Source organism: Felis catus, chromosome F1, assembly GCF_018350175.1.
Source record: "Felis catus isolate Fca126 chromosome F1, F.catus_Fca126_mat1.0, whole genome shotgun sequence".
In the NCBI taxonomy this organism is placed as follows: Eukaryota; Metazoa; Chordata; class Mammalia; order Carnivora; family Felidae; genus Felis; species Felis catus.
This window is the reverse complement of record NC_058384.1, coordinates 57,856,972-57,929,060: the sequence shown is the minus strand read 5'-3', so window position 1 is coordinate 57,929,060 and position 72,089 is coordinate 57,856,972. Positions and strand designations below refer to the sequence as shown.

The 72,089-nt window shown below is 43.5% G+C and overlaps 1 long non-coding RNA gene across 1 annotated transcript; it reads right to left on the bottom strand.

The window, feature by feature from the left end:
• Positions 1–49,354: 49,354 nt before the first annotated feature.
• Positions 49,355–70,560, bottom strand: LOC111558343. The gene is made up of 6 exons (XR_006591829.1): positions 67,883–70,560; positions 64,290–64,358; positions 52,834–53,017; positions 51,216–51,409; positions 50,237–50,372; positions 49,355–49,414 (listed from the first exon to the last, which is right to left on the bottom strand). It is a non-coding gene; the product is annotated as an uncharacterized LOC111558343 (long non-coding RNA).
• Positions 70,561–72,089: the final 1,529 nt, after the last annotated feature.

The window sequence follows — 72,089 nt, the reverse complement described above, 5'->3', positions numbered from 1 at the left end:
TAAACAATAAAATGGGTCAAATCTAAACGTCACAGAAAAAGAAGATGGCATCGGGAGGTTTTGTGGCGGAGGAAGCTATCACTTCTTAAAGAGGCCACTTTTGGTTAAAGTGGCAGTGCCTCCACAAGCAAATTCAACTGAATGTTCCATGTTTCTAAAGCTTGAAATGATTCAGAAGGAAGGAAGAGATTTGTTTTCTCCTGACTTGGAAGGAGAAAGACAGAGATGTGCTTGCTGGCTCCTGGTGTATCTCTACCCCGCATCTTGTACTGATTTTCTTTTAGAATGGGGCATATTGAGGGATTGTATCCAGAAGATAAAGGGCCCTAAGCAGTCATATGACACTTGGAGCGCAGGTGGCAGAAATGGGTCCATGATCCAGGTGACAAATTTCAAACCAGACTTGATTAAAGAGAATCGCTCCACCCTCGCGCACCCCCACCCACAGACCACCGTATGGTTTTGGCTGAAAGAGCACAGACTTTTGCACAAACTCGTTCTCTAGCCAGAACCTTCGTTGCTGTCCCCTTCACCTAGTTAATTCCTGCCCAAACTCCTCACTCAACTCTATCGTCACATCCTAGACCTCCCTGAGTAGGCTAGATGCATGGCAATGTGCTGTGCCAAGAACTTTACCTTCACAGAATTGGCCTCACTGGCAATTTGTAGGTTTAGGGTGACTTGATTAGTGTCAGCTCCTCTGCAGATTAAAATTCCATTGGAGGGACGCCTGGGTGGCTCAGTCGGTTAAGCATCCAACTTTGGCTCGGGTCGTGATCTCGCAGTTCATGGGTTCAAACCCCGCATCCAGGCAGCTCAGAGCCTGGAGCCCGCTTCGGATTCTGTAACTCCCTCTCCCCCTGCTCCTTCCCCACTCACACTCTGTGCTTCTCTCTCAAAAATAAACGAACGTTAAAAAATTTTTTTAAAGCACTGTAACTTTTTTAAAAATTCCATTGGCTTCCTGGTGCCTAGTGCAGTGCCTAGAATACAGAAGCCCTGCAGCAACCGTAACAAAAGAATTTTCAGTGAATGAATGAAGGCAGGGGAGAACCAGTAAGTTTTCCCTGTAAAGCAGGAACACAGTTCCTTTGTGGAAGTCCCCAGGAACAGGGATGGTGGCAGGTCGCCATCCTCAGTAGCTGGCAGGTAGCACCTGACAAGGCACCCCAACAGAAAGAAGGGGATTGAACATCACAGGCACCCTAGACTCCATGGAAAAATTACCAAGTCACAAAAAGCGCAGACATACAGCAATTCACCCTTCTGCAGTAACAGAGGACACAACCTAAGATCTCTGCTGATAAAGCCTATTGTTCCTGTAATCAAATGAATCTAGCCCGTAGTAGGAGACAGAAATTCAGACTCACCGTTGAGTGAATTCTGCTGTCTTCTTACCGTTCTCATTCTTCTTCCCCTTTCCACCCAGTGTCCTCATACCTTTTCTGTTTTTTCACAAAACCCTCAGTTCTAGGGCATCTCACTCTGTCGAATTAAGGAAGGGGACTTCTCAGGATCCTTGCGCTATATAGCAGGAGGCTCCAAGGACAAAACCCCAAAGTCCCCTATGGGAGCCAGATCCAGGAATACCCGCCAATTAGCTCTGCACCTGCTTATCCTACTGTAGCCAAGCCCCTCACACATAGACGTTTGTGTGGGCTCCCATAGGGACTGTTTCTGAACTCATAACTTCTTGGTTTGGGCTCTTGAAAGAGAAGAAGAAACTAGCGAAATCGGTCAACTCATGTTTTGCCTTGGTTAACCACTAAGTTAGTCCCTCAGGGCAAGACATGAATGTGATGATAATGATGATGATGATGATGATGATGATGATGATAATGGTGATGATGATGGTGATGGTGATGATGATGATGATGATGATGATAATGGTGATGGTGATGGTGATGATGATGATAATGGTGATGATGGTGATGGTGATGAAGGTGATGGTGATGATAATGATGGTGATGAAGGTGATGGTGATGATAATGATGGTGATGATGGTGATGGTGATGATGGTGATGGTGATGAAGGTGATGGTGGTGATGGTGATGATAATGATGGTGATGATGGTGATGATGGTGATGGTGATGAAGATGATGGTGGTGATGATGATGTTGATGGTGGTGATGATGATGATGATAATGGTGATGATGATGGTGGTGATGTTGATGGTGATGATGATGATGGTGATGATGGTGATGGTGATGAAGGTGATGATGGTGATGATGATGATGATGATGATGGTGATGATGATGATGATGATAATGGTGATGATGATGATGGTGATGTTGGTGGTGATGATGATGATGGTGATGATGATGATAATGGTGATGATGGTGATGGTGATGAAGGTGATGGTGATGATAATGATGGTGATGATGATGGTGATGATGGTGATGGTGATGGTGATGAAGGTGATGATGGTGATGATGATGATGATGATAATGGTGATGATGATGGTGGTGATGATGATAATGGTGATGATGGTGATGATGATGATGGTGATGATGGTGATGATGGTGATGAGGGTGATGAGGGTGATGGTGATGGTGATGATGATGATAATGGTGATGATGGTGATGGTGGTGATGGTACAATGAGGAAGAGGAGGGTAAGTGGCAGGAGGTAGAAGATAACAGGGATCAACACCCAGGTAGCACCTCACCATTGTGCTCTCTCTGGTCTGCTTAACAGGTACTCTAGGCAAAGCCTTAGTCAAACACCAAGTGAGTGGAATCGCTATCATGACAAATCTCAAATTAAAGTCTTGAAACGGACCCGCTTGAAAAAAATGCCACAGAGACAGCTCCTCTGTCACTCCTGGGCCAGATCCATGTCGTTCTGACTTCAGGGACACTTGTGCTTTCCTGTGGCCCAGAACACAACCTCACTCTGAGGAGGGCCTGACTAAGGACAACTTCTAGATCACTCCTCTGTAACTGGCAGCCAAACTGTTGGAGAACCACCTATAAGATTCAGCCCATGTCGCCAGGCATCTGAGCTTCTACTACACAGAAACAGGTTAAAACTGAAGCCAGCGTTGTTGGTAAATGTGGTGTTTTTACTCTATTGTAAGTTAAGCCTAAATCTAGACCTGATAACCCTGCTCTTTGGAGATAAAAAATACCACCCGGTTGAGGCAGCCTGACTAGCTTAACTAATACTTTCTTCTTGCATCATCTCTGATGTCTAAAACCCTATGGACAATCGACAGGCATTGAAAGAAATATGGGAAAAGGCCACAGAGGCGATGGAATCCATGTCTTAAGTCAGTCCTGGGCTCCCAACTCACTCCCTTGGAAGGAAACAGCTTGGCAGAACACAGAAAATTGGCTATTTACCCTCCAAATTGATTTTGTTTTTATTGACTTGACTATTGAAGCCAAAATAAAAAGCCCACACCAAAAACTTTAACTCTGTGGGTCCACGTTGCACCAATTTCGGGTCCCCCGCCTGAATGTGCCAGCATCAATGGAGAGAAGCGGCCATAAAAGGAAAAACGAAAACATATTAAAACACACGCACAAAAAAATCTCTTTGCAAGAAATCTCTTTACTTAGTAGAAAGCCACAACTTTATGACTTTTTCAGCAGAGACAGAAGTGTATTTTTTAATTCTCTCCTTCCTTTGGGGCATTAAAGACACACTGTAAATCAGTGGACTGTCAATCAGTCATGAAAAGCTTAAGAAACGATGACATAAATGACAAGAATATGATCTATAGGCATGTTTTTAAACCATAGACTAATTTTTAATTCTCCAAACTTCGCATAACAAAAAGCACTTTCTGAACAACAAGGGAAGAGTTAACATCTTAGCGAGGAGAGGGAACACTTTGTGTTGGTTTCCAACCCCCATCTCGTCCAAGCTGAATATTGCATACAAATCTGTATTTGTGAGACACCCTCATCTACCAGTTAATCAAAGCCCTGGAAATTCAAGGAAACCTGTGTTTATGGAAATCTGGCATTTCTGTAAAGTTTTGAATGAGGGCTAAATAGAGCAGTTCATCTCATTTTGAAACTAATGATTCCTGCCAAGTGGTTTTCCAAAGCTGGGTCTTCTGGCTCAGTCAGCATTTAGGAATTCATTTATGAGTTGGGTTAGTCGGAGACTCTGGAATTCAAATTCATGTCTGCAACTCACTAGTGTGCTCCTGATACATCTCTGAAAAGAGATTGTAATCAATTCGCCAAACCCAGACTTCAGGAAATTTTCATATCCCAAAAAGAAGTTCTGGTTTGGAGTTTTGTCCCCTCTCTGAATTAGCCCCTCCCCTTCACTCCATGCTAAGAACTGAGTCCTGCTGGGAGCGGGCTTAATTGTCTATGGCTCATTCCCCATAGCTCATCCCTCCATTCAGGCAGCCTCACTGGGTGCTAGAATTCACCTCCTTTAATAGACTTGCCAGCGGTTTATAAAATGACAGAATATATATGTGGTTTGTCACCTCGGACAGTTTCTGTGCTACCCGTCTGTTTCTTGATGGAAAAAGCAAAAGCTCTGATGATTATTCAGTCGATTTCTTTTAAAGATTTATCTGTCCAGAAATGTTCCAGGAAATTAGAATATGGGAATGGGTTTGGAGTGTGTGTGTGTGTGTGTGTGTTTCTTTCAGTCTAATAAGCCCACACTAGACTCTCTCTCAAGGCAAGGACCAAGCTTGGAGCAGCCTTTCGATGTAACCATAAATTCACTACTTTAAAAAAATTTCCTTTGAAGGAGTCATCAAATAAATTAGCAAAGCTGGAAATGTGCCTCTAGTTTGTGTTGGCTTTGGGTTTTAGGGAGTTACTTAATAAACAAAAGTCAATGAATTCAAACAGTAACAAAGTAATTTCAATGATTAATCAAGTGTTAAAACTAGTTTAACCTCTCCTGTTTTACAAACTCTATATCACCCTGACTAAACTAATAGAGGAATAAGACACCCATCTGGAAATCTCATCTGAAATATTAGATTGGGAATCTAAAATTCAGCCAAATAGTGTGGCTTGTAGGGATATCCTGTCGGATAATAAATTGCATTAATCTTACTTAAATTTTCCATCTAAATCATGTCCTGAGGCCATATTACTCTGAGGAAACTATGCCTTACTTTAAATGCATTGTGCTACTGAAAACGATATTAAAAGAAGAGGGGAGGGGGGAAGAACTTACGGGCTTTTTTTTTTTTTCTCCTCACTGGTTTTTCCAACATTAAAACATTCCCGTGAAACTTTCTGGCTCTTCTGGAAGAACCAAGGCTGGCTCAAGCCGGCACCAGCATTTTATAGTCACCAGCAGGGAAGGGTGTTAGTCACAGGGCACGTTCAGGAACTCGTCTCTAATTTATCTGTTTTTTCCCATGTGTGAGCTCTGAGCCATGGTAGCTGATGGCAAACAGTTGGGGGGGAAGACATCCTTCTCTTAGCCTCTTTCTGACTTTCTCGTATGGAGAACTGCAACCCGTGTCTCTTGGAGATTCCGCTGTTTGGCTTCCTTATTCCTTTCATTTTTTTAAACAGAAAACATCTAAAGCTGCTTAAAATTTTCAACTATAAAAAAAGTTGCCGGGGTGGGGGGGGGGGTGGTGGGAATCTCATTGTGGCTTTCCTGGAGCTGCAAGGAGGGATCCTGCTGGCAAGGAAGTCGCTCCCGGCTCTGCCACCTACTATACACCGTAAATGTTAAGTGAACTAAAAGGTGTTGGAATAATGTTGACTTAAAGTTAAACCCATAAACAAACCCTCAGAAATGCTGAGTCGTTCAGCGGTTCAGAGGGTCTGCTCTGTTAGCATTCATCGTGAGAGCCCCACGATTCCCCCACACCCTGGAACACAGCGGCGCAGAGAAAGGCATGGGGAGCCATGGCAGGAACAATGCCACCCACTAGGAGCACAGCCCTCCAGCGTCCTTCACCTCTACCTCCAGAGTGGCCCTAACAGCTCTCCCCACCGCCCGGGGCCAGGCTCCGCCATCATCACCTGCAGATGAGGAAGGCAGAAACAGTGAGCCCCGCTCCCCTCCCAGGGATGGAAGGAGCCAGAACCAGAGCTGAGCTTCCAGACCTCGGACCATCGAATTGCTAGTGGGCAGAAGGAAATCAATTCACTTCCGGGCTCCTTTGAGAATAGATGCCACAGAGGCTCCTCCCCATCCAGCCTGTCACACCCCTGGGGACTCAGAGGCAACACGGTGAACTCAGCCATCCAAGCTGGAAATCTCACCGCTCCCCCCCCCCCCCGAAGCCCTTGACTCCTTCCTCTTTGTATTCCTCCCTGTCCCAACAATTCCAGCACCCTCAGAATTTTAAATGAAAAATGTTTCCAGTGTCCATCACTCCCCTCCATTCTCACTGCCAGGCCGGGCCAGGTCCGCAGAACCCCTCGCCTAATGCTAAGAGCATCAGCCTCCCCCACTCCCTTCCTCTGCTTCCAGAATGATCTTTCTAAAGTCCCCCCTGCTACTGCCTCCCGCAGGCCCCTCACAGGCTCTCATTACCCGCAGGATCGGCTCCCACGGTGGAAATGCGGCCTCTGCCCTGGTCCCAGCTGCATCTCCCACTACCCATCCATCCCCATTGGACTTGACGATCCAGCGGCTCAGACTTGGTAAGAAACACCACGTGGTGACGTATATCCTCATGGTGTCTCTTCACACTATCTCCTCCACCTGTAGGAACGTTTCCTGCTCCCTCACCACCCCTCACCACACACGGACTTCCTGATTAGAATGAATCTTATGCCTCTAACACTCACCTGTGCTCCCCCCATCGTCTCAAGGTCAAATTGGGTCCTACACCTCTGTGCTTCCATAGTGCCCTGGGCGCATATCTGGCCCAGCACTGAACGCAGCATATTGAAATAATCCACTCACAGCTCGTCTCGGACTAGATGGAGATCCTTCGGGGCAGGACCACTTCTTACTCCCCTCTGCCCTCCAACACCTAACCCTGTGTTCTGCCGATGGCAACTGCAAAATAAATGTTGGCTGAAGTGAGCTCAGACTCTGCTTCTGTTTTAGTGCCATACCTAAAAGTCTTTGGTGATTCACAGATCCTAATGACATTTTCCCCCCCCCCCGGAGGGAATCTTAGCTGGCCTGCTTATCTAATGGTTTCATTTCCCTTCCATTTCCCACAACTCATTGTTCCTTCCTCCTTCACTTCCCGTATGACCTTACCCAGGCAAACTGGAACATTCGCTCCACTCCTTTTTGTTGACTATAATTTCTAGTCCTTCTATTCACGAATTCAGGGCATATCTCCCTCCAAGTATTGTCTGCTAACCTTGCCTAACTCCACCCTGCCCCCGCACAGCCCCACTCGTCTGAGCATCCTAAAGCTTCGGCTCTGCCTGGTCGTATGCTTGCTTCTGGGCCCCTGCCATTTGCAGTCTCGAGTACCTTCAGCGGCTTGTTCTGTTATCTTAGGTTGAGTGCTCTGTGAGGGCAGAGCCTGAAGTTCAGCTGGGTGTCCTTGAAGCACACCCGGGAGGCACAGGCTCACCCCACAGGCGACTAAAGCTGACTCCAGAAAACACTGCGCCGTTCTGAGCCACTGAAAATTCCTGGGTCTAGTGTGGCAAAGCCGCGTTAGATGTGACCGGCTTAAAGTAGAAATATTATAGACCACCAACATGGAAGAAACCATCTCTGCTCAGCTATCACACAGTCCTGCCAGTAGAGGATTACTCAGAGCCTCCCGTCCATTACTCTGCTTCAACAAGCTACTCTCATAACATTCTTTGAGGTCAGACGCTCCCACTGAAATGAATAACGGCATAGTTTATGGTAAAGGGTGAACTGGGAAAGAGCGGTGTCGTTATTGCTGTCAGTACCCACAAAAGATGTTTATTATCATACACGGCCACGGCCACAGACACACAACTCATTGCTAATAAACTCATTTGTTTCCACATCAACTTGCACAATGTTGTGCAATCCAGCAGAGGGCTGAGAGATGTCAGCAATTCAGGCTGAGACTATTTGTCAACAAGACCGATCCATTTCACCAGCTTCAGCAGACCATTGCGGCAAGGATCGCCTTTTTTTTTCTTTTTTTCCATAGAAGAAAATGGTTACACACGGCCTTAAATAGGAAGGGCAGACGCTCATAACCACACAGACAAAGGAAACGTCGCAAGTTGAGGTGACATTCAAGGGAAACTCGGAGGTTGTGAGGTGGAGAAAGAAGGCACCATTTTGTTGCTTGCGATGTCCTCACCATCATTTTATCTTTCATACTAAAAAAAAAAAAAAAAAAGCACAACAAATCAAAGAAAAACTAAAGAGAAAAAAGTAGGGGAGGGTTCTCACTCATCACAAAACCGCTTTTTTTTTTTTTTTAAGAAACCTAAGTTTGTTTTTTTTTAAGGTCCTACACACATTTATTGTGGGATTACTATATGCCCGACACTGTGTTAGGGACTTGACACATAAAAATAAAGAAAGCTGAGCTTGAAGGCTAATGAGAGAAAGAAACACAGGCACGGATCATGATAATACAAGATGACTGGTTATGATAGAGATATGTCATTGCGAATTATAAGCTTAGAGGAGAGGCATTTCTAGTTTGCCTCCGGTAGACTTTTCACTCAAGCCACAGCCTGTCTGCCTAATTTGTTTTTCTTACCATAGTCCTTATAGGTCTTGAAAAAAATACCCGAAACTATTTGAGAGCAAAAAAAAAAAAAAAAAATACATATGAAAAGCAAATAATTGTTGCCATGACTCAAAGAGAAACAAGGTCATTCAGAGGAAAGAGACCATGAAATAAAGCCAGAGAAATTTGGGAAATGAGAACACCCCAGGGGCTGTCATTTCACTTGTAGTAATGAGAATTCAAGAATCAATAGAGAGAGAGCCGTGTCAAACTTGACTGGCATAAGGTTGTGACAAGAAATAAAAGCGGCCTCTCAGCTTGATTCTCTCCCTCCCTGCCCCACCCCCCATATTTTTCCTTTTCGATTCATTCATTCCCCTTTCCATCACCTACTGGGCTTGGGTTACACATGAGGAACATTTTGCATTCTCCATCCTTCCAGGGTTCAAACTTAGCTGGGGAGATAACACTAAAATGTATAAAAATCAACATGACATGGATGTGAGGGCCCCGGAAGTTGAGAACCAGGAAAGACCACAGCTAACTAAAGCTATCTGTGAGAAGGAGAAATTGGATACTCTTCCTTCTGAACAAAAAGACTCAGAGTCCAAAATTAGCAAAGTTGAAAAAACCTTAAAAAGTTGGAATCAAATCCACTCAAAGCAGAGTTCCAATTAGGGACAAGTGGAAACTGCTGTTGCTAAGTCAGAGGGGGGCAGATGAAGAAGAGTCCAGAAAGCCAGCCAAAGGGCTTTGGGGAGGTAGATCTCTGTCCCCACTTCTAGCAATAACCAGTCTGCAGAATCCACCAGACCAGCTGAGGATGGTGATCAAAACTGACCTTCACATGTTTGAAATCTGGGTTTTGATCACATCCAGTAATTCCCACAATAAGCCTGGGTAAAAAACATTTATTCCTATTAAGCAGCTTCCTACAAATGAGAAAGAAGATGCTCAAGACCCAAGAAGAGACTCTTCAAGGTACGAATTTGCTTTTCACAATGTTTCCATTTCTTTCAGACATTTAAAGGATGGCTACAACTTTCCTCTCCCCAGATCGTGCAGCACACTCTTGAACATTGGGCATCACATGGGTGCCATATTCAGAATGGTGTGGTATCAGAGCCCTGTGGAAAGAACCGAGAAAGCCAGTTTCTTTTCTGTTCCCAGCTCTGCCAATGGCTGACCACACGGCGTAGAGAAGTTCTCATCTCTCTGAAGCGGATTCTGTCTCTGCGAATTGAAAGGGTTAAGCTACTGATCACTCCATCTCTTCCAGAAGTAAGATTCCGTCATAAACGGTGCCATAGAAGATCGAACTAAATCTTCCTGGCCCGAAATTATATTGCGGAGGTTGCATTTCCATAAATCCTGCTATCAACATGTTTACTTGTCAAGTGCAGACGGTGCCCTCAACAAATGTGGTCGTTTGAGCTTCCCAGATGTTTAGGTTCCAAATAAACAGTAGTAGGTAGTTTGACAATGACAGTAGAAACTCATCACTCGAGGGGAAGGAGCTGAGCTTCCTAAACCATAGGCTGGGGAGAGGGAGCACTCTTCAAATGCCTTGGGCAATGCAGCTCCAGCCCAGACAGCACTGTTAAGAGAGTCTGTCTGAGCTCTGTGTGCACATCCGAGGGTGATCCGAGCTGGACGCCCCCTAAAGGAGCTAGATAAGCTCAAGATATACGATCTGTTTTCCTGCCAAGAGCAATTTGCTTGGCAAGCCTCCTGCTTATAAAATCCGAAGGCATTCTTTTCAGTATTAAAAAGTTTTCGTCTTTGTAAATGAGCTATCTCTGCAGCGGAAAAAAAAATGGAATAGTTTGATTTTTAAAAGGACAAGGTAGATAGTGAGCATATTTGATAGGTTTCCCAGTTGAAGGAAATGAAAATCAGTTGTAGTCTTCTGATTCTGGTCTGGGCGTGTCCACAGGAGAGGAATTTTTATCTTCATAGGGATCAAAACAGTCTAACTTTTAAAAATATACACGTTTTAATGTTCTAAGAGGCATTGAGAATTCTACTCTGTTGTTGATTCACACAACAACCCTATGATATAAGCAGGGAAAATATTACTCCCATGTTAAAGAAGAAGGAATAAGATGAGAAATCTTAAGATCTAAGATTTGCCCTGCTCAGGACTTCACAGCCAGTAAATGTGAGTGAGCCCTGACCCAAGTTCAACTTGCTGATGTCCTTCCACCCTACGCTGTGCTACACTTCAACTTTTGGTTCTCCTTTTGTATTGATTTACAAGGGAAATAATTTTACTGTCATTTATATTAAAGTGGTGTTACTAGGACAGTTCCTCCCAGGTTAATACATAAGCATAACATACCAACAGCCAAAATCCCAACAGAAACTTTTTTTCTAATGTAGTTTTTAAAAATCTATTTTAAACTAATTTGGAGGGGCATCTGGGTGGCTCAGTTGGTGAAGCGGCCAACTCTTGATTTGGGCTCAGGTCGTGATCTCATGGTTAATGGGATCAAGCCTCACGTCAGGCTCTGTGCTGGCAGCAAGGAGCCTGCTTGGGGTTCTCTCTCTCTCCCTCTCTCTCTGTCCCTCCTCCCCCCTCAAAATAAATAAATAAACTTAAAAAAAATAAAGTATTTTGGAAAAAAGTAAAGCAAGTTAAACCACCCAGCTTTAAAATGGGAATAATAATGAGGGAACTAACACTAGAAGTTGTTAAAATGTTATGTCTGTAATAATTAAGCAAGAATGGTACTGACACAAGCCTAGACAAAAAGCTAAAACAAAATCAATGTTTCAGAAGCAGATCTTACTCTCAATAAATACTAAATACATGAAAACTGGAACATCACAAATTAGTGGATTTTAACCACTAATGTTAGGATAATTCATTAGATATCAATCCTTAAATTATACTTACACACTGAAATCAACATTAAACAGTAAAAACTTAAATGTTAAGAAAATTAAATAAGTGCATAAATGAAGATGAGTATTTATCCAACCTGAGTGGAGAAGTTGCTAAGCTTAAATTCAATGGAAGAACTTACAAAAGGAAAGTATGAATAAAATATAAGCAAACGTTTTAACTTCCATATACCACAAGAACATGCTAACCAATATCAAACGAAAGTAAAATGGGGAAAATATTTGCACCAAATACAAGAGACAAAGGTACACACTCTCACCGGATACCGAACCCAATCAAACCAATGCATAGTTCAACAGATGAGCAAAGGACGTGAGCCGATAACTCATAGAAAAGGAAATGCAAATGAGAAATGAACAGACCAAAAATATTCCACCCCACTAGGACTCTCAAAACCAATGAAGACAACATACCACATTTACCTATCAAATGAGTAAAGTTTTAAAAATTATAATTATTGATTCTGTGCGGTAACAGCCTAAGACTCCACAGGTATGTCAGGACCATCTCACGGAACCGCAGTCGGACTCTATGCTTCCAAAGTCCTTCGACTGTTCATATCCTTGACCAGGAATCTCACCTAATGAAAAAACCAGACACATGACCAAAGATTTCTAAACAAGGACATCTCCTTTATAATAAAAGGAGAAATTAAAAAATAAAATAATAAAGATAATATAATATAATATGAAAAACTACCCAAATGTCCAAAATTGTAGAATATCTAGGAATATGGTGGTTCGCACAGAATCCAAACTATTATGTATCTATTGAGAAGGTAACAAAGAGTTTTACTACATGAGGAAATACTTTTAACATGGAGTTTGCTGAAAAAAATTAAAAAACAAAATCTATATGCAATATGAGTTCAACAACTTGTTTGAGTGTCCAAAAGTGCACAGAAAGGAACTACACACACACTTACACACACACACACACGCACACACACGTTATAGAAAAGCTGCTGACCTGTCATCCATAGGGCTCTCCCTTAATTTTTCTTCCAGGAGTGCACATGGATTATACTAATCCATCAATTCCCTGTGACTCATTTCCCTTATGACATTACAAGATGGCTGGCCTGCCGGTAAAGGCCAGCTTTAGCCATGCAACAGAGCACAGAGTACTGAACCCCAAACCTTTAACTTTAGTAGACTAACTCTGACCAGTTGCTGGGAAGAACGCACCTACGGTGATGAATGACACTCATTTCAATACCGTAACACTTCTAAATGAACTACCCCAAAAGGTACACACTGGTCAATGGTTTGTGTCTAATGGATAAAAATTCATAATTCTATGTCCATCTTATTTTCAAACATCCGATTACGTGGTTGAAAATTATGAACAAATTACGTCTCTACTGATCAACGGTAGTTGACTCATAGGGTAATCAGGGTTGATCATGGAAATGGAGACAGTGCACAAAACTAAATTAAAACATCCAGGTGGTTTTTTTTTTTATTCTAGTTGGTTAGAATTTCAGTTTATCAGCTGAATAAAGAAATAAGTCAAACAATCTTAGCTTTCTCTGGAAAGTTAGCTGAATTTTTCCATCCTCACCTGGTACGGATATATGTATCTCCAAGGTATGTGACACACTGGGTCAGATAGGGTCAGGGGTGGGCTTAAACTGGCTCAGACAGACTTGGGAGAGCCAATTCTGCTCCCCTGTCTCCAACTTTGTGTTCAGCGACATTACACTGGAAGCAGGAAATCAGCCACGGGGAAGGTACACACCCAGCAATCAGTAAATGCCAAAAATCAAGGCTTTTTGTTCCAAAGAGTCAGCTTACCAGGACACCACTGCATAGTGGGTACTTAAAAATATTTTGATTTGAACAAATGAGTTAATGAATTAGCTGAACATGGTTTTTTCTTGCCATTAATAATAGATCCCTTGGAGAAAGGGCAAACATCACAGAAAGGCTCTTCCACTTACTAGAATTTTCGAGACAAGCAGCTCTAAATAAAAACTCGAGTTCTCTGAGGCAAAATTCAGGAACTATTGGAATCTAACTTCTTAAATTTTTCATCTAAGTGAGTGGACAAAACCATGTCCCTTTTGAATTTAGCTCTCCAGGAAAGGAAGCCTAAAATGTTCGTGGGTCCAAACCAACGGCTTATGAAATGGAAAAAACACACCACCTCTCTCCATACATATCTGTGATTGTATAATGTTCTCTCCATGGAGACTAAGACAAGAACCACCAACATTTGTCACCTTTTCAAGGTTCTTAAGCATCCTAAACTTTGATGTCAGAGAATGTTTGAATAACATAAACTTTTTTTGGCAAAAGAAAATAAATCTCTGCCACACGATAGTTATTCAGTTTCCAGATGATTTGATGGCTAATCCCAGGGTCACTTCCACCGCTATGGTGTGATGACGTTTTGGCAGCCGTAATTGTAGGCTATAGTTTAATACAATTAATTATAAACTAAGCATTATCAGTCGTTATGCTTTTTAAAAATTTTTAAAGGTTATTTGTTTATTTTTGAGAGACAGGAAGAGAGAGAGCACGCATGCAAGTGGGGGAAGGACAGAGAGAGAGAAAGAAAAAATCCCAAGCAGGCTCCACACTGCCAGCACAGAGCCCAACTCGGGGCTCAAGTCCACAAATCGTGAGATCATGGCCTGAGCTGAAATCAAGAGTCAAACGCTTAACCAACTGAGTCACCCAGGCACTCCTGTTCCTAAAAAAAATTGTTAATGTTTATTTATTTATTTTGAGAGACAGAAAGGGAGAGAGCGAGAGCACAAGCAGGGAAGGGGCAGAGCGAGTGGGAGAGAGAATCCCAAGCACGCTCCACACTGCCAGCCCAGAGCCCAATGCGGGGCTCAAACTCACAAACTGAGATCGTGACCTGAGCCGAAACCAAGAGTCAGACACTGAACTGACTGAGCCACCTAGGAGCCCCTAAACTTTTTTTATGTTATTTCTGAAATAATAAGAAAATTCAAAGCGATCGTATCAAGTGATTCTGTAATGTTTCAGGGCAGCAAATAAAGTTAAGTAAGAAGGACAAGCACTTTTAAAGATTTACTATCACAATGAGATGGCATACAGAAAATAAGCCAACCATGCCACGGCCCAGGTAGCCAATGGAGTTGGCTGGGCCCAGCTCTTTCAGTCTTCAGCAGGTGCCTCCCAGAACACATGGCGCAGCTGTGTGACTGAAATAGAGCCGCAGTTTAAGTCACTTAGCCCTCGGGGCCTACGTTCTATAAACTCAGGGTCACTGACCTCTCTCCAATTTATAACAACAATAATTGTTCCCAATAAACTGAGCACCTGCAATGTGCCCAATAGGATGCTAAACATTCACCGAAAACTCATTTCTGTAGCGCCCATACGTGGCAAATACCATTGCCTTAATTTTTATATGAAAATAACTAAAGTTCAAGTACGTTAAATAACCGGTAACAGGTCACGTAACCGAAAATTGTTGAAGCTGCGATTCCTCTCTGGGACTGCTTGACTCTGAAGTCAAGACAAGACAGCCTATAATTTACAGGGACGCTTTAAGGAATGAATAAAACCGAAATGGGGAATGCACTTCTAAAATTATGAGTTGGCGCGTCACATTTTCCAACAATAAAGCAATCCCTTGTTAATTACACAGAAAAATATATTTGTTAGGCAGCTGAGATGGATGTCCAGTTGTTTCTCTATTCTGTTCAATCAGCTTGTCACTAATTTGTTACCTGAGAAAAAATAGGTCACAGAATCTTAGCTTTTTTTCTGATCTCAAACACAATAATATGATAAACTTTATTGACAATTCCAATGCCTGGTAGAGTCTGTTATGTGTTTAATAAGCATTTATTAAGTGTTCACTGAATCTCAGAGTGATTTCTGAATTATTCTAACTTGCCATTAGAGCCTTCAGCTCCAGTCAAATGGATTTTCAAGCAGAAGGATTGATAGTTTGAGTCCACATGGCTCATGTTCCCCAGTACACTAGTAAGTTTTAATTTTTTTTTAATTATGACATCTTAGTACTGAAACTGCTTCCTCTCCCAAAATCTTATATGGTAGAGGTTTCATTTTTAGAAATATTAAAAATAGAGGACAAAGCTACCATTAATTGAGCACCTTCTTGCAAAGAATACACAATGGGGAAAAGATATTCTCTTCAGTAACGGAATCTCTACATGCTGAAGAATGAAACTGCAACCTTTCTCCACACCATATGCAAAATCTAATCAAAATATATTAATGACTTAAATGTAAGATCTGAAGCTGTAAGACTACTAGAAGCAATCAGAAGAAAAAAGTTTCTTGATATTGATCTGGGTAAGGATTTTTTGGCTATGACCCCCAAAACACAGGCAACAAGAACAAAATAGACAATTTTGGGCTTGCATCTAACTGAAAAGTTCTTGCACAGCAAAGAAAACAATCAACAGAGGGAAGAGATAACCTACAAATTGGGAGAAAATCTTTTTAAACCATGTATCTGATAAGAGGTTACTATCCAAAATATATAAGGAGCTCAAACAGCTCAATAAGAAACAAATAACCCAATTGCAAAGTGGACAAGGGACCTGAAGAAATATTTCTCAAAAGAAGATACACCAGTGGCCAACAGGTACACAAAAAGGTGGTCAACATCAGTAGCTATCAAGGGAATGAAAATTGAAACCACTATGAAATATCACCTCACACCTATCAGAATGGCTATCACCAAAAAGACAGGAGATAAGTGTCAGTGAGGATGTGGAGAAAAGAGAAGCCTTGTACACAACTGATGGGAATACAAATCGTTGTAGTCACTATGGAAAACAATGCGGAGTTTCCTCAAAAAATTAAAAAAAAATAGGACTACTGTATGATCTAGCACTCTCACTTCTGGGTGTATATCCAAAGGAAATAAAATCAAAATCTCAAAAGAGATATCTGCACCTCCATATTCATTACAGCATTACTCACGAAAGTCAAGATATGGAAATAATCCAAGGGTCTATTGACTGAGGAACAAAGAAAATGTGATACACACACACTAGAATATTACTCAGCCTTTAAAAAGAAGGAAGTCTTGCCATTTATGACAACATGGGTGAACCTTATGCTAAGTGAAATGAACCAGACCCAGAAGAGCAAATGCTGCAGGATTTCATCCACACGCGGAATGTAAAAAAGTTGAACTCACAGAAGCAGAGAGTAGAATGATGGTTGGCAGGGGCTAGGAGGCAAGAGAAATGGAGAAATGTGGATCAATGGGTCCAAAGCCCTGGTTATGCAAGATGAATACATTCTGAAGGTCAAATATGTAGTGTAGTGACTATCGGTCATAATACTGGATGGTATCCTCAAAATGTGCTGAGAGTAAGTCTTAATTGTTCTCATACCAAAAAAAAAAAAAAAAAGGTATTACGTGAGGTGATAGCTACGTTAATTAGCTTCGTTATGGTAATCATGTCACAACACACAGGTATATCATAACATCACGTTGTACACCTTCAATATATACATTTTTACCTGTAAAGTATACCTCTATAAATCTAGAAAAAAAAATAATAACTGAGCACCTCCTATGTGCCATTCCCTGTGGTATGAATGTAACCAATATTCTGACCGATCCCATAATAACCCTGCGAGATCAAAATTAGTAAATGGTAATTATTGGGAGGTGTTGAAAATCGAAGCAACCTAGAATGTCAGAACAATGACAGAGTTGGGAACGACAGGTGTACTGAAACTATGGCCATCAGCTGAAATGAAAGCAAAAGCTGACAAAGTACCGTGAGCCACAGAACAAATTTCCTATCAAAACGGCTGTGTTTTGACTCTCCACTGACTGCAAAACACACAGATTTTCTCCATCCCCCACCCCTGCCTCCAATGTGCTGAATTTGGGTGCATTTTATCTGACCGCTTTTTGCATATACCAGAAACGAACGAACAGCAAGCCTTCCTTGAAGCTTACATTTATTTGAAGAATTGGGTGAATTGTGAATACATGTTATCTTTAAGGAGGTTATAACCCTTCCCACCCTTGAGATAACTGGAAAGAAACCCTATATACCAAAATCAAGGCTCTAGATCGCAAGGCTGAGGGTGCCTGGGTGGCTCAGTGGGTTACACATCTGACTCTTGATTTTGTGTCAAGTCATGATCTCACAGTTCCGGGGATCTAGCTCTCATGGGACTCTGAGCTCAAAGTCTGCTTGGGATTCTCTTTCCCTGCCCCTCTGCCCCTCCCCCACCTCAAAATAAACAAATAAACTTAAAAAAAAAAACCCAAAGCTGAAGACTGAAGTCCAAATATTTGCAAGAGGAAGCATATTCCTCAAACAGTTCCTAAAATTGTCTCTGTCGTTGGTTCTCCCTCTGCTCACTGGCTCCTGGGGTTGCTTAATTATTAGAGCAACCAAACACAAGTATATTTCCTCTGACCATCCTGTCTCTCTTTGCTTTGAAGAGATAGAGACAGAGAGAGGGGGCAGTTTTCCATCACTTGGGGCAACACCAAGATGGCCAGCCCTAACCGGACAGCAGAACCTTCATTGCGATGATGGCGTCAGAAACAGACAGAAAGACTGCGGCTGGTCTTGACGTCCCATTTGGAGTTTGATGTGCCTGCAGTGGGAAAAGTTGCGCTTTAACTTGCAAAATGAGAAAACGTGGTGTAGCAATGTTAGGGGAAATGATAAATGTGAGCTTCGCCTAAACAGCAAATTTGTATACAAAATTACAGCTCAATGAAACCAACAGAGGGTGACATCTATTCACTTTCGCTCCTTAAACCACCATAGTTTAATAGCTTCCATCACTTTTAATCAAGTTGCAGCCCTAATAAATGTCACAGCCCAGGGGCGCCTGGGTGGCTCAGTTGGTCAGGAGTCTGACTCTTGATTCCGGCTCAGGTCATGATCCCATGGTTTGTGAACTCGAGCCCCACGTGGGGCTGCACACTGACAGTGTGGGGCCTACTTGGGATTCTGTCTCTCCTCTCTCTCTGCCCTTTCTCCCCTGCCTGCTTTCTATCTCTCTCTCTCTCAAAATAAATAAATAACAATTAAAAACACATACATATTGAAAATGTCACAACCCAAAGTTTGGAAACCTAAAAGCTGTGCTGGGTCCCAGCAGTTAAAACAGCAATGAATGTCCACAACTCAATCCTCCAAAATTCAAGAGACCTTATAAACCAAACCAATACTGCTCTCTTGAGCCAATGATATCACTTGTTAGACTTGTCTAATACATCACTTGGTCAAATTTAATCTCCACGTGCGCAAGGTTATTTAGCACCTCATACATTCTGATCTCTGTGTTGAGGGCAATTCGTTAGTTAGACATTGTCATTTCTACAGAATCAGGGTTTTGCTTGCCATCTCCATTTATGGCGCAAGGAAACAAAAGAGCTAAGATGTCTCTGCAGTAACGCATTAGACCGACTGGCAGTTTGCATCCTGGGTGCTGTGCCCTGCGCTTGGCTCTGTTATTATGTTAAAGATCTCTGGTTCCCAGGCAGATTTCTGGGTGGTTGTTGTTATTGTTGTTTTAATGGTTTTCGAGCTGAAAAAGGAATCATAAAATCCAGTGGGACAGAGTTTCACAAAGGGAATGGTGAGCGGTGCAAGCACAGTAAAGAGATCGATGCTTGAAAACTGAAACGTTCTCATTAGATTTGGTGGGCTGGAAGGCATTGGTGGTTTGGATAAGAGTCAGTGAGGTAGACAGGACAAATGCCAGCAGCTAGAGCAGTGATTGAGGTGAAAGGGACGACAGTGAACACAGATTACTGTCTCTGGAAGCAAGGCTGTAAAAGAAAGAGAGGAAGGGTCTGGGTTCATTGGCACCTTCATTATTCTAGTCACCCACGCTCAAAAACTAGTCCTCTTTTGACACCCGGTCTCTCTCCCCACTACGTTGCAATCGCCAACTTGCTGAGATTTTTCCAAATTGGACCCCTGTGAAATTAACAAACTCCTTTCAATTTCCACTAGTACATCCTAATCCAGACGTGACTATGGGAAGAGCTTCCTAACTTTATGGGCCAGCATTCTACGCGCTCTGCGATCCGTGACCTTGCTACCTCATCAGATTTATCTTGAGGGTCCCATCTGAGCTTCTGTTCCAGCCAAGCTCTCCACCAAAATTGCCCTCTAATTTCCCCACATCCTTGCCTCTGTTTGTGTCCTAATCACCGCCTGTCAAACGCTTCACCATCCTTCAAGATCCATTTCAAGTATCATCTTCCCCATGAAGCTGCCCCACCCTCCGCAGCCAGAGATGAACTTCCCAGTCTCTGGCTCCTTAGACCAACATGTCACCCATTCATCTTATGTTACCTCTTCAAGGCTTCTTAAGTCCCTTCATAACAGGGGCCACATCTTGTACTCAGCTCTTATAAACACCTGAATTTGAACCGTACTCTTTGTATTATATAAAAAGTTACTGCCACAGGCTTTTACAATGATGTTTCTTATTTGCACCTATGTGACAGAGACAGCTTAAAATGTGGCTTCTGGTTTTTGACCCACAGCTATCCATCTTACACACCTGGCTCCAGATCGCAAAGGTATGATGTCTCAGAGAAGAAACAACAACCTTCCTAAGACTCCAGAGGGAACAGGCTCCTGTAAACAAATTGCATTCATCACTTGAATGCACAGTAATAACAAATTGAGTTTAAAAACCAGTCCGGTGGTGGGATGCCTGGGTGTCTCAGTGGGTTAAGCGTCCGACTTTGGCTCAGGTCACGATCTCATGGTTGGTGGGTTCGATCCTGCATCGGGCTCTGTGCTGACAGCTCGGAGCCTGGAGCCTGCTTCGGATTCTGTGTCTCCCTCTCTCTCTACTCCTCCCCTGCTCATGCTCTCTCTCAAAAAAGCAATAAACACCAAAAATAAAAAAAAAACACACAGGTTATCATTTGAAGCAATAATATTATCAGGTCTCAGTTAATGATTCTGTTAATAAAATATTATGCAGGAAACTGTGTGTTCTTAACAGAGACAACATATTAGCATCATTTAAAGTAATCCTCTCAAATGGACTCTATTCAATCAATTTGTATTGTTTGCATAATATGTGCCCAGCACCATATTTGATGCCATTTTCATCTACTTTTTCCAAGGAATGCTAATGCAACCTCAAAATGGGGCAGGGGAGGGGGGAAGGGTGCAAAACCTAGTTCCAGGAGGGTCGGCTTCAGGTTAGGGGGTCCCTGAACTGACACCTAACTGCGGAGAAAAGAGCCAAAATAATTCAACTGTTCAACATAAATCAAGTATCCACTACCCATAAGTATAGGTGTACAAATACTGTATTTGGAAGCAATCTGTAATAATCACAGCAAGCTTGTCTCAGGTCAATCAACAAAAATAAGAACACTTTGAAATGGTATATTGTAGGAGAGAGAAATGGAATGAACATAACGTAAATAAAAGAAGAATTGATCTTTGAAGCCTACTATTTAGTTGAGCAAAAACATACACACACACACACACACACACACACACACACACACACACACACATGAGATCCTGAAAGTAACTTTAGGGCCACAAGCTGTTCCTTGTTAACGCTCATGAAACAATGGCCAAAACCAAGCTACTAACCTAGGAAGCTTTAAGAAACATATAGATTCCTTTTAGAAGTCAAGCTAGAGGCTCCCTCTTTTGCTCTTAACTTTCTATTTCTTGATCTGGGTGTTGGCTGCAAGGGAATATTCATGATGAAAATATTCAAGTTGTCATGATTTGTGCATATTTCTATATGTACATTATACTTCAATACAGTGTGTTTTAAATGTGGCTTCCTTAGTCCCATCAACAGAAGGCAGCCATGAATCTTCATGTACATATCTCCCCAAGTGATTCTAATGATCAGACCTTCTTAGATCACCTTCCCACCGAGGCCTTGGCAAAATGGTGCAAACAGCTTCGTTTGAGTGACTCAGTGAGGAAGTTCTTTAGCAGAGGTGGAGGAAGCAATGACCTGATAACAGCGAGGTCTTGGAGTCTTAGTCCATCAGTCAAAGATGTGAGGTGAGACTGGGGGAGATTGGAGCCCGAGAGACAAGAGACTAAGCTGTTTTTTATAACACAGGTGTGAGGTGACAAGGGCTGAAATGAAGCTAGTGGCTGTGGAAAGAGAGAAGAAGGGCTGTTCGAAGAGACATTGCGGGTACATAATAAATTCCAGAGGATATATTGGCAGATGCCAAAAGACAGGGTTTCCCAGAATTAAATCCCAATGCTCATAAACTCTGGTATGTTCCTTTATCCCACAGTTGAGTGTGTGTGTGTGCGTGTGTGTATTCTGTGTGTGTGTGTGTGTGTGTGTGTGTGTGTGTGAAGCCTGAAGCTTCACCCCAAAGGATCAAAGCCTAATCACCACATAAACAAACATACACCACATAAACACAGAACTGTCTCTGTTAACTGAGAAGTGTTGAAGACGTCCTTTTAACTTAGTAACTTTCATAATTCTTAGGTAGAGTCCAAAAGACAAGCCTTTTTTTACTTCTGAACACTTTATTCCAAGATGAGATAAGATACCCTATTTCAATCAGGAGTTCATTAAATCAAAGGAAGGGAGACTTCATATGCTCTTTTCTGAAAAACTGATGTAGAGAGACACTATGAAAGCTTCCCCACACACCTCGTTCCTAACACACAGATTATATCGCCTACCATTCTGGAGGCCTCTCCCAAGAGGTTAGGACACCGTGCTGAGACAAGCAGTGGTTTAGTGAACTGAACAGATGTCTCAGAAGAGGATGAGACCACTAGACATATTTCCACCAGGAAGCCAAGCCAGGCTTTCCAACGAAACCTCCAGAGGCAGGCAGCTGGCTGGGTGTTCACCCACTATGCCACCTACAATAGCCCTAATAGGATTTCTTCCCATAAATGAGTGTGTTCATTGGCTCTCATTCATGTTTGTTGAAGAAAAATGGGGCCGTTCAAGTGATGGAAGTGACTCTGTAGTCAACTCAATAAACACAAAGATATGATAGTGGATCAGAATCCATCTTCAGAGAAGTTGTTTCAGAAAGCAAATGGAGTCATGGAATTCTTGAGAAAGGGAGTCCAACTAAATCTTTTTCTAAACTTGATGAGAAATAACCTTTACTATTACCATCATGAAAATTTAAATGCAGAAATTGTTACTCTCTCTCGTCCTTTTACAAACCACATAAGCAATATTTATGATCCAAATCTGCCAAATGAAACATTTCATTCTTAAAGCTTACGCCTGATGGGTATGAGTTCTTTGTGACTTGCGCTTATGTGTGAGTGTGTGTGTGTGTGTGTGTGTGTGTGTGTGCGCGCGCGCGCGCGTGTGTGGTTTTGCTTGTTCAGTAAATTAACTGCCTTGGGGTGGATACTAGTTCCCTGCTCACCTGACTTTGGACCTGACCATATTGCTGGCTTTGGCCAATGGAACATGAATAGATGTTATGTGAGTAAATCCTTTAAATGTGCTTGTAGGACCTGGTCTTTTGTGTTCCAGTGATCTTCCATGAGAAGAATATGCCTTGAGTAATCATTGCACCATCATCCCAGGCCCAGGACAAATGCACGTGGACAAAACCTGAACTCAATCTGTTGCCTGGATTCAAGAAATATAGGAATGGAGGGAGAAGGAAAAAACTTCCCAAACTACTATCAATATCTCAGAGAGATAAGTAAAGATATGAGCTTGTAAAACAAAAACAAAATACTATATAATGGGGAAGGTGCAAAGAACAAGAAAGAGCTCTTGAAAATTAAAAAAAAAAATCACAGCAGAAATAGAACATTCAATAGAAGAGTAAGATAACAAAGTAAAGAAATTATTTCAGAAAAGAAACTGAAAGATAAAAAAACAGGGCATAAAAGATAAGACAAGTAAAAAATCAATTCAGGAGTTTCAATTTCCAACTAATAGAAGTTTCAAAGAGAATAGAGGAAATACAATTGACTAAATGAGCACAGAACAATATGGGGGAAATATCCCACATCTGCAGTAATGAGTATCCACAAAGATCCTAATAAATTAATAAAAAATGACCCCCAAGAATTTCAGTGTGAAATTTTAGAACATCAAGCAAAACAAAGAAGATCCTGAGGTACATGGCTGACTTAGTCAGTAGCATATGTGACTCTTGATCTTGGGGTCGTAAGTTTGAGCCCCACGGCAGATGTAGAGATTATTTAAAAATGAAATCTTTTTAAAATCCCAAAAAGTTCCAGAGAATAGACAGTAGTTATTGGGAACTATCGTACTAGGAGTTAGATTGGTATCTGACTTCTTAATAGTAACCCTGAATACCAGAAGACAAGACAAAAGGCAGTGTCTTTGGAATTTGAGGCAATTTCCTCAAATGCTATGTCCAGGTGGTGACTGGGAGTAAGATATAATTTTTTGAAGTAGAAAGAAAAAATTATAGTAAACTACTTGACCCAGCAATCAACACTACTACATAAACATTATTATGTTAAGTAAAATTATATTAAGGAAAAATCAAATGTAACTATGAAGAAGGGGGGCGGGGGACAGTTGGGAGTAATGCATGAGACTTATATTAATAGCAAATAAACAATTCATGTCTGGAAGCGAGTCAATCTGGCCTATCCACCAAGCCCAGGAAACACCAAAGGGCCGTAAGTAAGCTCTTTCTGTCTCTTACTCACCTGAAGCTCCGACCATGGGAAGAGTTTGAAACCACAACAAGCATGGATAAAGGGGAGATGGACAAAGAGAAAAAGCCTACCACGGTCTCTGCTTGCTACTGCAGAATGACTGGGCAACCGTGGCATTTCTCAAGTGCACCAGCCCCGGGACAGGCTTGGCCAGGTAGCGAGGCAGCACAGGCGTGTCCTGTTTGCACCCTCTGGGGCTGTGCTCCATCCATCTGTCGGCAGTGGGAGAGCCTCAAGCAGCAGAAGCAGAGAAAAGAAAGGACCCGAGGGGCACGTTTCGCCAGGCATCCTCCGCACCCTGCCTCCACTGATGGCCATGGGACAGAACTCAGCTAATCGTGCCATAAGGAATGGGATCCAACGCTGCCATGTCATTAGCCTGTGGGCTCTTTCTCATGATCTGTGGAACACACGGACAGATACGGCCCCACCCAAACTCTCCTGAGAAAGGGAAGCTCCCCAACTTTTCTACCAGACTTCAGAGGAGGAGACAGAGGGAAGAGGACCCAGAGCCTCGATCACTAATACAGAGGAAGCTGAAGAAATGAAGTGATGAAACCTCCCCCACTTCCAAAAATACCCCCCTCTACCATCAGAAGAATGAAGATGGGGAAAGTAGTGCTTGCATTTTCCTTTGTGAAGGGCGCCCGGGTGGCTCCGTCGATCAAGTGTCTGACTTCAGCTCAGGTCAGGACCTCATGGTTTGTGGGTTTGAGCCCTGCATCAGGCTCTGTACTGCCAGCTTGGAGCACAGATGGAGCCCACTTTGGATGCTGGGTCCCCCTCTCTCTCTGCCCCTCCTTTGCTCGTTTTCTCTCTCTCTCTCTCTCTCTCTCTCTAAAAAATAAATAAACATTAAAAAAAAAAAAAAGAAACAAAAAATTTTTAAAAAACCCTGTGTGAAAAGAACTGCACCTTCAGGGAGGGAGAACTGACCTATCTTTGACTGGTGTGTTGGTTCATTTTATGTATCAACCTGGAGAGACTATCGTGCCCAGTTGCTCGGCCACAGATCAGTCCGGATGTGGCTTTCCAGGTATTTTTTGGATCTGATTAACGTTTACGTCAGCAAACTTTGAATAAAGCAGATTGTCCTCCATAATGTGGGTGAGCTGCATCCAACAATTCAAGGCAATTATCGGCAAGTCTGAGTTTCCCAGAAAATGAATAGATATTGCCCCCCGATTTCCTTCAGACTCGAGACTGCAACATCAACCCTTCTCCGGGCCTCCACCTGCCAGCCTGCCCAGCACGTTTCAGACTTGCCAGCTCCAACAATCACATGAGTCAGCTCTTCCAAAGAAATTTCCCTCTGTCTCTGTCTCTATGTACATATACATAGTGTTTTATTTTATTTTATATACATATATAGTATTTGTTTATTATTATGTATATACACATACGTTTTGTAAATATACAATGTTATTTATGTATGCATTTCAGTAGGCGTTCACGTATGCATTTATGTATGTAAATGAAGAATCTATACATCAATATATATCCCATAAGATGTGCATATATATACACATATGCCTCATTGCTTCTGTTTCTTTGAAGAACCCTGGCAAATACACCTGGCGTTGTATTAACATCAATCTCTGAAGGAGACATCTGACCTCTCGCCATTGGTATAATCCTACATACCAAATCCCGGGAAGAAAATGTGTTATACGAGTTCCAAAGGCCCTGATGTTTATCATCAAGATTCGAGAACCCTGAATTTAGAAAGGAGCAGAGAAGCCGAGCCTGTGGCAACCTGAACATGACTGTGTCTGTGATTCCTCAGAGGTCAGCTTTGATACCAAGGCTGGTCCAGTTTTACAAGATTTACCTCAGTGTGACCAAGAATTCATTGCAAAAATCCCTCCTTCCAGGAAAGTGAGTTTGGGGTATATTTTGTCACCCACAAGAATGTTAACTGAGCTTGTTTTTCCTCCGACCTCAAGATTTTCTTTCTTTCCTTCATTGCTCACCTTTTAAAAAGATACTTTTTTGAGTACAACCGTAAAAAAGGAAAAAGAAAAAAAGGGAAAAACAGCTGTGGGCCACTTATGGTCATTGGAGAGCAACACTAAGATCTCAGTGTTATCCACGGTCAAGTTTCCCTCCTCAAACCCCCTTTACCACCAATGATTCTCGTATGTTCTTTCTCTGAGAACCTTTTCCAGACCATCATGGGAGATTTCCCCAGTATCATCAGCCCATGGGATTCGATTCCTTTTCAAAGGGATTAGAAAGACCCCATTTTTGCATTAGGTGGAGTACTGCTTGCAAAACTACTTATCTATTGTTTAATTGGGTCGATTTTTAAACCGGTTGATTATTAAAATTTTAAAATAATTTTTTACTGGAAAATACATAAAAACACAAAGTAAGTAAATCTTACCAAAGCCATGCCAGTTTTTTTTATAAGAGAGAGAGAGAGCAAATAGCAAGCAGGGGAGGGGGAGAGAGAGAGGGAAAGAGAAAGACTCCCAAGCAGACTCTGCTGTCAGCACAGAGCCCACTGTGGGCCTCGAACTCATGAACCGTGGGACCATGACCTGAGCCAAAATCCAGTCGGACGCTAAACCGACGGAGCCACCCAGACGTCCCTCAGGCCACCTTTTCAAATGATATGAAACATAAAAGGGCTTCTCTTCAGGAGACATCTTGCTAACTATTTACAGTATATGCTTCATTTCCTATCCTACTTGTAAATTTATGTTAGGGTTTTACCATACACCTTACATCTCAACGGAACAGTATGGCTTTTGAGGGGCAGACGATGTCATATACACCACTATGTGCCCCATCATTTATCAGTGACCTGAATATGTAGTAGCAGCTCAAGAAAACACCTCTTGTTGAATGAAAGCAATCAGCGTTCTTAGTTTACCTACTTCTCCCCCACTGCAGGGCTAGTCCTTCGACATTTGGACTTTCGTTCATGGGCAGAGTATTGCAGATAGGCTAGTTGTGTTGTAAATCAGACAATTCTTTCTCGCAAACAACAGGCTTCCACCATTGGCCCATCTATCAGCCGAGTCTCCAACTCAGAAGAGATCCCCTTGTTGTCACGGAGATCACTACTGATGTATTATTCTTCGTGGAACTCCCAAGTGAAATGAATCCAAGTGTATGTCAAAATAAGGTCCACATTCTCTTTCTGCCCCAAGTCTGTGCCGCCTCCTCCTGGCCCCGTAGAGCGGCTGGCTGCCTTCTCCTTGACAGAGCAGTGATCCCATCATCCCCAGGGGGCTTCTCTCCAAGCCCTGGATGTGCAGGATAGTTCTAGAAGGCATAACAAGAAGATAGAGGGCCCAGGGAAAATGTCAAGGCAAACACAATTTGAAAGATTTTAACTGAGACCAATGGAGAGTTTCCCAAGAACCTTAATATGACCAAATCATAAAGCAGCCACCAGATGGTTATAATTACTATCCGGCCTTGTTCTCCTCATACCCCCCTCATGAAGGAAAAAGAAGAGGAACCGTTACCAATCTGCAAGGTCTGCTGTGGGTTTATGCAGACAAAGATGAGGCCTGTCTGGGCCCAGACGGGACAAGTTCATCCAAACGTGGCCAAGAGGTACTAAGAGCCTAAACGGAAACCATACAGCGTGATTCTCTCCCAGACTCCAACCAAAGCCCAAGTAATTCAGGGAAAAGTAGGCAGCTACTTCCACACTGTGTGTTTGGGGGGAGCACTAAGCAACAAGTTGCCACCAAATGTCTCCCTTAGTCTCCTGCCACGGTTCTAGGCATCATTCTAATAGAAAATGATTCCCTGCGTTCCTGGGGCTTCCGGGTCCTAAGAAGCCCCCTGCTGTAATGTCCCCATCACACCGAGCCCCTCTCTTTCCTGGCACTTCCCGCACCGTTGGAAGCACCGGAAGTAGCAAGCTGTGGAGAGAGGGTGATGGAGAGAGAGAGATGTCTAACGAGGGTGGGCCGGGAATGCCACAGAGAGAAGGGATGGCCGGGGGAGGAATCGGATAGATTTACAATGCAGTTAAGGACTGACTCTGGAAGTAGGCTTTCCTGGCTACCTGCTTAACTCTCAAGGCACTGCTTGAGGAAACACAACAGAAGTGTACTAGGTAGCCATTCCGTGAGGCCAGGAACCGTGCCTTATTTCTTATTCGTATTTTTCTCCAATCAATACGTGTAGATGAGCGAGTGCAATATGCACGAGATGAAGTGCAATATGATTCCAAATACCACAGAAGTAGGTTTTAGGGAAGTTCGGTTCTTGTGTTCCCATTCCACATCTAGCCTGGCTCAATGACTCTGAGACACCCCAGAGAGACTTCTTTCCTTCAACCAGCTCCTCCCATGCTGCATTATCTGGTAACCCTGTTTCTGAGCTCTATCTCCCAATGGCCATCTAGATGTGGGCTCCTTGAGAATGAGGCTGCCTCTGAGACACCCAGCCCCTTTGAGACACCCAGCACCCGATGCGTAGTTGACTTTCAATACCGGTTTGTACAATGAATGTGGCCCGCAACCACCTTCCCAGAGTTCTTGAGTCCGCACCAACAACACCACAGCTAACCTCATGCTGGGGAGAGTCACCATATCCTTCAGAAAGCTCCTGTTTGCACCAACGGTTCTGTGGTGAAATCAGGGTTGACATGGGGCCCTCACGACGTGGAAGGTTTCTGCCCTTTGGAACCCCGTGAACTCCAAAGGCTTAGTGGTTGCACGGTGGCTTCAGCTGTAGAATAAAAGGATGGAGAATCCAGGGGCCCCTTCTGCTCATGCCTTCAGCTGCCGTACAGCTCCCACCTCCTGTGGCTCCCGGGACCACAGCCTGTCCGGCTCCTTCGAGAAAACGCTGCGGCTTCTCCATTGACGGTTGGGGGTGAGGACACGCGAGGAAACACAGGACCCACAAATGAGATATTAGATTCCTATCCAAAATATTCTGTCCAGTTGTCCAAACATATCACAGATATCGGGTCTCGGATATCAGTTTTCGGTTTCAGAGGTGGTCAGGGGTTAATGTGGTGCCAGATACTAAATAAGTCAGTACATCTGGCTACGTTACCAAATGTATTTTCCCTCTGGAAGCAAAAAGCAATATGGCCTAGTGGAAAGGGCACAGGCTCTACAGCCCAAGACGATCTAGTTTCATTTTTAGCCCTTCTATGTACTAGTTGTGCAGCCTTAGGCACGTTGTGCCATTTCTCAATCTCAGTTTCCTCATCTGTAAACTGGAACAGTAATAAGATTGTCCACTTCACCTGTAGACTAGAGATCATAAACATAGAGCATCTCACACTTATTAGACATTTCTTAGTCTCATTCTATGTCATTGAATCTAACATACTGTCCATTGTAAGATGCACCTTCATCTTACGCATCCAAAAGAACGAAAAAAATGTTCCCAGTTAAACTCTGCCACGTTACTTTATCCTTTTTTTTTTAATGTTTGTTTATTTTTGAGAGAGAGAGAGAGACAGAGTGTAAGCAGGTTAGGGACACAGAGAGGGAGACACAAAGGTCTGAGGCAGGTTCCAGGCTCTGAGCTGTCAGCACGGAGCCCGACACAGGGCTCGAACTCATGACCTATGAGATCATGACCTGAGCCGAAGTCGGACACTTAGCTGACTGAGCCACCCAGGCGCCCCGTACCCTTTTTAATTTCCATTTCCTACTCATTATGAGAGTTCTTTAGACTTCTCTCACACGGGTTTTTTAATCCTAGAAAACGTGTGCAGACATGAAACTACACACAAAATAAAATGTCAAGGTGTTCTTAAAACTTATTCACATCAGTTCTTAGAACCCAGTTTTCAAAGATTTTAAAATATGAAAATAATGGATTTCATAATGGAGGCACTGAAGAGCTATTTCATAGGCAGACAATAGGGCATAGCAATTCCTCTGCAATCCCCAGCCCCATAACTAACCATGGGGCCTTCTGCAAAGTACTGACAGTCCTTAGACTCGGGGTTATTGGAGGATTGTGTAAAACAATAGTTACATCAGACTTTGCACATGGCACAGAATAGAACTTAACAAATATTCCTTCTTTGCCAAGAGCCAACAATGTAGTCAGAAACAGCAGCAACAATGGGGCGCCTGGGTGGCTCTGTCAGTTAAGCATCTGACTTCCGCTCAGCTCATGATCTCACAGTGGGTGAGTTCGAGCCCCGGGCTGGGCTCGCTGCTGTCAACACGGAGCCTGCTTCGGATCCTCGGTTCCTCTCTCCCTCTGCTTCTCCCCATCCCTCCCATGCTCTATCCGTCTCTCGAAAATTCAAAAATTTTTAATTTAAAAAAAAAAGGAAAGAAACAGCAGCAACAGAAGCCACAATAATTGCTATCTGTATCAGCAACTTCACCCACATTCTCTCATTTAACATCCCCAACAGCCCTGCCAGATGGGGAAAGTAAATGTGACCCCCCCCCCCTTCTGTATGAGGAAACAGAGGTTCAGAGAGATCAGGTCATTTGTCAAAGGTCACCAAGCTAGTTAGTAGGTGGGCCAGGATTCAAACCCTGACCTCTACCTATTTGGGGCTATTTGCATCATACTTGGATGCTATTCTGTGTGCACAAAATATTCTCCCATGTTCAAGAACAAGGAGAACATCTCTCTGACTTTTGAACCTTTGCAGTATGTGTAGGATAGAAGGTCTGATCGACTTGGATTCACATCCCTATTGACCCTCCTCCCCTCTTTGAAGGAAATGAGCCACAAGGAGGCAAAGTAACTCTCCCAAGCTCCCATGGGTAACAAATATGTAACTAGACTGTAGAGTGCCAGAACCCCAACTCTTAGCCACTCAGTTGCACTGCCTCTTCCACATAAGGGAAAAATTATACCTGCTTTTCAGAGTGGTCAGAATTTAAAGTAATTTAGATAAAACATCTAGCCCAATGGCCAGCATACAACAGGAGCCCAACAAATAGCACCTATAATCACCTGTAGTTAGCACTAGTAACATTGGAACAGCCCTGCAGATGCCCACAGGCCCAGGCCAGCCGTGCAGGGGGACAGAAGGACCAAACGATCCTCCTTGAGAGGACCACATCTTTTCACACATCCCCTAGCTGCCTTGTCTCCTTTCTAACTGCAGAAATAGACTGGAAGCTACATACAGAAGAAAAATGGCCAAAAGATGTCTTTGACATTCAGGGACTAATTGATTTTGTGTTTCAGAATTAATTTTTACCTTCGGCAAAAGTCTTCTGCTGAGGGAAGAGTATTAGTCTTACTCAGAGCGAGTGCGCTGGCAAATTCAGCTTTCCTACAGGAAATGCAAGCCTCGTGACAAGGTTCTTGTGAAATCCAAACAAGGTTTCTCGCTCATGACTGCTGTTGGCTCGTAACCAAGGGACGACCATCAGCTCAACAATCTTCAGAACTCACATGTAAACAAAAGGGCAATCTGCAAATGTGCTAATGGTTCCTCTTTACCATGGCCTAAACCTAGATGCCAAGAAAAGAAAACAAAAGCAAAAAAAAACCTTGGTGCCTAAGGTCCCAAAGTAACAAATGTCTAATTGGCCCATTGGTCTATAGATTCTGAGTGGCTGCATTCTCACTCAAAATGCCCCATATGCAGGTACTAATTAAAATCAGTTGTGATGTTTTAGAATGATGTTTCAGAAGAGAGCCTCTTTACCTGAAGGATCTACCCATCCATTCTAAGAATCTGAAATGTTATCCAAAATTCTCTGGGTAGGTAGAGAAGTTTTCCTGGAAGAAGCCCTCAAAGCTTTTGTTACTTTCTTGAGTGAGCTCTGTACCACCAAAGCCATGGGGAGAATTATTGATGTGCAAGTAAAGTGTACATAGAAAACAATGCTCACAATCCACTGCTAAATAATAACAACAAAAATCGGATAGAGTATTTTTAGGTGTCATGCTATTCTTGTCCAAGTGTGTTTATAGAAAAATACTTGAAACATACGCCAAAAACAGACGCCAAAAATATTAACACTGGTCATCTGTTTGTCAGATTGTTTTTATTTTGTTCTTTATGCTTTTGCGTGTTTGCTTCTTTTTCTACAATGAACACGTGTTCGTTTTAGAATCTGCAAAAGCCTGATACATGTTCTTTTCAAACTGATTTCACAAAGTCTTTCTATCCTCCTTGGAACCTTCCCGAGTTATTGCTTACAATGCTCTGTCTACCCTGTGTAACAAGTGTAGGTAACAAGAATCAACACTCCAGTCCAGGAAGGCCATCTGTGTTCAGATGCCCACTCCTGAGCAGGAAAATCTAGATGCGCAAATGTTAGGCCAGTTCAGATTTGAACACAGTAGGGCATTACTCTTGCAAGAAGAGAGGACTGGCGACTGAAAAGAAGAGGAAGGACACAGAAGAAAAGCTGTGTAACCCAGAGAGAGTTGAAGCTGTTTTTTAAGTCTGTGAGCAAGCCGCTTGAGAAAGATGGCTGTGCCTTGTAGGATGTTTCCACCTCTTTAGCTCTGCAGACAAAACAGGAAAATAAGGTTTACATCAAATACCCTAGTAGCGTTTTCCTATTCTTTGAGGTAGAGCTGACATACAATAATACATCAGTTCCAGGTATGCAACATAAAACATAGGACATATGAGCAACATAGTTCAAGTATACACCAAACCCTAATTCTCCATGGTTCGGGGATTGTGGATCTCATTTCTACACGTTACAAAATGCTCACCACGGTAAGTTTAGTTACCCCTCTGTCACTATACAAAATTGTTACAATATTATTGACTCTATTCCTTCTGTTGAATTGATACTTTGTGTTTGTGGCAGAACTGAGGAACCCACCCAAATGCTAGAAAGCAAATACGGTACTCAAAGAGAATCTGGTAAACCGTCCAAAGCTTGGCTTACTATTGGCAGTCCTGTCCACGTGCAGGATTTAGAAAGCAGGGACCTTAGGGCACTGGGGATACAGAAAGCATCCACACTAAGGTTGCCAGTTTAGCAAATGCGATTCAGGATGCCTAGTTAAGTTTAAATTTCAGCTCTCCAACAAAATTTTTCTTAGCGTAACTATGTCCTGAGAAAAACGTACACTAACAATTATTTATTGTTTAGATGAAATTCGAATTTACTTGAGCATCCTGTAGTTTATCTGGCAATCCTAATCCACAATGAACAAGGAAGCACCAATCTATGGGCATATTTTCTCCCCTTAATCAGACCGCGTACATATTGAAGAGAGAAAGGGTAGCAATGCAGGAAGTCCGGGGGCAAGGAAGGATTCTTTAAGGAGCCAGAGAAGGCTCCTGGAAATAACAGTGAAGCAAGGAGTTGTAGAAAGCCTCTCTGTGCTCCCATGTAAGAAAATTAGATCTTTCTAATGCTGTTCTTCTGGTGGTTAAACCAATATTACCCCAAAAGCAGAAGGTAGAGAAACCCAGGAAAGTCCCAGGGCACACAGTACGCAAGAAGACAGCAAAAGGAACGTGTTAATGGCAAAGAGTAAACCTCAGAAGTGCTGTAGTTGGGGTTGAAGTAAGTGTTGGTTGATTATGCTTAGTTTTTCCTCCAGCCAAGGTTTCAACACTTCATCTGAGTAACTTGCACCTTGCAAAATTGTTTTCCAGAAAAAAATCCCACTGAAAAATAAAAAGATACATTAAAAAAAAAAAAAAAAGGAAAAGAGACGCGTGTTGATGCCTAGATCTATATGACACCAAATGAATGAAAAATGGGAAAATATCATCCCTCCAGATGTTTCATCTAGGTAACAACAGAGAACACGTTTGCATTCCACACACAGATGTTTGGCGCATAAATGCAGACCGTGGCAAAGATATTGAAAAGCATTGATTAGAAAATCAGAAAATCGTCCTTTTTTGCATTGTTCACAAACGGCCATGGAAACTTTTTTGTCCGTTTATTTTTAGCCCCTCTTAAAGACAGAATTAGCTCCAAAATAGCCCGGCAATCTGTCAAAGTAAATTAAAACGCTGAAATGACTTCTCAGTCTTCTGTTTTGCATGGAGTACCTCACCCACCTTTGTTCTCTGAGCGGCTGATTGAGGAAGTCCTTAGGTTCCCAGAGGCCAAGGGTTCAAATCCCACTGAAACCAGCCTGCTCTCTCCTGCTCTCCTTGTGGGTGCAGCCTGCCAGACGGTTGGAGTCTGAAGGAAGGTAACAGCTACAGTTGGATGGCGGGAAGCAGAACCACCATACGTGACGTGAAATAAAGAACTCCTTGTAGGCGCAAGACCACACACAATTGTGGGAGCTGGTGACAAAGCCTGTTGGAGGCTTCTGCCTCTGAAAGTGGCCCTGAAGTCACTACGGGTCGGCAGAGCCCGCGTCAGGAAGCTGAGCTGAACGTGAAGCAGGGAGACGAAGGATGAACCCGAACCCATGTCTCATTCCCGTGGCCTCCAACCTGGACACTACAGATAACCTGTAGAAGCAGCCGGCGCCCTTTGCCACAAAGCTGCATACGGCCCGGGATTCCAAGAGCCTAGAGGAGGGGCTCTGCTGGGATCTGGGCTCTGGAACGGGATGTCGCCCCATACCCACAAGGCTGCCGTCTTTCTTCCTCCTTCCAAGTCGCCTGCAAATTCCTCTGGTGCCAATCCCTGCCTGGAACCACACAGAGAAAGGGGATTCTGGGGCACAAGGCCCCCCACACAGCATAAAACCTTCACACAGTAGTACCAAGCCTGATTCCCAGTACTGCCAGTATCTAGCCGGGTGAATCTGACAGAGTATCGAATCTCCCTAATCCTCTGTTTCTTCGTCTGTATGGATAATGTTGATTAAGTCATGCAGAAAGCAAACGTACCAAGTGCTCAGCGTATACGAACGAACCCAGGTTCCTGCTTTCATCCTGTTTATATTCTTTTTTTTTAATTTTTAATTTTTATTTATTTTTGAGAGAGAGAGAGAGAGAGAGAGAGAGAGAGAGAGAGAGAGAGAGAGACAGAGTACAAGCAGGGGAGGGGCAGAGAAAGAGGGAGACACAGAATCTGAAGCAGGCTCCAGGCTCTGAGCTGTCAGCACAGAGCCCGACGCGGGGCTCGAACTGGTCAACCGTGAGATCATGACCTGAGCCAAAGTCAGCCGGCTTAACCGGCTGAGCCACCCAGATGACCCTATATTCTTTTGATAACAATATATTCACTGAAAAGTCATTGTTTTGGATTTAATAAGATAGTAAAAAGGAATCTAGAACATAGATAGGCCTCAATCTATGTTACTGACCCAAGTTCATGATCTTGAGTGCTTCTGAGAGTCGGCCCTCCTTCAGACTTCCCCACCCACAGACTTGGAGAACCACCATCAGGAACAGCCAGCTCATGAGTGGACTCCTAACACCATGTATGGTCATTCCTGGCTTTTTAAAGGAGCGCCCCACTCTGCTTCCTTGCCATTAGCATTCTAGAAAGCCCTGGCTCCTCTTTCTTCAGAGTCACACGCAGAGAAGAATCTGCCAGGGAGAAGGAAAAGGGGGTGAGATCTGCCAGGCAGAAGAGTTCAGGCGGGGAGGAAAAACGCTCACTTTCCAAACGGCTGCCGTGGTGCTGTTGTGGAGACCGCCATGGTCATTGTCACATTGGATGGTTAACACGAAAAGAAAAAGGGTCTCCAGCCAGGTCTGGGAGGGTTGGAAGAGAACTTTATGGGGAGCACAACAAACACCCCACACCCCCACCACTCCATTTGAAGCCTTGTTCCTGCCACCGATGCCAACTGGGCAGCGACCACATCTGCCTCCTTTCTGTTTTCTCTACTATCTTAGTGGCAAGCTGGCGGTTGGGTGTTGTATGTGGCTTCTGTGCTGTGGTTTTCAACATTTTGTAGCCCGGAGCCTAGCTCTCCCCTCTGCGTGGAACAGTTGTGACTTACAATCTGTAGTTAAGTAGTTCCCCAACCAGGGAGTATTGGGAACAAGAAGAGTCTCCCTGAATAACACGTCTGAGTCTATCCTGTCGCACAGGTGCGCCCCAGCGTGAACATCCATACACAACTCTGGACTACAGGGCTCAGTAGGAAATGCCATGCTTGAACGCATCGTGAACATATCATGCTTGAACAAGTCACTTACCTGCTAGACCAATACCTCTTTAGTATCAGTTAACCGACTACAAAAGGAGAGATCTTGTCTAACTCTTCACAGTCTCTGATCTTGTCATTTGAAAAGTCACATATGCAGATATGCATTCTCTCTCCTTCCTTCCCCTCCCCTCCCTCTCACCCTCTTTCTTATATGGTCATGTTCAATCTCCACACGGGGAGGTTCAAACTGCTCGTTTTTGGTCTACAGTCATATTTACAAGCTCAGATCACTGTGACAGATAATTATGCTCTGGAAATGATACAATATTTGGGTGTCAAAGAGAAGTCACCGTTCTTCGAAATAGATGGCTGCTAGCTTTCTCAAGAACTCATTTTATGAACTCAAGTAAAAACAAATGAATACGTGTTCCTCTTTTTGCTTCCTCTTTTGAGCAATTTTATGATTGAAAAAAAGACATTTTACCACAATGGAAAATACCTCATTTTTCCATTAAAATGTACTCTCTTTTTTTTTCTTAACAGTTTTCAATCCACTTCCCTGTCCATTGGGTTAAAAGGAGCTGTTCCTAGGAGACCAAGTCAACGTCTCAACAAGGAAGGTAGAAAAAAGAGGTGCTCAGCAAGGAGGACTGTGAACCACCCAACACCAGGACGACCATGGCTGTGTGAACAATAGCACCGAACCAGCCAGGTGGAAAATGAGAACAAATCACGCTCTTGACCGACAGTTTAGTCTCCTCTGTGCCAGACTGATTTTCTCCACAGTTGGAGGCACGGGCTCAGTCAGCCCTTTTGATAGCCCGTGGGCCCAGACCGGGGGTGTTCTTGGTGCATACACTACTTTGTGTCATCAAAAGGAAAGAGTCCACGTGGCCCAACACCTAGTTGCAACTCAGTTGAAAAGATAAAAGTGAAATTCCTGGTGACGTAACCAGCGACGTTCAGTTGGTTGAGTTTTAAGCTTTTTGTGTAATGGCTCCCATCTCTTCTAGTTAGATATCAACTTCCTCCCACTGAAGTCTTCCAAAAGCAAATAAGAATTCAATCCATCAAGCATACTGATATTGACTATAATGTAAACAAATGGTTTGAAGGACCGATCAGAGGCTTTCCTCTTCAACTCGATTTTTTTTTTTTGGTCACTAGTTAGGAAGTCACAGCATTGCCAAAGAGAAAACGAAGAAGCTATGGAGAGCTCAGGATTTGGCTCTGCGCAATTTTACTCTCGCAAAGTAAGATTTCCTTATCGACAATAAAATTCTTCCTGTTTTTAAATTCATCTTTCTGGAAGGCTCTTAGGTCTTCCCAAAGCCTGAGATATATCCACAGACAACTTCACCCCTACAATTACCTCAGGTTTATGTACGTGTGGTGTGTTATCATCACATCCAGACGCGTTTCCCTGTCCTTCATAGTTTAACTTTCAAAAGTATACCATGGATAAAATGCAGCAATCTCCTCATGATCTGCCCTAAGAGGTGCTCATGCAGTCCAAGTAATTCAAATTTATAGGTAACAGAAAATATCACCAATACCTCTCAATTCTCTCTCTTTCTCTCTGTCTCTCTTCCTGTCACACACACACACACACACACACACACACACACACACACACTATAATAAAAGCATCTAGGTGGTGTTTCTCACAAGAAATTAATTACTTGAATCCCACTGATTCCTCTTTGGGAATGCACTACAAAGCAGTACCTTCTCCCCGAGGTGAAGAACTAACTAAAGGTGAAGAGGAAAAGCAAATATTTGGGATAGTCTTCATGCTAGATTATAACTTAAACCCTAAGTAACCTGGATTTGGCTGAAATTCCTTCTTTTTTTATTGTTTTTTTCTCCCTCCCCAAATAAACGGCATGAGATTGTGGTGCTAAAATAGAAATACCGTCGAATCGTGTTATTACAAAAATTTGGCAAAGCTACCAGTGAAATCATGTCCCTTGAAACATAACAACCACACACAGTAAAAACACAATTCCTCTCAACGCGGCCATAAACAGGGTGTTAGCCCTGTTCCTCAGGGTCAACACTATAAAAGGGTTCCCGCATACTGTGTGAACCCACATTCAACTCAGTAATTCTTATCTTGCCATTAGTGTCGCATGCTAAAATCCACGTCCCAGTAAATTGCTGTGTGTGGTATGTGAAATGTATTAAAAGTACATGAGGTAAAATTGTTTTCATGAGATCTCACTCGAACGCCTGATCATGAGAAGATCATTTTCTCATCCCCGTTACTGTACTTATTGTATTCCTCTGAGGCGTTTGCCCTTGACTGTGGAGGGGTGGGGTGGGCAAAGGGGCGCAGGACTTTTTTGAGGTTTGTCAAAAGAGTGATGGAAAAAAATAGGGCTGAGAATTTTTTTAAAGCCCCCACACATTGTACTTAGTGGGGCCAAGCCTTGTCAATGCCACCCGGTTGCTGGCACTGGGCCTCATTCGTGGCAATGCTCACAGTCTAGTTACCAGGCCCCAAGCAAAGTTGTACAAGGGTCCCACGTGGAACATTTGGTTAACAGGCGAGGACGCTCCAGGCCAGCCTTCACTGAGGCTCGGGGCCATGGGAGTTTCCCAGTCAGGAGAGTGTTCACCGCTTGCCTCCAGTTATATGTTGTACAGCCCCACAGCGTCTGCTGGCACGGCCCAGATCCCTTCCACCGGGCGCCATATTATTTCACTCAGTCGGGAGCAAAGGCATATATCTGAGAATGTGTGAGGAGCCCACAGATTTTTCCAAGACTGTGTTTTAAGCATTCATAAAGGTAAAGAGAAGTGGGATGGCTTAACATTTTCCGTTTCAGTGATGTGAGTCTGTCTGAGGTGATGGTGGGGCTGCTCCAGGAGGGAAGGGGAGTGAAGCACAGGCACCGACCTCTCCTCGCCCTGTGTGTCTGCCCGGCCCAGAGCCCAAGACGTGTCAAATAGCGACATCCCCCATTCTTTCTCGTGAGGTGCCCCAGGGAGCTGATTTCAAGGAGTGGGTACAATTACAAGTGGGATGGCGGCACAGTTTAGCACGAGGAAAGGAGAGAAAAAAGAAGTCATTCTCGCTAAATATACCTGTGGTTTAAAGAAGATTTGGTTTTGGGGCGCCTGGGTGGCTCAGTCGGTTGAGCGTCCGACTTCGGCTCAGGTCATGATCTCACAGTTCGTGGGTTTGAGCCCCACGTCGGGCTCTGTGCTGACAGCTCAGAACCTGGAGTCTGTTTCAGATTCTGTGGCTCAGTCGGTTGAGCGTCCGACTTCGGCTCAGGTCATGATCTCACGGTTCGTGGGTTTGAGCCCCACGTCGGGCTCTGTGCTGACAGCTCAGAACCTGGAGTCTGTTTCAGATTCTGTGTCTTCCTTTCTCTCTCTGCCCTTCCCCTGCTCATATTCTGTCAATCTCTTTCTCTTGAAAAAGAAATAAACATTAAAAATTTTTTTTAAAAAGAGAAGATTTAGTTTTGGGGTGCCTGGGTGGCTCAATCGGGCAAGGGCCCAACTCTTGGTGGCTCTGGCCAGGATCTCATGGTTCGTGAGTTCCAACACCGCATCAGGCTCTGCATTAACAGCACTGAGCCTCCTTGGGATTCTCCCTCCATCTCTCTCTGCCCCTCCTTGCTATCTTCCTCGTTCTCTCAAAATAAATAAATAAATGCAAAAAAAGAAAGAAAGAAGATTTAATCAGATGCTTCAAAGACTGGACACCAGACAGAAACTAGGTCCTTTTGGAGGCTGACGGAATCCAAATGGAGAGGAGGCACTCCTGCAGGGGGAACGCTGTGTCTTTTGCGGGCCCTGTATGAGACAAGAAGTAAACCGCTCATGGGAAAAATAAAACTGATTTTTCTGGAGTCGGTGCCATGAAGAGACAAAAACAAACAAAAAGCTATGGCTATGTGAACATTTTGTATATTAAGAGCTTAAGATGATGCCATTGGGCACAGTCTGGCATTCAGAGTCTCTCAGGAGAATAGAGGATGTTGCCAGAAGGTGAGTAGATCGGGTCCAGAAATCACAAGACCTGCAGAACATTTAGAGGCAATAATATACAAAAGCCACAAGGCATGTGCTGATGTCTTTCCTAGAATTCAACTAGAAAGCTTCATTTCCCTTCCTGAAAATAGCCTTTTCTAGTTTTATTTCTCCAAAATGGAATCTTCCTTCCTTCCAAATCTGCTTCTCTCCTCAGAGGCAGCACAACTTTTCCTGGCATCAAAGAATACCAAAAGAATTTCCCCAGGAGATATGGATTTATATAAAAGGGGGTTCTTTCAAATTCAGCATGGGTAATCCCACACCATTCATTCATTCATTCATTCATTCATTCAGCAGTTAACTACTATATGCCAAGCAGTGTGCCCAGGGCAGGACTGAGGTGCCACCAATGGCAAACTCTTCTAATATCTGGAGACTTTGTATTAAATCAGGTCTGTGTGCTTTCTATATATAAAGAGAGAGTTTCCTTATGTTTGTGTCATATTATCTGTGTGGGTATATATATAGAGAGAGAGAGAAAGAGAGAGAGAGCAAGTCTTTAATTGTCCTTAGCAGGGGGAATAGAGAAAAGTAGGTCTTTTCCACCTCCCCAGAACAGAAGTTCTTATTAAGTGGGCTTGTTCTTTTTTAAGTAATTAATATCGAGCGAACAAAAGCTACTTAATTTCTGAATGTCTTAAGCTATGTCTAAATGGTACCAAAATACACGATTCTTCTAAAAGTCTAGTTAGTCATATTTAATTACATAGGGAAATATTTACCAAATACACTTCTGTGAAAAAGCAGACCACAGGATAAAATGTGGACCATGATTCCAAACACATAAAAATTATACATATATACATATATGCATAAAGATAAACAGATAGATAGATGGATAGGTAGGTAGGTAGATATAGATGATAGACAGGGAGATAGATGATAGATAGATAGATAGGTAGATAGATAGATAGATAGATAGATAGATAGATAGATGATAGATAGATAGCTGAAGAAATGTACCTAAAAAGGTTGAATGAGTGAGAAGTGATGGAAAGCTATAGATATTTTTATGTGTCTCTTTCTATACTTTTAAAATCATGAAAATTATTACAATGTCCACAATACCCAAAGCTATCTGTAGATTTCATGCAATCCCTATCAAAATTCCAATGGCGTTGTTCAAACACATAGAAAATACTGTTCAAAATTTTATCTGGATCTATAAAAGCAATTCTGAGAAATAACAAATCTGGAGGCATCACACTTCCTGAAATCAAATTTTATTATAAAGTTACAATACTCACAACAGTGTGGTACTGGCATAAAAACAGACACATAGACCAATGGAGCAGAATCGAAATCCCAGAAATAAACTCAAACACATACAGCCAGTGGTATTTGACAAGGGAGCCAGGGTCTACGGCCATACTACCCTGAACACACCCACTTATGCCTGACAAGGGAGCCAGATATACTCAATGTGGAAAGGACAGTCTCTTCAATAGATTGTTCTGGGGAAACTGGATATTCACATGCAAAAGAACAAAATTGGACCCCTATCTTACCTCACTTGCAAAAATTAACTCAAAATGAATTAAGGACCTAAATGTAATACCTGAATCTATAAAACGACCAGAAGAAAACATAGGAGAAAATTTCTTTGATACTGGTCGTGGCAGTGATTTTTTGCAGTGGTACAGAAATCACAAGGAACAAAAGCAAAATTAAACAAATGAGACTACAATAAAGTAAAAAGCATCTGCACTGCAAAGGACCGAGCACAATGAGAAAGGAACTTATGAAATGGGAGAAAATATTTGCAAACCATCCATCTGACAAGAGGTTAATGTCCCAAATATATAAGGAGCCCATGCAACTCAATATCCAACAAGCAAATAATCTGACTTAAAATGAGCAGAGGAACTAAACAGATATTTTTCCAAAGAAGACAAAGCAAATGGCCAACAGGTACATGAAAAGATATTTGTCACTAATCATTAGGTAAATGCCAATCAAAACCATGATGAGCTATCACCTCACATGTGTTAGAATGATTACTATCAAAGAGACAGGAGATAACAAGCATTGGGGAGGAAGGGAAGAAAGGGGAACATTCGTGCACTGTTGGTGGGAATGGAAATTAGTACCCCACTATGGAAAACACTGTCGAGTTTCCTCAACTTTTAAAAATAGGACTCCCTTATAATCCAGCAATCCCACTTCTGGTTATAAATCTGAAGGAGATAAGAGCACTATCTCGAACCTTCATGTTCATTGTAGCGTTATTCACAATACCAAGACATAGAAACAATCTAAGTGTCTATCATTAGGTGATTGCATAAAGAAGATGTGGTAGTTATATGCAATGGAATATTACTCAGCCAAAAAAAAAAAAGAATGAAATCTTGTCATTTGCAACAACATGGATGGACCTAAATGGTGTTATGCTAAGTGAAATAAGCCAGATAGAGAAAGGAAAACACTGTATAATATCACTTGTAGGTGGAATCTAAAAAAAAGGTAAACTCATAGAAACAGAGAGTAGAATGGTAGTTGCCAGGGGCTGGAAACTGAGGGAAACAGAATGATATTGGTCAAAGGGTCCGAAAATCCAGTGATAAGGTAAATAAGCTCTGAAAATCTAATATATAGCATGGTACTTATAGTCAACAATACTGTATTATACACTTGAACATTGCTAAAACAGTAGATCTTAAATGTTCTCACCACAAAAAAAGAAAAAGAAAGAAAGCATGTAAGGTGATGGATGTGCTAACTAACCTTATCATGGTAATCATTTCACGGTAGATACACGTACCGAATCATTGCCTCAGACGCTTAAACTTACACAATGTTATTTGTCAGTTATATCTCAGTAAAGCTGGGGTGGGGCGCCTGGGTGGTTCAGTTGGTTAAGCATCCAACTCTTGGTTTCGGCTCAGGTCACGATCTCATGGTTTGTGGGATCGAGACCCGCATCGGGCTCTGTGCTGTCCTGCTTGGGATTCTCTCCCTCTCCTTCTCTCTCTGCCCCTAGCCTCCCCCCTCATCTCTCTCAAAATAAATAAACTTAAAAAAAAAAGTCTGGGGGAAAAAATTAACAATTATCTCTAAAGACTGGGATTAGATGAAAAAGACATTTTCACTTTTTATTTTAGATTCATTTGCATTATTTGTTACATTATTCGTACTTTAACTTACTTTGTTTTTACTTAAACCAGTTAGTTAACATACAGAGTAATATTAGTTTCAGTTCTACAGTTTACTGATTCAACAATTACACACAAGACCCAGTGTTCGGGGCACCTGGGCGGTTCAGTCAGTTGAACATCTGACTTCAGCTCAGGCCATGATCTCGCAGTTCATGAGTTTGAGCCCCGTGTCAGGCATCTGCTGCCAGCTCAGAGCCCACTTCAGACCCTCTCTCCCCCTCTTTCTGCCCCTACCCCCACTCATGCTCTCAAAAATAAACAAACAAACAAACAAACAAACAAAGGCCTGGTGCTTATCACAGCCAATGAAACCAACTTAGCTTTAACTTAAATTTAAGTACTTGAAAACCGTATTTATAAATTCAAAATTCAAATATGTAAGAATGTGATCATTTTGACCATATTTGTGTAATATAATCTTGAGAAACTAAAAAAAAAAAAATAAGTCAATAAAATCTGACTCTACATACCAAATAGCCAGTTCTTCTGTATTTTAATTTTTTCCATTTTGCTCACCAAATATGACAGTACTACCCATATAGTGTAAATCTGGCCTCAAAAATTAGGTTTTAGGGGCGCCTGGATGGCTCAGTTGGTTAAGTGGCCGACTTCAGCTCAGGTCATGATCTTGCAGTTCGTGGGTTCGAGCCCCGCATCGGGCTCTGTGCTGACAGCTCGGGGTCTGGAGCATGCTTCAGATTCTGTGTCTCCCTCTCTTTCTGCCCCTCCCCCACTCATGCTCATCTCTCTCCCTCTCTCTCTCTCTCTCTCTCTCAAAAATAAACACTAAAATTTTTTTAAATTAATTAGGTTTTAATATCATATTTGAAAGAAGCCCAACTCTAAATTCCCAATTTTAACAAATTCTCCATTTTTAGAACACAGAATAGTCTTCATCCTTGGCAATTAAATTCCAAATGCTATTTTGGGTGCTATCCAGGGGCTTCAGATCACAGAAAACCGTGCAAGCTCTTGTGTGCCTCGCTCAGAAAGTGGAGACTGAAATAAAATTCTCCAGAGTGACTTCCTCCTGGCCCCTGATGCTTCAGTCACCCCACAGAAGCCTGACTGATGCCATGTGCTCCAGAAAAGGGGTCTGCCAACCCCAACAAGGTGGGGATCTCAGAAGTGCTCAAATTCTTGGCTGGGTCAGCTGATTTAACAGCCTCTTTATAGAGGATGTTTTTATTTTTGATCCTATATCCCAGAAATTTGAGTTTCTTGGAATAGAAAATGTGAATGTGGGTGGGCCTACCCCTTTCATATTCCCTCTCTCTCTCTCTCTCCCCCACCCTCATTTCACATGCTTCAGTCTTTTCCCCCAAGCACTTTCTTCTCTCTGTAGGCTGTTCTTTCTCCCCATTCCCTGCAGAGACATTCTCTCTGATTCTCTCTTCACTCTCATGGATGGTTTTCTCTACCCTAGACCTAGCAGTTGCTTGAATCACTTCATGGTTACTCTAATTCAGACACCAAGATGACCAAAATAAACAAGCAGGATGAAAGTCTTCCTAATTTTTCAAACGTCTCAAGGATCAAAGGAGGCCAACTGTGGCAAAATTCATCCATTACTTCTAAATGACTGCTCTCCAAACCTCCCCCCCCCAGGTCTCCCCCACAAAGGACAAGAAACCTGTAGTGTCTCTGACAACTAAATTGAGTCTCTGGATACAATTTCAACATTTTTCTGCACCTTCAATCTCTTTCTTCCTCTCCTTTCTCACTTGGCCAAAGACAAACTATGAACCGATTTTATTTTCAAAGATTCTATTCTGGCCGCTGCAGCCTAAAAACAAAGCAAGGAGTCACAAAGTGAACCTTGTCCCCAGTTACAGCCTTCCCACCAGCCATACTCTCTGAGTCCCTTCGGTTTGCGTGTAAGGCCAAATGTGGGTCACGCAGAGGACAGGGTGGGCTGAGGAACCACACTAGCTGTGAAGGCCTCTGGAAGTCACATCCCCTCTGTGTGCCTTAGGTACCTTGTAGTTACTTTTTAGAGCCACTCACAGATATCACTCTTCTCTGCTCCCAGTTATGTGCTAGAATTTCCCTTCCCTACCCCCTCTGTAGATAAGCATAGCCATATGACCTGTGTTGTTCCAATTAAATGTTAGCAGAAATGCATGGATGGCTTCCAAGCAAAAACTAAGAGTCAGTCACCAGATTCCTTTTTTCCTTTTCCAGAGACCATAACAAACATATTTCAAGATGGAATCTCCATCACCCTGGGTCCCTGGATGACTTCAACGAGTAGCACTCCCTCTGCCACCCCATGTAGAATGGACCCCATAGTAGCATGTACACTATAAGCCACTGAGATTTGACAGTTATTTGTGATGTATCATACCAGTAACGTTCTTCCACTTCTTCTTGGGATGTCTTCCCAAACCAATCCTGAATCCTGCAGGTTATCCCATATTATACAGCAGACCACTCTTTCTACTTAGGTTTCCCTAAAAGTGTCTTTTGTTCACTTCGTCATTGTCCAATTTTGCTACAAGGACAGGAGCTATGTCCTCTGTTCCTCTGATGCAGTTTCTATATTCCTTCTGCAGTTTCCAGATTTCCCCACGTGCACCCTTCTCTCTTTCTCTTGCAGTTTCCACAATCACCCCATATGTATCCTAACCCCCACCGCTCAGGACCTGTGGCAGGACCTGCATGTAGCAGATGCTCTGTTAATGTTTTTTGCTGACTCGTTTTAACCCATGCCAAGATCTACAGAAAAGGTGAAACAAACAATGGCTTGCCCAGGATGGGTCATCAAGGTGATTGCAACTCCTCCTTCACCTAAATGAGGATTTCTCACAATTTGAACATGTTTTATTATCCAAAGGGGTAGCTGCATAGGCTTGCAAAGCATTGCCCCAAGAGGCCCAAGTGGTTTGTCATCTTGCTCACCTGATTACAGTCATTAAGAAAGTACATGAGAACTTGAGCTACCCAACGCATTCAAGGGTCCCTCTGGGTTCACCAGAGAGGCATGGGAATCACAATAACCCACTTCCACAGCATGGCCACCTCTCCCTGCAGGAATCTGCTGTGTAGACAGACCCCTTTGGGTACTTCCTGCCAAGAAGATAAATCTGAGCTTTCTCAGAGCACAGCAAAGGCGCTATGAGACAAGGCCTGATTCAGTGGCTTTCCATACATCACTTGTTTGTCTATCTGTTTGGGTTAGCAAACCAGCTCTCAAAGAGCCACTAAAGAGTGGATCAGGAGCAGAACCGACAACAGAAATCCAGAGATAACTGCTGAACCTGACTTCAGCCTTACACTTCTCCTTTCTCCTTTAAATAGGCAATGCGCTTTGTTTGTGTTTGACAGCTCAGTGGTGGCTAAGCATGTGGGGCACAGAATCTCTTTCAGTTCCACATTGCCTAGTTTCCCAGAAACCAGCCTTAGATCTCTAAGCCACAACAAAGAGATGCCCATTTAGCAAACTGACCTCCTTTATCCCCACAGGCGCTTCTGTATTTTCAAAATGGTAGGCTGCACCTGAGGGAAACGAAAACATTTTATACTGCCTGCTTTCAGCCTTGACATCGGTCCCTCTCAGACGCGCCTGCTCACGGGGCTGCAAATAAACTGGAAAAATAAGAGCCATAAACAGCCCCGCCCTCACATTAGCCAAGCCTTCAACATGTGCTCCCGTAATTAGAGTACTTACTTATGGGAGATCCACTTCCTCCCTTCTTCGGTGAGGCCCCTTCTCCAGACAACCTCCACACTTCCTTTTGGTTAACACAAAGCACTGTTCACGTGCATAATCTGCTTCCAAGAGATCCAGTGAATAGACTCGGCTACACAGGTACTGTGATTGCAAGAGACACAGAAAGATAAGCATGCGTTCACACCGTCCACGTAAAATTGAAGTTAAGCTATTTAGGAGAATGAAACTTAAAATTTTGCCAATCAAATTTCCTCCCTTTAATTTTTTTTTAAGTTTGATTTTATTTACTTGAGCGAGACAGAGACAGTGCAAGTGGAGGAGGGACAGAGAGAAGAAGAGAGGGAATCCCAAGCAGGCTTTGTGCCACCAGCGCAGAGCCCCCGCCCGGCTCGAACTCACAAAACCGCCAGATCGTGACCTGAGCCAAAACCGAGAGGCCACGGGCAACTGGGTGGCACAGTCGGTTGAGCATCAGACTTCATTCAGCTCAGGTCATGATCTCATGGCTCACGGTTCGAGCCCCAGGTCCAGCTCTGTGCTGACAGCGTGGAGGCTGGAGCCTGCTTTGGATTCTGTGTCTCCCTCTCTTTCTCTGCCCCTATCCCGCTGTGCCCCTCCCCCCACTCACATTCTGTCTCTGTGTCTCAAAAATTTTTTTTAAAAATTAAAAAATAATGAAAATTAAAAAACCAAGAGTTGACGCTTAATCGACTGAGCCACCTAGGCACCCCCTATTTCGTCTCTTTAGAGACTCCCTCTTGAACCACCCCATCTAAGTTTATGTCCTCCTCATCACTTTGTGTATCCTAGCCCTGTTTTTTTAACAGACCTTATCATTTGAAATTCTTTTATTTATCTCTTGGTTTGTTTGTTTATTGCTTGTTTGTAATATTGGAATGTAATCTCCATAAGCAGGAATTTTGCCTAGAACATTTCCTAGCATGTAGTTGGTGCTAAGTAAATGTTAGCAGTTTTAGGTAGAGAGAGATGCTTACACAAACATAAAAACCTCCCAATTAGTAAGGGAGAAACTATTAACACTGATTCTGTTGTGCCCAGAATTCGTGATCCCCAAAGACCACCAGGGAGCCGAGTCTGATGCAAAAGCAAAGAGCCTTTATTCGAGCTAGCTCGAGGTCAATCCCCTACCTGCACCGACGCAGCGGTGAGATACCGGAGAGAGAGAGAGCGGGTTTCAAGAGCACACAGGTTTTATAGGGATCATGGCCTCAGCCGATTGGCTGGGGAAGGGTCGTGGCCTCAGCCGATTGGCTGGGGAAGGATCAGCGTCCCGTAACGCAGGTTGCCGGGCGTGGTTTGATCGGGAAGTTTGAACGGGTGAGCGGGAAGTTACTCAAGGGGAGGATACAGAACAAGATGGAGTCGGCCAGCCTAGGTCTGCTGTTTCATTCCCCCCTTGTCATGTATCTTGCGGACCCAATCATGGGACCGGCTGCATTTCTATTTTGTCCTCTCCTGTTATTAGGGGCTTGTACTGAGCACGGAGGACCATTAGTTGGACAGCCCTCACGCAGTCCCTGAGCTGGTGTCTATGATCTGCTAGATAATGTTTTGGGGGCCGTGGGGACTCCCGGCAGCATGAGCAATGACAAGCAGAGTTAACAGCGGAACCAATATCAGGTGGGTCGAATGTGCTGTAACTTGACCTCGAGCGGGTTGTGTTGGTCCTGATTGACGGCCCATTGTGTGACGAAGTCCTTCCCGATCGAGGAGGGGTCCGCTGGCCGAATGTGGGTGTGATGGACCCAGGTCGCGATGCCGTCTACTTTGAGAGCGGTGGGGGTTGTCAGCACCACGTTGTAGGGTCCCTTCCAGCGCGGCTCGAGGGTCTCTCGGTGGTGCCTCTTGACGTAGACCCAGTCTCCCGGCCTGTACTGATGAGGTGTCGGGGTCGGGCCAGCGTCGTAGATGGCACGGTGGCGCGGCCAAATGTCCTCGTGCGCCCTCTGCAGCCCTCTCAAGGAAAGAAAAAGTTCTTGATCTTTAAACTCAGCAGAAAGTTCAGCTCGAAGGTTGGGAATAACAGGCGGTGGCCTGCCAAACATGATCTCGTAGGGAGTAAAACCCGGAGTGTAAGGAGTGTTTCTAACCCGGTAAAGGGCGTACGGTAGGAGAGTCACCCGGTCCCCGCCAGTCTCCATGGTTAATTTGGTAAGGGTCTCTTTTAGGGTTCTATTCATTCTTTCTACCTGTCCTGAGCTCTGGGGCCTATAAGTACAATGTAATTTCCAGTTTGCCCCCATAGCCTTGGCTACTGCCTGCATTACCTGCGAGATAAAAGCTGGTCCATTGTCTGATCCTACCATAGCAGGAAAACCATACCTGGGTAAGATGTCTTCTAGTAGCTTCTTAGCCACCGTCTGAGCCGTTTCATGCTTGGTTGGGTATGCCTCCACCCAGCCAGAGAAGGTGTCTGTAAATATTAAAAGATATTTATAACCATACTTTCCTGGTTTAACTTCAGTGAAGTCAACCTCCCATTGGGCTCCCCGTCTGGTGCCTCTGAGCCTGGTTCCTTTTTTATTTGATGTGGCTCTCGCGTTGGTGAGTTGGCAGGTCTTGCAGGCAGATACAACTTGCTCTGTTTTGGTGTCCTGTTGGTGAATCTTGATGCCCACATGTCGGATTAAGTCTTTTAATTTTCGGGCCCCCACGTGAGTAGACCGATGCATGTGCTCTAATACTGAGACTCTGAGCTGGTCTGGCAGCACGAGCTCCTTGTTAGGCCCTTTATCTCCTGGGCCATGGGGAGTTTCTTGATCTGCTGTACCTCCTCCTGGGAGTATTTGGGCTGCTCTGGTAAAACTGGGTCTCCCGGGTCTGGTAGTTGTATGGTCATGGTGGGGACTGAAGTAAGGGCTACTGCCTTGGCTGCCTGGTCAGCCTTTCGATTACCTCTAGCTACCGGGTTATCAGTTTTCTGGTGCCCTTGGCAGTGGATAATGGCCAGCTTGGCAGGAAGCCATAAGGCCATAAGCAGGTCAAGTATCTCCTGCTTATTTTTTATAGTCCGGCCTCCACCGTCAGTAACCCCCTCTCCTGATAAATTGCCCCATGGATATGAGCTGTGGCAAATGCATAACGGCTGTCTGTGTAGATGTTAAGCCATTTTCCAGCTCCCAGCGTCAACGCCTTGGTGAGGGCTATGAGCTCTGCTCGCTGGGCTGACGTTCCAGAGGGTAGAGCCTCCACCCATACGGTGTCTGTTTCGGTGACCACCTCTGCGCCCGCATACCTGTGTCCATCCCGCACAAAGCTGCTGCCATCAGTGAACCAAGTAGCCTCGGCATCAGGGAGGGGCCGGTCGGTCAGATCTGTCCAGAATCCGTGTACTTGCTCCAGGATCCCCGCACAGTCATGTAGTGGAGCACCTAGGTCAGGGTCGGGCAGCAGGGTTGCAGGATTGAGGGCTGCACTGGGGTGGAACCGCACCCGTGGAGGGTTGAGTAGGAGGCTCTGGTAATGAGTCATACATGTGTTGCTCATCCATCTGTCAGGAGGCTGTTTCAGGACCCCTTCAATGGGCGTGGGGTCATGATCCAGATCTCCTGTCCTAGGGTCAGTTTGTCTGCGTCCTTGACTAGGAGTGCTGTCGCCGCAATAATTCTTAGGCATGGCGGCCAGCCGGCAGCCACTGGGTCTAGCTTCTTGGACAGGTAAGCCACCGGGTGGTTCCAGGGGCCTAAGGCTTGAGTTAGAACCCCTTTTGCTATTCCCTTGTGTTCGGCTACAAAGAGGTGGAAGGGCTTCGTAATGTCTGGTAGGCCCAGGGCTGGGGCACTTAGGAGGGCCTTTTTTAACTGATTAAACAGTTTCTTCTTTTTCAGTCCATTTAAATGTTTGCCCCTCTTTGGTAGCTTCATATAGGGGCCTGGAGATCTCAGCAAAACCCAGAACCCAGAGGCGGCAGTAGCCGGCCGATCCTAGGAATTCCCTTACTTCCCTTCGGGTGGTGGGAGTAGGGATCTTTAGGACAGTTTCTTTTCTGGCATCTGATAACCTCCGCTGTCCACCCTCCAGGCTGTATCCCAGGTAACTTACCCTCTCCCTGCATATCTGAGCCTTCTTCATGGATGCCCGGTACCCCAAGGCCCCCAGGGTAGCCAGCAGGCCCTGGGTCCCTCGCTTGCAGTCCTTGGCCATGTCGGCAGCAATCAGGGTGTCATCTACGTACTGTAGGAGGGTGAGGCAAGGGTGCTCCCTTCTGTACTCACCCAGGTCCTCATGTAGTGCCTCGTCAAAGATGGTGGGCGAATTTTTGAACCCCTGAGGCAGTCGTGTCCAGGTGAGTTGTCCGCTGTAGCCCTCCTCTGGATCATGCCACTCGAAGGTGAACAAGGGTTGGCTCTGGGGTGCCAGCGGCAGACTGAAGAAGGCGTCCTTTAAATCTAGTACCGTGTACCAGACCCTGGAGAACGCCAAGGAGCTCAAGAGAGTATATGGGTTGGGAACAGTTGGGTGTATGTCCGTGACCCTCTTATTTACTTCCTGGAGGTCTTGTACCGGTTGATAGTCATTTGTGTGAGGCTTTTTGACCGGCAGTAGGGGGGTGTTCCCCTGGCAAGGAGCTAGTACCCCTAGGCTTCGTTGTCTCCGGATGTGTGGTTGGATCCCCTTCCAGGCCTCCTGAGATATGGGGTATTGTTTGATCCTTACCGGACCTTCTCCTGGCTTGAGCTCTACCAGGACCGGGGTCCTGTGAGCAGCTAGTCCTATCCCCCCAGTCTCTGCCCAAACCGAGGGGAATTCTTGTAGCCATCTGTCTATATTATCCTCTCTCAGGAGGGCCTCCTGGTGGAGGCGGTATTCATCCTCTAGTTTCACGGTCAGGACCTGGATGGGGTGGCCCTTGCCATCGGTGACCTGAGGCCCCCCCTTGTCTGAAAGTTATCTGAGCTCCAATCTTGGTCAGTAAGTCCCGTCCTAACAGCAGGTAGGGGCATTCCGGTATTACCATAAAGGAGTGGGATACCCGGCCTGTCCCCAAATCTACCATTCTTCGGGTAGTCCATGAATACTGGCTCATACCAGTTGCCCCTTGTACCCAGGACTTCTTGCTGGCTAGCTTTCCTTGTGGGGTGCGGAGGACCGAATGTTGCGCTCCGGTGTCGACGAAGAAGTCAACAGGGGTCCCCTCCACTTTAAGAGTTACCCTGCACTCGGGGAGAAGGTCCGAACCCTGACTCCCCTAATCACTCAGTTCATCTAGCTCTAAGACTTTTACTCGATCAGTCTTGCTTCCCTTCCCACCGGCCTTTTTTGGACACTCTCGGGCCCAATGCCCTATCTCCTTGCAGTATGCGCACTGATCTTTCTGCAGCCTCCGCTTCCCCCCCACCTTGGTGGTTCCTTTACCTCCTCTTGAGTCGCCCGCCAGCTGCCGGAGACGGTGGTCTCGTTCCTCGGGGGAGTCAGCAGTGGTAGCTAGTAGTATTCTGGCCAGGTCTTGAGTCTGCTTACTGCTGGCAGCCTCCATGGCAGGAGCCTGCTTATCCTCAGGAGGCTCCCAGTTATTATATACCTTTTCAGCTACCACTAGTAAGTCCTGAAGACTTTTTTCTCCTGGCCTATCTATTTTCTGTAATTTTTTCCTAATGTCTATGGCCGATTGGTTTACAAAGGCCATGATAACAGCTGCTTTGCTTTCTGGAGCCTCTGGATCCATGGGGGTATAGGTACAGAATGCCTCCATGATCCGTTCTAAAAAGGCAGCTGGAGATTCATCTTTTCCCTGTTGTACATTTCCTACCTTGGCCAAATTGGTTGGCTTTCTAGCAGCCATTCGGAGACCCCCCATTAGAGTCTGGCAGTAGACCCGGAGCCTCTCCTTACCTTCTGCCATGTTGAAATCCCACTGGGGCCGAGTTAAGGGGAAGGAGGCATCTATCTGAGCCTGGTTGGTGGTGGAATTCCCATCTGTGCCCAGAACTAGTTTTCAGGCCTCATTGAGGATTCTTTCTCTTTCCTCAGTCATGAACAGGACCTGCAAAAGCTGCTGGCAATCGTCCCATGTGGGCTGATGGGTAAAAAGAACAGAGTCTAATAAATCAATAAGCCCTGCCAGTTTCTCAGAAAACTTAGGATTCTGAGCTTTCCAAATGTAGAGGTCACTAGTGGCGAAAGGCCAATAGTGATGGGGCTGATTCCCCTCTGCATCTGGGGGGTCTGGTGGCTCGCAGGGGCAGAATAGTGGAGTCAGCGGCAGAAGCGGATTGCTCCCTCTGAGCCCTTTGTCTGGTAAAGGGCGGGCTTCCCACTGGAGCGTTTCTGCCTCCCACTCTCGGAACAGCGTCTGCCTCCCCCAGAGGGGGAGGATGGTGTTCTTCCAGCATCCTAAGGGGGTTGTACGGGGGAGGAAAAATTAATTCTTCTTCAGTCCCCCCTTGTAGGACAGGGTAGAGGGGTGCTGAAGGCTGGGTAAGACTTTTCTTGTTCTCCTTCTCTGTCCCCTGTAAAGCAAGAATGGGTTTTGGCTCCAGAGGGTGTGGGGCTAGGAAGGGCTTAAGCCAAGAGGGTGGGTCTTCTACAAGGTCCTGCCAAGTGATAATGTAAGGGAGCTGTTCAGGATGTCCTGTCTTAGGCCGAGAGATGATACCCCTGACTTGGTGGATGGTAGGGAGGTCAAAGGTCCCCTCTGGTGGCCATCCAACATTGAAAGCTGGCCAATCGCTAGAACAAAAAACTTGCCACCGACCCTTTCAGACTTCCACACTGAGGTTGTTAGCTCTTTGGCTGACATCCTTAAAGTAATTAATCATAATGGTTACAGGGGTAGTCTGAGTCTGTCCCATAACGTCCGTCCAGTAAGTCCACAGAACAAAACAGAGAAACACAGAAACAGACAAACAGAGGGCCCTTAGAAACAGTCTTCCACCTCCATGGAAGCAAAACTGAAAGCTAGACAATGGCCTCACGCCAACCTGCAGGAGTGACCCACCTCGTCTCAGACCTTTGAGGGGATTCCACATCCCTCCAGAAGAGAGGATCGGGACGTCTTCCAAAACTCCCAGCCTGTGGTCCTCCAGTGTGTCCACTTAGACCGCAGCAGGCACTACCAGAATTTCAGAAATGAGCTCACACAGAAAAGACAGGGAACGAACAGACACCAACCGTGGCCAATCAGTCTCTCTGGGTTGGGAGTCCCTCGGGGGTCTTGGGGATCCCGGACGAGCCCCCAAATGTTATGCCCAGAATTTGTGATCCCCAAAGACCACCAGGGAGCCGAGTCTGATGCAAAAGCAAAGAGCCTTTATTCGAGCTAGCTCGAGCTCAATCCTCTACCTGCACCAATGCAGTGGTGAGATATCAGAGAGAGAGAGAGAGAGGGTTTCAAGACCACAAAGGTTTTATAGGGATCATGGCCTTAGCCGATTGGCTGGGGAAGGGTCATGGCCTCAGCCTATTGGCTGGGGAAAGGTCGTGGCCTCAGCCATTTGGCTGGGGAAGGATCAGAGTCCTATCACGCAGGTTGCCAGGTGTGGTTCGATAGGGAAGTTTGAACGGGTGAGCAGGAAGTTACTCAAGGGGAGGATACAGAACAAGATGGAGTCGGCCAGCCTAGGTCTGCTCTTTCAATTAGCATGGCAAAATTGTCCTAAGAATTCCAAATATTGGGAAAAAAGGCTTTTGCCTCTCAATCTGTACCCTTTTGTACCATGTGCATTTTTACTATGAAGATATATTTCTTTCATAATGAAAACATAAAAAATAATAAATTTAAATATATGACTATATAAAAATTTGAAATTTGATATGACAAAAAAAATACCACAAAGTTAAAACATAAACAATGTATTAGGAGAAAAAAGTTTCATCACAGATACAAAGCAATATAATTCCTAATATACAAGGGAGCATCTAAAAGTTAATTGGAAAAAAAAAAGTCAATAGAAAAAGGGGTAAAAAACATGAATAGGCAATTCAGAGGAATGAATTTCCAAGAGGCAAATAAATCAATAAAAATATATTCAACATCATCGATGGTTAGAGAAATGTTAAGTTAAGATGAAATACCATATTTCCATGCATCAGATTAACAATAATTAAAAACGATCAGCATGAATGAGGCTGTGAGGAAATCAGCTCCCCCGCATACTTATGGATACAGGGGTGGAGAAAAGGAGTGTAAATTGCTACAATGTTTTGGAAAGTAATTATGCAATACCTGTCAAAATTTCAAATATACATGTCCTTTGGTGATCAATTTTATGGTTTGAACTCTTCCCGGTAGAGATAAACATATAGATAAGAATATGTTTTAACATTGATGCAGCCCAGTTTTTAATGCCAAAACAACCCTAAAATCGCATCAATAGAGGACTAATTAAACAAAGTTTATATACCCACATAACAAAACTTTTAAAGATATTAAAAATAAGAATAGTCTTTATTGGCTAGAGAACTGTTTATAATATGTGAATAGGAAGTTACAGGGCAATGTAACTAATGTAATTAATAATCCCATTTAAACACACACACACACTATTCCCTTCAAGACTCTAAGCACAGTGTTCTGTACATATACATACATACAAACATGCACACATATGTATACGCACACAGGCATATGTTTTTACATTTGCATGAGTGTGGAGAAAAACAGGAAATGATATATAAGGCATTGTTAATGCTGGGACATTGAAGAGATCCTGGTGTTAAGTAAAGGAAAAAAATACTAATTTGTTTATCTCTTTGATTTAACCTATTAAAATGAGTAAAAGCAGCATAATTAGATGCAAAGAAAGCCGATGGCTTTCCCATTCACCGCACAGTCCTTAAGTCTACCTCCATGCCTTAATTTTCTCTACAAAGAAAAGCCAGCCCTATTATGGGTCTGTTTGTTCCTTAGGAAGAAAGACATCTACTGACCAGGATTTACCTAGCCTTGTTCATCCTGAGTAATTGGAACGTTGTGGGACTCCTGCTGTCACACTACAAGGGGCCAGGCCCTGATCAACCCAATCACCCAACACTCTCCTTGAGGCAGCAGCAAGGCCCACGACAAGCCCGGAAGGGGAAAGAAGTATAATTACCAGCCTTCTTGGGCGACCCCTGTTTCCTGGTTCAGGTTGGGTGCATACCCTCCATGAGACTCCAACCTTGCGGGAAACTGCTCCTGGGAACGCTATGACTTCTGACTATGAAGTTCCAAGGCCAAAGATTTGACTTGATCCAGGACTCCAATCCAGAGTTGCATCTAGCCAGTCCTGAAAGGTCTCTCAGTCTCCCCTCACTTTCTTCTCCTTACTCAGTCTCTCCAAAATCATCCCCATTAGAAAATTTAAGTCCTGGTTTCTTTTTCTCCCTGGAAACCTCTCCAGAATGTAGCTCCCTAACCACCCCCCCCCACACACACACACACACACACACACGAGTCAGACAAATCCAGAAAGAAAGATAAAATACACCTTTGAGAAGAAATGATGATTTACGAAGTAGAGATAAGGAAGCCAGGGAGGGGTTTGGCTTAACTAGATTTGAATACTCTAGAGAATTGCAAAGTATTGTGTATCTCTACCAGATTTTTTTATCTGATTTATCACCCAGAAGGAGAGTTACCAGATAAAATAAAGGACACTGTTATATTTAAATTTCAGACAGACGATGAAGGATTGTTTTAGTAGAAGCACATCCTGCATATTACATGAGTCCCATATTTTGATTTGCTGGCTCTGGCCACTCTCCCCAGAAGGGAGCTGTTTATCTTCTCACCCTTATTCTCAGGGGTATCTTTATTCTCTGTATCAATATTCTTCATTTACAAATGCCTTCGCTCCCCTCAAGCATTCACAACAGCTTCATTCCCTTTTATTTCTCAGAAGCTTAGAAATCCTCACTTAGTAATAGGAAATTCCAGTCTAGTTTCCTTTCTATGCAATGTTCCATCAGAAGTACCAGAAGCTTGTCTTGCTCAAGTTACCGACTGACATATTGCATCAAGTTACTGATGGCAATGCAACCCGCTAACTCAAGGACCATTTCTCAGCAAAATGGGTAAGCATTTATTTAGATATCGTGTTGTAAAAACAAGCAAAAGCAACATAAAACATAAACCTCTTCCAAATCCTGGGGAATCCTGATAGAACTTGGTACTTGGCAATTATGGAGTTTTTTTCTAAACACTGTAAAGAATTTAGTTTGTTCAGATTGCAAAGAAATGCATAAGACCTACAGTGGCCAGAAGTGAACTCTGATGTGCTTCGTCATCTCACATGCTATGATAATGATCCCAGTCCACTGTCAGGAGCACCTGCTATAACCTGATAACAAAACCAGACAAAAAAACAACAACACACACCAAAAAAAGAAAAGAAAATTACAGGCCAATATCCCTGATAAACGTAAATGCAAAAATCTTCAACAAAAGTTAGCAAACCAAATTCAAGGATACATTAAAAGGATCAAGTGGCATTTGTTCCAGAGATGCAAGGATGATTTCGCATCTGCAAATGAGTCAGTGTGATGCACCAGGTTAACAAAACAAAGGGAAAAATCAGGGGCGCCTGGGTGCTCAGTCAGTTAAGCCTCCGACTTCGGTTCAGGTCATGATCTCGCAATTTGTGAGTTCGAGCCTGCATTGGGCTCTGTGCTGACAGCTCAGAGCCTGGAGCCTGCTTCCCATTCTGTGTCTCCTCCTCTCTCTGCTCCCCTGCTCAGGCTCTGTCTCTCTCTGTCTCTCAATAATAAATAAACGTTAAAAAAAATTTTTTTAAGGATAAAAATCACATAATCATCTCAACAGATGCAGAAAAAGCATTTGACAAAATTCAATACCCATTTATGATTAAAAACTCTCAGCAAAATAGGTATAGAAGGAACATACCTCAATATAAGACAGGTTGTATATGACAAATCCACAGCTGACATCATACTCAACGGTAAAAAGTGAAAAGCCTTTCCTCTAAGATCAGGAACAAGACAAAGATACCCACTCTCACCACTTTTTTTTTTCCAATGTTTATATATTTTGAGAGAGAGAGAGAGACAGAGAGGGAGCACAAGTTGGGGGGGGGGGGGGAATGCAGAGAAAGAGGAAGGGAGAGAGAATCCCAAACAGGCTTTGCATTGCCAGTGCTGACTCTGATGTGGGGCTCAATCTCACAACCATGACATCGTGACCTGAGCTGAAATCAAGGGTCAGACATTAACTGACTGAGCTACCCAGGCACCCCAGCCCTCTTACCACTATTATTCAATATAATTTTGGACGTTCTGGCAACAACAATTATGCAAGAAAAAGAAAAAAAATGCCTCCGGCTCAGAAAGGAAGAAGTGAGGTAAATATTATTTATTTGCAGATGACATGATACTATATAAAGAAAATCCTAAAGACTCCACCAAGAAAACTATTAGACCCAAAAAACTGAAGACAATATAAATAAATGGAAAGATGCTCCATGCTCACAGGTTGGAAGCATTGACATTGTTAAAATGTCCATATTGCCCAATGTACTCTACAGATTCAATGCAATCCCCATCAAAATATCAGTGGCATTTTTCACAGAACTAGAACAATGAATCCTAGAATGTGTAGGGGACCACAAAAGATCCTGAATAACAGACAAAGCGATGTTGTAAAGAAGAACGAAGCTGGATATATTTCGCTTCTGACTTCAAACTATACTACAAAGCTATAGTAATCAAAATAGTGTGATACTGGCATAAAAACAGACCTAGATCAATGGAACATAATGAAAACCTCAGAAATAAACCCATGCATATATGGTCAATTAATCTATACCGAAGGAGCAAAGAATATCTAATGTGGGAAAGACAGGCTCTCCACCAAATGGTGCTGGGAAAACTGGACAGCTACACACAAAAGAATAAAACCGTACCACTTTTCTACACTCTACACAAAAATAAAATCAAAATGAATTAAAGACTTGACTGTAAGACCTGAAACCATAAGACTGCTAGAAGAAAACATAGGCAGTAAGTGCTTTTAGATCAGTCTTAGCAATATTTGGGGGCCAGTCTCCCAAGGGAAGGGTAACAAAATCTAAAGGAAACAAATGGGATAATATAAAACTAAAGCTTTTGCAAGAGAAACAACCATTAACAAAACAAAGAGGCAAACTACTACATGGGAGAAATATTTGCAAATCATACATTCAATAAAGGGTTAATACCCCAACTGTATAAAGAACTTAGAGGAGGGGCGCCTGGGTGGCGCAGTCGGTTAAGCGTCCGACTTCAGCCAGGTCACGATCTCGCGGTCCGTGAGTTCGAGCCCCGCGTCAGGCTCTGGGCTGATGGCTCAGAGCCTGGAGCCTGTTTCCGATTCTGTGTCTCCCTCTCTCTCTGCCCCTCACCCGTTCATGCTCTGTCTCTCTCTGTCCCAAAAATAAATAAACGTTGAAAAAAAAAATTTAAAAAAAAAAAAAAAAAAAAAGAACTTAGAGGGGCTCCTGGGTGGCTTAGTCAGTTATGCATCCAACTTCGGCTCAGGTCATGATCTCACAGTTCGTGGGTTCGAGCCCTGCGTCGGGGTGTGTGCTGACAGCTCAGAGCCTGGGGTCTGCTTCGGATTCTGTGTCTCCCTCTCTCTCTGCCCCTCCCCCATTCACTTTCTGTCTCTGTCTCTCAAAAAAATGAACAAACATTTTTAAAAAATTTTTTAAAAGAACCTATACAACTTAACATAAAAAAAAAACAAAACCTGATTTAAAAAGAGGAAAAAGGCTTCGATAGACATTTTTCCAAAGAAGACAGACGACACACAAGCACATGAAAAGCTGCTCAATATGACTAACATCAGAGAAATGAAATTCAAAACTGCAATATCACCTCACACCTGTTAGATTGGCAATTATCACAGAGACAAAAAACAAAACAAAACACAAATGTTGAGGATGTGGAGAGAAGAGAACCCTCATACATGATTGGTGGGAATGTAAATTGGTGTAGCCAATTTCCATACGTGGAAAACAGCATGGAAATTTCTCAAAAAATTAAAAACAGGCTACCATACAGCCCAGCAATTCCACTTCTAGGTGTTTATTCAAAGGGAATGAAAACACCAATTTGTAGAGATATATGCACCCCTATGTTCATTGCAGCAATATTTACCATAGCTGCATTATAGAAGCAACGTGTGCTCATCAACAGATGAATGGATACAGATGATGTGATATATGTAGTGTGTGTGTGTGTGTGTGTGTGTGTGTGTGTGTGTGTGTATACACACACACATACAATGGAATGCTACTCAGTCATAAAAAAAGAATGAAATCTTGCCATTTGTGACTACATGGATGGACCTAGAGGATATCATGCTAAGTGAAATAAGTCAGAAAGACAAACACCATGCGATTGCACTCAGATGTAAAATCTAAACAACAAAACAAATAAACAAAATAAAATAGAAATAGACTCATAGTTACAGGAAACTGTTGATTACCAGAGCAGGCAGGGTTTGAGGGGTGGGCATAATAGGTGGGTTAAGGGGTGCCTGGGTGGCTCAGTCAGTTGAGCGTCCGACTTCAGCTCAGGTCATGATCTCGCGGTCCGTGAGTTCGAGCCCCGAGTCGGACTCTGTGCTGACAGCTCAGAGCCTGGAGCCTGCTTTGGATTCTGTGACTCCCTCTCTCTCTGCCTCTCCTCTGCTTGTGCTCTCTTCTCTCTCAAAAATAAACATTTTAAAAAAAAATTTTTAAGGTATGAACTTCCAGTTATAAAAGAATTAAATCATGCAGATATAATGTACAGCATAGGAAATATAGTCAGTAAATTGTAATAACTTTGTATGGGGACAGATGGTAACTAAGGGATTATTTCATAATGTATAAAAATTCAAATCACTATGATGAACACCTGAAGCTAAAAGGATATTGGATGTCAATTATGTTTCAATTTTAAAAAGAGATATTTTCCAGTAGTCATAGTGCATTGCGACAAGTCCGCCCCCACTCTCTTGTTGGATCTTTCTGTGACACAATTCTAGGAGCAGAAGCTGGAGCTAAAGTAATTCTCTTTATGCAAACCTTCCAGATCCTCAAGAGAAAGATCTGGCTCTGAGATTTAACAGACTAAGTGAACTGGCTGCCACTTGGACCATACGAATTGTCTAAGTAATTAATGTCTATTTTCCCTCGTCCAGTGGGCCTTGTTGATTTGCTGTTACCTATTTACACACCATATTCCTTTGATTTCAAAAGAAAATTAATAAAATTATTAAGTGGAGGAAGGAGAAGAATAGATATGAGGTAGGAAAGATGGTAGGTAGAAGGGATGAAAAAATAGGTTAAATACCAAACCTCAGTAGAAAACAACGCTTGTTTAACCATGCCCACAGACACCGTGCTGTGGCAACCTGCCCTCCCCTGTTCTCTTCGGGTGTTCTGTGTCTGCCCCCAAGTGAATAATGTGAATAATTATGTCAGTTCAAATAATATGCATGGTAAGATTTTGTTAAAGAATGTTGAGGGGCGCCTGGGGAGCTCAGTCATTTAAGCGTCCGACTCTTGGTTTTGGCTCAGGTCATGATCTCACGATGGTGAGGGCAAGCCCCACCTGGGGCTCTGCACTGGGCACAGAGCCTGCTGGGGATTCTCTCTCTCCCTCTCTGCCCCTCCCCCGCCTCTCAAACTAAGTAAATAAACTTAAAAAAGGAAATGTTAAAAAAGAAAAAAGAAAAAAGAAAAAGAAATGTTGACTGGGTATTTCCAAGTTGAGTTGAGTTAATATGGATAACTTTAACTTCTTGCTCAACATATGTTTTCTAAATTTTTTTAAGTTTGTTTGTTTATTTTTGAGAGAGAGGAAGAGGTGCATGCATGCACACACACGCATGAGTTGGGGACAGTCAGAGAGAGAGAGCCCCAAGCAGTCTCCATGCTGTCAGTGCTGAGCCCAACAACAGGCTCGATCCCATGAACCATGAGATCATGACCTCAGCCGAAATCAAGAGTCAGATGCTTGACTGACTGAGCCATCCAGGCACCCCTAAATTTTTCATTTCTAAGTAAACATGTGTTGCTTTTTCATTGGAAATATATATTATATTACCATTATATATATATATATATATAGAGAGAGAGAGAGAGAGAGAGAGAGCCTCAGTAATTAACTCAGACTTGGATTGAAATTCCAGTTCTGCTTCTTCCTTCCCCACCCCACCATCTCTGTAAATCCCAATTTCCTCACCTACATAATGGATAACAACCTATGTACATCAAAGGGACTCAGGAGAACCAATCCATGTAAAGTAGTGTGCAGCACATAGCACGGGCTCAGTGGATGTCAGTGAGGAATTATTAGCAGGTAGCATCCTCCCCATTTTACTGATGAGGTCATTAGACTTGAAGAAATTAAATGGCCCTTGTTCAAAGTCACATGGATGTAAGTATAAAATCTGAAACTGGAACCCAGTCTTCTTTTTTTTTTTTTTTAAGTTTATTTATTTATTTTGAGAGGGAGAGAGAGAGGAGAGAGAGAATCCCAAGCAGACTCCACACTGTCAGTGAAGAGTCTGACGTGGGACTCAAACTCACAAACCATGAGATCATGACCTGATCATGACGCTTAACTGACTGAGCCACCCAGGCACCCCAGAACCCAGTCTTCTAATGCCATATGCAGTCCTCTTCCTTCTATGATTCTCTAATTCACGGTTTAAAAGCAAACATTTTGGGGCGCCTAGGTGGCTCCACCGTGAAACGTCCGACTTCAGCTCAAGTCATGATCTCGCAGTTTGTGAGTTCGAGCCCCACGTCAGGCTCTGTGCTGAGAGCTCAGAGCCCGGAGCCTGCCTTGGATTCTGTGTCTCCCTCTCTCTCTGCCCCTCCCTGGCTCATGGCTCATGGTCTGTCTCTCTCTCTCTCAAATAAACATTAAAATTTTTTTAAAAAATAAAATAAATAAATAAAAGCAAAACTTTTATGATACCATTATTGCAGTTTCATTGAGTTTAACAGGATCAGATACGAAGCGGTAACTCATGTCAGAAACCCAAAGGATACTTATACGGATCCTTCATTTCACTGTGTCTGGACTAGACTCAGAAAGACGAAGGACAATCATCTGAGTAAAGACACTGAGAAAAACACACAGGATTTCGGTCCTCTGGGCTCCTCCCGCCCCTCAAGTGTTATTTGGAACCAAGGCTCCTCTCGTGTCACTTCCTGCTTCTGAGTCATCATCATAGATTAGTATCACTAACCAAAGCTGTGTTCCAGGACCTCAGGAAAGAAAATTCTCTGAGCTTCACTTTGGAATTGGCTCCATCTGATAATAAATACTTTCTGAACTCATCAAGAGAGGTTATAGAAGAATTAATGTCCCCAAAGAACTTCATTTATTTTACAGATTTATGAAATATATCCTCTTGCCAAGACCTTGTGCACCCTTCTTTTTTCAGTAAAGGTGACACAGAGTTTCTCCCAAAATAAAATTGACTCTTCCAGATGCTTAAATTGAGGGTCATGACTCATCCTGGCTGCCCAGTATCACTGAGGACACAGGGTAAGTTCTTTTTTTTTTTTTTTTTTTTCAACGTTTATTTATTTTTGGGACAGAGAGAGACAGAGCATGAACGGGGGAGGGGCAGAGAGAGAGAGGGAGACACAGAATCGGAAACAGGCCCCAGGCTCCGAGCCATCAGCCCAGAGCCCGACGCGGGGCTCGAACTCCCAGACCGCGAGATCGTGACCTGGCTGAAGTCGGACGCTTAACCGACTGCGCCACCCAGGCGCCCCTTGGGTAAGTTCTTAACATAAAAGCCTTAATAGCATTTAGGCACAGTCCCTTAATATACCTGCCAAAAGAGGCTGGGGTGATGGGCTTTCCCACTCCCATAACTGCTTCCGGCCAGTAAAGTTTAGTGAGTGCCATCTTTTCTGACTAACAGTTTTTACAACTAACCTCTGAGTTCAATCAGGATTTGTCATTCAACAAGTCCTGAGCACTCGTTATGGGTAAGCGCTTCAATAGGCACTGGAAAAGTCCAGATCAATAAGCACCTCTGTGTCCTTGAAACTCACAGTCCAGGAGAGAGGTGAGATGTTATTTTTAAGCTCCATTGGCTGCTTTAATAAACATATAAGCAAGGAACTGGAGAGCCTGCTCTGTCATAGGGGCTTTACGGAAGAGATGACATTCAGTCTGTGTGGTTTAGGAAGATTTCTGGGAAAAGGGGAATAGAACATTCATGACAGATGGAACCGCATGCGAAGAACATGGAGGTAGGAGAGAGAATGGGGGTGGGCGTGTGGAGGGGGTAGGACAGCATTCCAACATGGGGAAACACGGTTGGACGGTGGCTAGAGTTGAGGCTAGTGAGGACCCACCTGTGAGAAGCTTTGCACGTTCCGCTAAGGAGTTTAGATGTCACTCTCACGCTTTCCAAAAACGGGGCCCTTTGGGTAATAATAACACAGCGACCGGTAAGAATCAGCTTATTGATAACCCATGTTCGTAGCCACTGGCCATCCATCTCCCACAGCTGTTTACCCTAAGGACACTTCTCCTTGGGTCTCTCTCATTGGAATAGTACTCTTCACACCCTCTCCCCCACACACCCAACACACACCCACCCTTCAAACCCTTTGCACTCAGGACTACAACTCTGCAGTTTCACCGTTTCAACCCAGTGGTCACTACTTTCCTGACAGAGACCTATGGCCCCACCCTCACCCCACGTCACTGCAGCACAGCTACTTTGCTCTGTGACAGAGCCACTAGTGCAGGACAGAGAAATGTGTTCCTGGTCTCCCAAACTGGAATTTGGATCACCAATATCCTCCTATCGGCTAAATCCAATGTATTTCTTAATCTTGGTATCTATACCAGTGACTCTTTTTTTTTTTTTTTTTTTTCTGTCTTCCCTGAAATCTTCTACCATCTTCACTTCTGGGCAAGGTTCTCTTCTAGCTATGATCCACCACCTCTGACGACCCCCTTTAAACCCTCCTCCTTCTCACCGATCATATCTCCTGCCTCTATTGTTCCCAAGTACGTCCTTCATCTCCAACCTTCTGAGCAAAGTAATGATTCCAGCACACAGACTTGTAACTGAGCTCCTGCCCCCAAGTCTATGCCTCCCCTTTCCTTCCTCCCTTCCTTCCTTCTTTCTTTCCTTCCTTCCATCTTTCCTTCCTCCTTTCCTTCTTTCTTTCCTTCCTTCCATCTTTCCTTCCTCCTTTCCTTCCTTCTTTCTTTCCTTCCTACCATCTTTCCTTCCTACATTCCTTCCTTCCTTCTTTTCTTTCTTCTTTTCTTTCTTCTTTTCTTTCTTTCTTCTTTCTTTCTTTCTTTCTTTTTCTTTCTTTCTTCTTTTTCTTTCCTTTCCTTTTCATTTTATTTCTTTCCTTTCCTTTCACTTTTCTTCCTCTTTTCATGTGTGTATGAATAGTATATTCCCATTCTTTCTATTCATCTCTAATGTTATCTTATTACTAAATCAAATCTGTCTTCAGATCCTGGCAAATTTACCTCCTTAGGATCCCCAATCCATCCCTTCTTTCCCACGTAGCCTCCCCTCATGCCCCCGTATTTTTTTCTGACCTAACTCCAACAGCCCCCTGCTCCCTCTCCCTACCCTGGGCCAATGGCCTAGCCCATTCAGTATAACAGAGTGGCCAAGCGAACTTTTAAAGTGCAAATATGAACATGTCAATCCCCGACTGGAAATCTCACCTCCAAGTGAAGCAAACAAACCCCTATTTGCCAAGCCCCATTGGCAAGGCCCTTGCTACATGACAGTCAACCTTCCCATCTGTTCTTAACAGGCTAAGATCTTTTAAGTCTTCATGATGATTCCCCTTCTCACCAAGAGAAAATTCCCACTTTCACTCCCTTCCCTGACTCCATCCTTCTCTTCTAGCAAAAAGAAAAAAAAAAAAAAAAAAACTCAGACATCCTCTGAGAATCCTGTTCTAACCCCCTGCACCTTCACCTTATGTCCTGGGTACTTGCAGAACATACTACTTTATCTTCCATGATGGCACTTGGACTAAGAAACAAGCATTTAACTGCCTGATTCAACCAACACGTTCTTACCATCGGACACCCAGGTTGTCTCTGAATTCCCACCAAGTAAGCACTCAATACATTTTTGAATGAATAAATAAATGCTTGTATCCCCAGAAAATTTATGATCAAGTTTTTTCATACTAGTTTTTAGCGGCATATGGGTTGAGCATATTCTGTGGGCTGGCTAGGAAACTGACCTACCAGTGATAAATTTGTTTCGATGGGAAAATACGCCCACAGTTCCAAAAGAAAGACTCACAAGTGGACTTTGGAACAAAACCCATGAGGAAACTGAAAATTGATTATATTTATCTCTTTGCATTTCTGCTAGCTATGAAATTGGTCCATCATTGTCTGCTCTTGGATAGTGAAGTATTAGAATAGAAAGAATGTAAATAAACCTCTGACACTAAGTATTCTTTGATTACCTCTTTTTTAGTAAATAAAAACTCATAGGCTGGACACAACGGCATGGACCACAGGCACACTTCCCAAGTAGTTGCTTAGACATTTCTTTTGTTTTCTGGCCCTGTACTCATGTGATCCTATTTAGGAAAACCTGACATTTGGAAATCCAAACATAGAAACCAGATACATTCAGGGGTTATGACTCAGGTTACAAAATAATTTTTCACTTTCGAAACTGAATAGTGACTTACTCTGTTCATTAAAGAGTACTAAAAAATTATCATGGCCCTCTGAAAAGAAATACAGAATTTAAGAACAGAATTAAGCCCGGTTATATTTGCAGTCATGAACATTTCTTTTTGAAACGCCATAATTTACCCCTCCCCACTCGGGATTTATTCTTGCGGCATTACAACTCTCCCTCTACTGAGAAGCACAACAAAAGACCATTTGAGTAGGAAGCAGATGTGCATCTTCTGGAGCTTAACACCCCTGGCTCAAATCTGACGGTGAAAATTTACAGCCCTTAAAATATACTACGCTGTGGTGGCTGTGACTGGGAGGCCTCCTCCCCAGCCGAGGGAGCAGGATTGCTAAAATGTTAGTGGCCAAAAGGGGCTGGTGGGGGCGGGGGCGGGGGGGAAGAAGGAGACTGAATCTTCACTGGGAGGAAATGAACCCAGAGATTATCAGTGGATGATATAATCAAAAACTCATATACCGGTATCCAAGTTTTATTACACTACTGAGGAAAACAGTTCATTTATATTGGATTTCCTGTACTTTTTTTTTCTTAATAAGGGGAATCACATATCTATGAGTCATCGTGATTATTACAGATTTGCTGGGACGTTTTACCATGATAACACACATACTTTTTTGGAAAGGGATTATAAGCCACAAGAACTGCATGCCTCTTAATTTATTGACAGAATAATAAAAAGATGAGTTGATATATTTTTCTCATTTTTCATGTTTCTTGAAAGAGCTTTGACTATTTCCAGTAGGCACACATATCTGTTTAATGGTAACATACAAAAATTAATAAATAGGAGAACGGCACTACGGGAATAGACCATAATAAAGACAAATGGAATCCATATTTCAAAAGTTGGCAAGAGCTAACAGATACGCTCTCATTTTTTTTATTTGTGTAATAAAATGTTCTGTATTCAGAGTCATTTCTTTCCTTGTTATTTCTCTTGTCTTAAGAGCCATAAACGCTTCAACAAACAGAAAGTAGATTGAACGTTCAGTTAGTGTTGCTAACGTCTTTTTATGATGTACTTCTTAATGCCGAAATAGCATAATAATCTTTCAATAGGAAAGTTCAATTTGTTTTATAACAAGACCACTTACACAAATATTCTCTGGAATATTGCAACCAGCAATTAGTCCTCACTGAGTATCCAGTACTTGGGAGCCATACTGAAAACAATAAAGGGGTAGAATGAGCAGGACAAAGATGGAGTTATTTTTCAAAGGGCAGAAGCATACTTACGAGACAAAGTGAAGAATCGAGCATTTTCAAAGCTGTATCACAAAGGGAAAACAAAAACCTGACTTGGATTTCAGGGTAGTATGCAAATAGCCCTCCAACAATTGGCTTCGCGTCCCTTGCAAACAAATCTAGAATTGTTCTCTAGCCTCACGGCATTGTGGAGTGTTGATAAGTGAGTCCCACTTCTGAGAAAGAACAGACCTTGGAAAGTATCTAGTGAATAGAAGATCTAGTCAGCAGACTTGGAAACACAGACATTAACAATGCCCTCTGGTCTGTACCCAAAGAAGGCTCTATTATCTATTAGCAATAGAGTCTCTGCTTGGATTGGTTTTTTTTCCAGAACTGAGGTGGACTATCAAGGTCAATGCCACTCTTCACCTGGTTTGGCCTAAGATGGTCTCCCATGCTTTGTCTAGGGAGCTGGCCAGTGCTGACCGCTGAAGAAACTCACCCCAGTAGGTAGCGTGAGGATGAAAAAACTTACACCTGGAAGCCAAACCATTGTCTATGGTCTCACTTACTGCTAACCAGCAAGGACATATGGACAAATCTTTGAGAAAAGGGGAAACATGATACCAAATGAAATAAAAAGAAGTCACTACCCAAGAGAACACTCAGAGACAGCCAGTCAATCGATGTGACACATGTAGAAAGATTACTCTACAAACTCACAGAACATGATGAAATCCAGATCAGGTCAAATAAATTTTTCCTGGTTGAGTCCCAACTCTTACATCAGAAGGTCCATCCTCAAACTGAAGATGTTATCAGCAAACCCGTAAAGAAAAATGATCAGCAGAACAGATTACTTCATTAAGGTTTTGTGTACACACTATTGTCAAAGCTAATCGGTTGCCTAAGTCAGATGCACTGGCTTCCTTAAAGTTGCTGATACTCACTATGAAACCATGACTTAGATTCCACAAAGTTAAATCAATTTCATATAATAAAATTTCCTTGAGAAAATGAATGAATGTCACCATGGATCAGTACCCACAATAATGACTTCTCCCATATACAAGTGATCCTCATCACTTGATACAGAAATTGGTCCAATACCTGGGTCCAAGTTCATCACGGGTTCTTCCAAACCTGGTTCCCATGGGATGATAACATTTACACCACATGTGCATTTTGCGACTCCTCTGGAGTGAGTTTAAACTGTTCTGGATGCCTTGGCTGGGGACGCACTGGACGCAAGCATGTCCTATACAAAAATGCTCCCACCCCTGGTTTATCCCAATGAGCACAATTAACCACAACCATAACATTTGAATTATTAATGCTCCCTAATAGGGTGGATAAAGTGTCTCTGGAGCAAAGTTGTTTGTAGTTCTGGTAAAGCTCATGCCAAATTTAACTTAAAAGTTCATCTTGAAGAGAGACAATGCTGGCATTGTGTTACATTGATTTAAAACAAGTCTGTCCTAAGGATTTTCTTCATCCTTATCTGCAGTAATAGAATATGAAAGAGAGGAGGGGGGGGCGGAATATCAAGTGCTGGAAAATATCTTTCTCAGAAACTACAGCAGACGGGTCACAACATTTTTAAACAATGATAGTAACATTTATTATATCAAAGCCATTTTATGTTTTATTTGGAACTCTGGCGCCTTTTTTTTTTTCAGTTCCCATAACATGACAGTAATTATAGCCATCAAGATGTTCCCTAGAAGATAGCAGTCCAAACTCCAGATGCGGCTGCCCCATTGTCCCATCACTGGAGCTCAGAGTGTGCACATTACATCATGGCGTAGTTTATTTTAAAAGTGCTTTAAGAATGTAATGATAGTAATTGTAGACAGGGAAAATTAATGGGGAGCATTTCTGGTCTGCAAATTCCATTTATAAAACACTCCCGCTGCTCAAAAAGAGAGTGCTTTCTTGTTAACAGAGGCTTCAAACTACAATTTGGAGGATGTATTAAATAAACTCTGTGCTAAAGTCATTTTCAGCTGGGCCCTGTGTGTACATATTTCCCTCTCATTCCGCCACCAGCCCACCACACGACTCTCCCTGAGAGGATACAAGATTCTGCAGACAAGCAGAGGGCACATGGTCCCAAGCAAAAACTACCATGGCTGTGGGGCAAGGACAGGTTAAGTGGTAGAACTGGTCTGGGGCCAATGAACACATACACAGTGTTTAAAACAGAGAGAGCCGATGAGGTCCACACACCGCCTCCACCCATACGTGCTGCTACGGCCCGTTAACATACTGTGCCTGGGTTTTAGGGATTTGGAGGGCTTCGTATTTCATTGATGGCACGTCGTGAACAACCAAACCAAGAGCACGTCCTTCCTTCTAGCTTGATGGCTCATGATACATGTCCTTGCTCAATACTCCTTCTTTCGTGGTCCTGAAATCTATCAGCTTCTTTCCTTTTTCTAACTTTAGCAAAAATAACATCACCTCCTCAAGATCGCTCTCCAGATCCCGCTGATGATGATGGAATGGGCTGCTCATAATGGGACAAGTTTTGTCCTGTAAGGTGGCCAGGGAAATTCCAGTTGTTTCTGAAGTCTCAAGAGAGAGACGAAGAACAGAACCAAGATGTGTCAGGGGCGCCTGGGTGGCTCAGTCGGTTCAGTGTCTGACTTCGGCTCAGGCCATGATCTTGCAGTTCGTGAGTTCGAGTCTTAGGCGTCAGGCCCCGTGCTGACAGCTCAGAGCCTGGAGCCTTCCGTTTCTATGCCTCCCTCTCTCTCTGCCCCTACCCCGGCTCCCATTCTGCCTCTTTCTCTCTCAAAAATTAAATAAACATTAAAAAAAATTTTAATGTGTAAGCCTCCCTTTCATTCGAATTTTAACAAAAAAAAAAAAAAGAAAGAAAAAGAAAGCTGCTCCGTGCATCCAGAAATGAGCTTTAAAAATGTATCATGATGAGAAGATGAGCCAATGTTTATACTCGGAGCATGACTACCTGGCTCATTATGTCACGGCATCACACCTCACACCCAGGAAGGGGGTCTCTGCCCTTACTCCGGCCTCCGTGGACAGATGAGTAACTGGAAGCGTTTAGTGCTAGGGAAGGGAAGTCTGAGGTAAACGTACGTCTTCTTCGAGTGCAAATACATTTGTTCATTTGCCTGCAATAATCACTGGTAACAACAGTAATTTTGGAAAAGGAGAAATCAGCGCCTGTGGGTGGGGAAAGGCAGCACAAGAGAAAACTTACGGTATTCTCAGGCATAAGAAGAGAACAAACACACTACTCATTGCTGGGCCATTGGCCATCTATGGCCAACTTACTGCATATTCTGGGGCCACTTTTATATTTCCTAGCCCTTCAAGCTTAGTTCAAACACACGCATATCTGAGACTTCATTTATTGACAATCCTGGGAAGCATGTAACACCAGCCTCACTGCCCCCACTTTGCAGATGAAACTATCAAGCCGCAAAAAGGCTGCTCAAGAAACTAGAACTGTGGAGCACCTGAGTGGCTCAGTCGGTGAAGCATCTGGCTCTTGATTTTGGCTCAGGTCATGATCTCACGGTTGTGAGATCGAGCCCTGCATCAGGCTCAACGCTGAATGTGGAACCTGCTTGGGATTCTCTCTCTCTGCCCATCTCTTTGCTCATGCTCTCTCTCTCTCTGTCTCTCAAAACAAATAAATAAACTTTAACAAAGGGAGCTAGAAAGCTAACACAGCTAATGCAATGGCTACTAGCCACAGCACATTTCAATGTGCTCCAGGCCCTGCTCTAAACTTTTCCACCTGATGGATACACTCTTCATCTTAAACCTGTGTAGAGACTGTCGTTATCAATTTCTCCATTTTATAGGTGAGGCAGAGGAGGCACAAAGATGTTATGTACCTTGTCCTAGGTTGTACAGCTAATACATGACGAGCCAGATTCAAACCCAAGCAGACTAGACCCACAGTGCCTGTTCTCAACAGCCCTTCTACTCCAGCTCTCGGTGACAAAGCCAGGAGCTGTCTGGGGACAGAACTCTTTCCACTACAGTATAAAGTTCCAAGGATGTATTCCCCAACCAAGCAAAATGGGGCTTCAACAACCCTCTCCTCGAAAATATTCTGCGGCACCTACGTGGCCCAGTCGGTTAAGTTTCTGACTTCAGCTCAGGTCATGATCTCACAATTCATGAGTTCGAGCCCCGCATCGGGCTCTGTGCTGACAGCTTAGAGCCTAGAGCCTGCTTCGGAGTCCGCCTCTCCCTCTCTCTCTCTCTCTGCCCC